The sequence below is a fragment of the Rutidosis leptorrhynchoides genome, chromosome 9, assembly GCF_046630445.1.
Source record: "Rutidosis leptorrhynchoides isolate AG116_Rl617_1_P2 chromosome 9, CSIRO_AGI_Rlap_v1, whole genome shotgun sequence".
Taxonomy (NCBI): Eukaryota; Viridiplantae; Streptophyta; class Magnoliopsida; order Asterales; family Asteraceae; genus Rutidosis; species Rutidosis leptorrhynchoides.
The window spans coordinates 47,820,224-47,892,312 of record NC_092341.1 but is presented as its reverse complement, the minus strand read 5'-3'; the positions used below and the strand labels follow the sequence as shown (position 1 = coordinate 47,892,312).

General features: G+C 35.6%; 2 protein-coding genes across 2 annotated transcripts; one reads left to right on the top strand and one right to left on the bottom strand.

The window, feature by feature from the left end:
* Positions 1 to 22,725: 22,725 nt before the first annotated feature.
* LOC139868013 (uncharacterized) lies at positions 22,726 to 23,511 on the bottom strand. The gene is made up of 3 exons (XM_071856354.1): positions 23,220 to 23,511; positions 23,029 to 23,147; positions 22,726 to 22,935 (listed from the first exon to the last, which is right to left on the bottom strand). The coding sequence occupies exons 1-3, from the start codon at positions 23,509 to 23,511 to the stop codon at positions 22,726 to 22,728; spliced, it is 621 nt and encodes a 206-aa protein (XP_071712455.1).
* Positions 23,512 to 29,913: 6,402 nt separating this feature from the next.
* LOC139868012 (F-box protein At3g07870-like) lies at positions 29,914 to 31,146 on the top strand. The gene has a single exon (XM_071856353.1). The coding sequence runs from the start codon at positions 29,914 to 29,916 to the stop codon at positions 31,144 to 31,146; it is 1,233 nt and encodes a 410-aa protein (XP_071712454.1).
* Positions 31,147 to 72,089: the final 40,943 nt, after the last annotated feature.

Below are 72,089 nucleotides of genomic sequence, written 5' to 3'. Positions count from 1 at the left end.
GCTTTGCATATTTGAAATGTACACAAAAATTACTTAACTTTTCATGTAGATATCATAGTCTAATTGTATCTAGATATTCGGATAATCGCGTGTGAATGTGACTAACTAAACTAGGATCGAATCAGCAACTTGCTCTGTGTTTTATACTCTGTGGTTTGTGTTTGATGATTTAGCACAAATACTTCTGTAAAATGAATCTTAACATGATATGTGACATATGGTTAGTTAAGTGCAATCTCTGAAACCTTATGCATTGGGCACACTAGGGCCATAGATTGTGTAATTTCTGAATTGAGCTGAAAACTGATCATCCAACTTGCACGAATAAACTGTACAAATTGGCTAAACAAAAATTGCTCATCTTTTTATATGTGTTATTTTGACTTTTCCTTGAACCATGACCATTGACCTTGTGTCAATTTCATGTCCTTAGCTCCGGTTATAGCCAAAAGGAAATCAGTGCGCGGTCAGATGCTGACTTGGAAAACCATAAATGTACCCCTTCTGATTCCTGACTTTTAATCATCGTATGAGACCCTGGCTAGACTTTTTGGAATAGATTTTGAGTATACTTATGATCTGGAGTTTTCCATATTTGCATGAATTTTGATCTATGAACTACTATGCGAAGTTTGCTACATGTACATGAACATTATGCATGACGATAAACTGAAATTGTGAAATTGACCATTCATGAACTAAAACGTGTTGTTTGACTTAGGTTTGACATGTTGACCAACATTTGACATGAAACTACTGATGTTGACCTTAGTTGACTACTTTGACCATGTTTGACTTTTTGGTTTGACTTTGGTTGACTTTGTTTGACTTGCATGAACTAGTTGACTGTATGTTGACTTCTACTTTGAAACGCGTCGAGTCGAGCAATAGAACAACTTATACTATGAAACCACATTTGTTTAATACATATTTATTGACCAACCTAAATACATATACTTAGGTTGCATTACTCGACACTAAACCGTACAAGTTATTTGTCCACTTTTCAATCTGAGCTTCATTCTAAGGTAGGTCTACAGTCCCGCTTTTTACATGTTTTTAGGGATGAGAATACACGCTGTATTACTTACATTTTCAAATGATTTTTATATTGACATGAGTACTATATATACATATTGAGTTTGTTCACAAAGCCTCCAGCTTGAATACTTTTAATACCATTATATAAGCACAATTTAGATGGACGGATCCGTTAGGTTGACAACCTCACCCTACTTTATAACTGTGGTGCATTTACTTTGAACATTAGATACACTCGAATAAGTGTATAACATTTTATGGGGTAAGGAGAGTGTAGTGGTTTCTATACTCTGGTCATTGCTAGTATTCAGGTGCTCATGGATTATGTAAACGTTTCGCAACTTGGAGTTGTACTTGTAAAATCTCGTGGTCAAGAAACTTAAACTATTTTTCTGATAACTGTTTTTCAGATACTGTTATATTATTTTAAACATGTAGATTCACCAACATTATTGTTGACCTGTTTTGTGTGTTTTATTCTCAGGTCCTTAAGAGGTAGACTTCCGCTGTGTTTGCTGCATGATCTGGTCGTGGAGTCAGCATACTTTTAAAGACTTTATTCACTTTTGCATTTAAAACTTTTACAACTATTTAAATACTGTTGACTTGTGATTACGATCACAACAGTGTTTCTATTTTGGGATTTATTGACTTATGTTTTGAAAGTCAACTTTTAATAAAATTAAATGCGATTGCTTTAAACATCTCATATAGAGGGCGTAACTGTTAACTGTGGGTCCTTGATTAACATGGTGTCAGATGGAAATTTGGCGTGGTGTTACAAACCCCAAGATAATAATAGAAGAAAATCGATTCTTCCGGCGACAGATGAAAAAGAAGAATGATAGATGCGAAGGTCAGGAATATATCCAGAATTAGAACTGGATGGAGCATATTGATAAATGTTTTAAAGTATGAATTGAGGGAGAAAGAATAGAAGGTGTGAGTTGTGGAAATAAGGAAACGAATGGAGTGGATTTATAGTAAAGTATCAGACAGAGCAATCGAGACAGATCATTGCATTTAACCAAAGAGGATTCTAATTTCCTTAATTACCGAAGAACCAAATCCTATTACGAACATTTTCTCTAAATCCCTTGAACTCATGAAATCAACCCTATCTACGTCAAGAGATATGACGAAACTTTACTTTTCACATTTCACTCTTTTGTGATAACTTCACTCGTACTCTTCACATAAATAAATTGTTTTATCCATATTACTCACTGATGATAAAACTCTAATTTTCAGCTCGTATGCGTCATAAAAACATACTTATTGTCAGTCATGACGATCTCACTCAAATTTTGGGACGAAATTTCTTTAACGGGTAGGTACTGTGACGACCCGGAAATTTCTGACCAAATTTAAACTTTATCTTTAAATGATTTAATGTTTCCGACACGATAAGCAAAGTCTGTAATGTTGAAGTCTCAAAAAGTTTGAACTGTGTTCATGTATTCATTTACCCTTTGATTGTGCTCGACGATTCACGAACATTTATGTGCATATAGATATGTATATATAATATATAGTTTGTTGAGTCCCCAAAATAATTAAGGATTTAATTATGACAAAACTGTAATTTATTTGCACTAAAGTGTTATGTGCAGTCAGCACAAGTTTGTTCATGTATAGACCGCAGATATTGCTGTGTCGAGTGTTTAGTTTGCTGCTCAGTCTACCAGCATAAGGTAGACAGTGTTCTTCAATCAGCACAGGATGTGTACTCAGGAAATCAAGAACATGAAGTGGCTCAGCAATGAAGAACCAGTACAGCTGGAATGCAGCTCACTACACAAGACAGCTATGCTCCATTATAAGCATAGTCGTTTCCCGAGTGGTCTACATCAATGGTACTATTTAATAGAAGTCAAAGACAAAGTTGAACAGAAAAGGACACGCGTCGGCGGCTAACAAGTGACCTTACAAGACCACGTGGGAATGCAGAAGGTTAACGCATGTGTAGACATGGGTTATACTTTGTCATCACCTAGGGAACACAACATTCTATTTGTTTAATCAAATAGTGGTGCCAAACCGAATTGGGGTGTTCTTGCAAATAGCTACCAAAGAGGAAAGAAGAGAGCATGCTCTCTAATATAGTTGTCTCCACAAGTACAGACATCCTATATACCAGTGGACAATAGAACCATTACACGGTTAATAGGACTACTATAAATTGTTGTATCCACTATTGTAACAACTAGTGGTGTGGGTTTATTTTTATAGAGTCAAAACGTGTAATAGCTGTTAGTTTACCTCTTAGCTATAATCTAGGTAATCTGTATCAACCAACTATCATTCCGCCAAGGATAGTTGTGATTCTTTGTGATTCAATCAATAAAGAATAACTGTTGAAAATTACCTGTGACTCTATTTACTTGCATGCTTGAATACTAATCGGTTTAACTGTTAAGTTATTTGAAAAGAAATTGTATTCACCCCCCCCCCCCTCTACAATACTCATGTTGTTATCAAGGGACCAACAACTGGTATCAGAGCTTCAGTCTTGATAATTAATATCTTGGATCTGAATTCTCTCATGGATGCATATTCTAATACAGCTTACCTTGAAAATGGCTCATCCAATAGACCACCCAAATTTGATGAAGATGAGTATGAAACTTGGAAGGCAAGATTCATGCTTCACCTTGAGTCTATTGACCCACTCATGCCTGGTATCACCACAGATGGTCCATTTGTGCCTACTGAGACTATTGGTAGTGCACCAGCTACAGCTGACACTCCTGCTGTTCCTGGCAGAGAGGTTATTCTCACTCCTTCTAGATGGGATGCTGAGGATAAACGTCGTGTTGGACTTGACCCTAAGATCAGAACCTTGTTAGCTATAACTTTGCCTAACCCACTGTTCAAACTGATTAAGGGAAAAGAAAATGCCAAGCTTATGTTGGACTATCTAGATGTTACCTATGAGGGTATGGGAGAAGTTAGGCAGAATAGAATGATTGCTTTAAAACGTGAATATGAAATGTTCTTTGCCTACAAGAATGAAACCCTTAAGCAAACCTTCATTAGGTTTAACTCCTTGATTACTGACCTGATCACTTTGAATGTTACCTATACTGAGTTTGAACAAGTTAACAAATTCATAGATTCACTGCCTACTAAATGAAAATCTGTTACTGACCCCTTAAGAACCACTCAGACCCTAATGAACTTTAACATGTCTTCTCTCTACAGTTCACTTTGGAACCATGAGAAGGCAGAGGCTAAATTTGAACTTAACTTGAAAGAAAACTTTAGGTCTGCCCCCACCACTTCAAAATCTTCTAAGACAGATGATACTGCTCTTATTGCTGCAGCTAAAAAGAAAGCTCAAAAGGCTTTACTGGTTCAAAAGTTTCTGGCAGAAGAAGAGTCAGCTGGGAGTGATGTGGATAGTGGTACTGGGTTTGAAGAAAGCAGTGATGATGAAAGTGATGCAGAAGGGTTTGCTGAAGGTATGGCTTTGCTGGCTAGGCAGTTCAAAAGGTTCAATCGTAATAGAACCAGCAAGTCATACAAAGGGAGTAAGAAACCGAGTGCTAGGTATAGCAGCAAGTCAGTCAAGGGTCCTAAATCTGAGTGTTATAATTGTGGGAAGGTTGGACATTTTGCTGCTGAATGCATATCCAGGAAACCTTCAACTTCACATGTTAACCCTTTCTCAAAAGCTGACAAGTACAAAAACAAGTACAAAGCTATGAAAGCTCAGATGAAGGAAAGTGCTAAGACTGATAAGAAGGGTAAAAAGCCAGAAAAGGTTCTAGTTGTTGAGCATCATGATTGGGATGAAACCAGCTCATCGTCTTCCTCTGATAGTGATACTGATGATGATGATGGTGCTGGTTATGCTCCAGAAAAGAAGCTGTGTTTAATGGCCAAGGAGGTCAAGGAGTCTGATGAGGATGATAGTGGTAGCAAGTTTTTGGCTGATATGAGGGAAGCGGATCAGAAAAGAGATTCTCCTCAATGGAAAACTGAATTGATGTATAAGGTTGATAATTTTCGAACTTATACTGATGATGAAAAAGCCGAAATATTTGACTACCTAAGAGTTGACTTATGTAGAGGCAGCAAACGTGAAGAAGTTTTGAAAACTGACAACAAATCTTTAAATGAGAAACTTAAATGCAAAAATGATGAAATTAAAATCTTGAAAGATGATATTTCAAAACTCGGAAAACAAAATTTTGCTTTAAGATCTCTTCACGTTGAGGCAGCAGAAGTCAAGAACCAGCTGGATAATCTTAAAAAAGTTGTCGCTTCATGGTGTACATCTGCTCAACGCACAGCAAAGTGTGTTAACGAGCAGGTGCCTGCCCAAGTTGAAGCTTTCTTTGCTGGTGACTATGCTGCTACTGCTGCTATTGCAGAGGTTACTTTCATGGACCCAATTCTTGAAACAGATCCTGAAGCTGTCTTGCCAAATACTTTTGCCAAGATAGTTAAAGGTAAAAAGGTCTTGATAAATAAATTTGTTAGACCTGTTACTATGTCCCCATCACCTGCCATGAAAGAGATTTTGGAGGATGAGGTTAGAGCAAGAGAAGCCAGTACCTCAATTGATGAGACTACTGACCCCTCAAGCATCTACTACATGACTCCAAAAGAAAGACGTATCAAAAGGGAAATCACTAAAAATAATCTTAGAAAAATTAAACCTACTGATTCCCCTTCGTGTTCGAGTTCCAATTGTGCTGAGCCAGCTGATGACAAACTTACTGGTCAACCAGTAGCTGCAGACAAGCCAGTCAAACGTAATACTGGAAAGTCCAAGGCAGCAGGAAAAACTTTTTCTAGTTCATCAGCTTCTGTAGACAAGCCAGTAACTTCCCACGCTGGCTCGTCAAATGATAAAGGCAAAGTAATACGTCATGACTATGGTACTGGTTCCAAGAAGAAAGCTGCCCTTAAGGGAAAAGCAAAAGTGAACTCGAATGAAGAGCTATCTATCACTGAGATTATGACAGTCAAGCTTGACCAGCTAATTGAGGCAGTAACCAAACATCGCCCCGATCCCCTTTACAATGTGTATGACCCATCACCGATACCAAATGTGAGAAAATGCTACAAATGTGGCAGCAAGTTTCACTTAGCCAATCGGTGTCCTTTTACCCCAACCCCGTCTGCTGCTACTTCTTCAAGCAAACCAGCTGACAGGAAGAGATCATCAAAGATGACCCTTCCAGAACCCATCCTTGGATGGGTTCCCAAAAAGAACTAATCTCTTAGCTACTATGCAGGGCATTCAAAACAAGCAAATCTGGTATCTCGATAGTGGATGTTTGAGACATATGACCGGATGTAAGTCCCTACTGATGGACTATCAAGAAAAAGATGGTCCAGTTGTTTCGTATGGAGATAATTCGTTGGGTTACACAAAGGGTTTTGGTACTTTGACTAATGGGAATGTCACATTCTCAAATGTTGCATATGTAGTTGGGCTTAAACATAATTTACTCAGCATAAGCCAACTGACAAGCAAGAACAAGATAGTCCAATTCAGAAGGAAAATTGGCACTATTTTTGATAAGACATGGAAGTCACTGCTGACTGCAAAACGTCATGAAAACATGTATCAAATTGACATGAACACAGCAGTCACAACAACTGATACTTGTTTCTATTCGAAGGCAGCAGACAACCTGAAATGGTTATGGCACAAGAGACTCTCACATCTTAACTTCAAAGATATTCACAAATTATCCAGTAGAAGTTTGGTGTCTGGGCTACCCACCATGTCTTATGTAAAGGACAGACTGTGTCCTGGTTGTGAAAAGGAAAAACATCACCATGCCTCATTCAAATCAAAGCAAATCTCATCTGTTGAGAAACCATTTCATTTACTTCATATGGATCTTTTTGGTCCTGTTAATGTGGCCATATGTAGTGGGAAGAACTATACACTGGTTATTGTTGATGAATATTCCAGATACACCTGGGTATTCTTTTTGAAGCAAAAGAGTGAAGCTGCTGATGAAATTATCAATTTTATCAAAAGAATGGAGCTTTTAAATGGGCAACTGGTGAAACAGCTACGAAGTGATCATGGTACAGAATTCAGAAATGCTACATTAGAAGAATTTTGTGCTAATAAAGGTATTTCACGAAACTTTTCTGCTGTGAGAACACCTCAACAAAATGGTGTTGCAGAAAGAAGAAATAGAACTCTCATTGAAGCAGCAAGATCTATGTTAGCTGAGTCTGGGCTGAAAAATTCATATTGAGCAGCAGCTGTAAACACTGCATGCTTTACCCAGAATAGATCTCTAATTGTGAAAAGACATCAGAAAACTGCTTATGAAGTTCTCAAAGGAAGAAAACCCGCAATTTCATTTCTTCACGTATTTGGCGCTCCCTGTTTCATTCTAAACAAAAGGGATCAGTTGGGCAAGTTTGATGCTAAGGCTGATGAAGGTATATTCTTAGGATATTCCAACATGTCAAAGGCATATAGGGTTTTCAATAAAAGAAGGGGTTGTTTTGAAGAATCAATTAATATTACATTTGATGAAACTGCCCCAGCCTCATCTTCCAGTTAAGAAGATGAAGAGTTATTGTTTGAAGAGCCTACTCAGCAAGCTCTTGACGATGAAGAGGAACCAGCTGCAAATCCCTCGCCAATCCATGTTGCTGGGCTCTCTGATGATGAGATGGAACATTCTATTCCATCTGTGTGTAAACCAAGTGGACCTACTGGCTCTACTGAAGTCCTACAACTTGATCATAGGTCTACTGGTTCTGCAAGATCACAAGCTGGTACTAGTTACATTAATACTGAACAGCTGTCTCCAATTGCTGCTCATACCTTTGAACCAACTGATGATCAAGATGCTGTGTGTTTCATGACAAGCTCACCTGTTCATAACACTAGATGGACAAAAGAGCATCCTATTGAGCAAGTCATTGGTAATCTGGCTAGTGGTGTTAAGACAAGAAGGCATGCAACCAGCAATTTCTGTATGCATGTAAATTTTGTGTCTACCATTGAACCTAAATGTCCTGATGAAGCGATCAAAGATCCAAGCTGGGCAGGAGCTATGCAAGAAGAGATCTCCCAGTTTGATAGGAATAAGGTTTGGACATTGGTACCTAAACCTGATGATGAAACTAAGAAAATCATTGGTACCAAGTGGGTTTTCAAGAACAAGATGGATGAAGATGGGATTGTGATCAGAAACAAAGCTAGATTGGTAGCTCAAGGGTTCAAACAGGAAGAAGGATTGGATTATGGAGAGACTTATGCTCCAGTGGCTAGGATGGAAGCTATCAGACTGTTCTTGGCATATGCTGCTAAGATGAACTTTAGGGTATTCCAGATGGATGTTAAATCTGCATTTCTAAATGGGAAGCTGCAAGAAGAAGTTTATGTCAAACAACCTCCTGGTTTTGTAAGCAGTAAATATCCAGACCATGTCTACAAGCTAGACAAAGCTCTTTATGACCTCAAACAGGCTCCAAGAGCATGGTATGAGACACTTCATGGGTATCTCACTGGTATAGGTTTTAAAGTTAGAACAATTGACACCACTCTGTTCTCAAAAGAGACAGATGGTGATCTCTTACTGGTACAGATATATGTAGATGATATTATTTATGGATCTAAAAATGAGAAACATTGTCAAGATTTTTCAAAACTTATGTCAAAGACATATGAAATGAGCTTACAAAGAGACTTGCAATACTTTTTGGGATTGCAAATTAAATAACTTGATGATAGAATTTTTATAAGTCAGGATAAATATATCAAAGATATGCTAAAGAAATTTGGTCTGACCTGTTAAAAGATATAGGGACTCCAATGGCAGCAACTATTAAAATAGATGCTGATCTCAATGGTGAACCAGTCAATATCACTGAATATAGAGGTATGATTGGATCCCTACTTTATCTCACAGCCAGCAGACCAGATATTATGTTTGCCACATGTCTCTGTGCCAGATATCAAGCTGATCCTAAAGAGTCACACTTGCTAGCAGTCAAAAGGATATTTAGGTATCTAAAAGCTACTGCTAAACGTGGTCTTTGGTATCCCAAAGACCAGGATTTTGAGCTAATTGGGTATTCAGATGCTGATTTTGCAGGGTGTAAAATAGACAGGAAAAGTACTACTGGTGGTTGCCAGTTACTGGGTGGTAGGCTAGTCAGCTGGACGATCAAAAAGCAAAATACTGTGTCCATATCTACTGCTAAGGCAGAATACGTTTCTGCTGTTAGTTGTACTGCTCAAGTACTGTGGATGTAAAGCCAGCTGAAAGACTATGGTGTTCATGTTACAAAGACTCCAATCTACTGTGACAACACAAGTGCTATAGCTATAGCTATCACCAACAATCCTGTGATGCATTCAAGAACAAAGCACATTGACGTTCGATATCACTTCATAAGGGATCATGTTCAAAAAGGAGATGTGGAGCTACACTTTATTTCAACAGACCAACAGTTAGCAGATTTATTCACAAAGCCCTTAGATGAGAAACGTTTTAACTATCTCATCTCTGAGCTGGGTATGCTTGAACTTTAAATATAAGACAATTTTTGTTGGTGTGCTGGCTCTACAACATGTAGGGCAAACCAGTAAGTCATTTTTGATCACTTACTGCCTACATGTAAAACACTCAGCACAACAAGGTCTTTTATACTTTGGTTACTCAAAATGTTTTAATTGAAATAATAAATAGCTCACAAAATTAAATGATTCCTTAAATCTGAAACTCATTTACTCCCAATGATTTAAATTAAATTCATGACATATTAAATGTAATAAAGTATTTTGTATTTAATACAAAACTTATTTTGTGGTTTTTAAATCATTTTTTTTTAATTAAAACCTGCTGCATTTAATGTTGAATGGGAGGTATGAGTGTTCAAGCCGTATATACATCAAATCAACAGTCTGTGTCCCCTCGAGTGTGCCAGTCTGTCACATCTGCCCACGCGCCTGCTAATGGCAGTTGTCATTTTCTCTCTCCTGCCTTTTTCACCCAATCACAACGGTTAAAAGAGTGTTTTATCTTCCATAATAACCTTCGGTTATTCAGTTTTCATATTCACACTCTTCTCTCTAAAAATCCCTAAATTTTCAAATCTATTCATACATCCATCTTCTACGAAATCATCAATGGCAGAACAACAACAACATCAATCACCACCTGCAGCAAACTAGCCAGAGGAATAACAACCACAGCAACCATAACTGGTAGCACCACAACAACTGGAATAGCAACCACCACCGGTCATCAAAGAACAAGTGGTGCAGGGCCCTCTGTTCAACCTACACCCAAGCCTTGTTAGGGCTGCAAATGCACAAGAACACTCTTCCATTCGCCTATCGAGAGGCAATGCTGCTCATGCCCTGTCAATTCCCAAATCCAAAGCCAACTTGGGTTATGATACGCTTATCGATTACATAAGACAATCACCACTGGCTTGAGCTATTACCGGTGTACCTTCTTGTCTTTATCCGGCTTGTTTGAAAAGATTCTGGTATACTGCCACCACGGCCACCACTCAACAGAACGTTCCATGTATTCGTGGCATGGTAACTGAAACCCTAGCCTGCTCCATCACTTTTGATGCCATCCGACGTGCTCTCCAATTACCCATTGGTTCGTTCGTTAATTCACCAACCAGTGATGAATTTAGAAGAGAGGTACTGGAGATTATAGGGTTTGATGGACCAGTGGCTCATAAGCCCTTAAGGAAGCAGATGACACCTCTGTGGAATTATTTCTTTGGCTTGCTGACTCATTGCATCAGTCAGAAGTCCGGGAGCTTTGATCAGTGCTCAGATTTTGAGCTGAAGATTGGTCATGGGTTGCTGTTCAATCGAAATATTGATTATGCCAGTGAAATTTACTTAAGGCTAAGGAAAATGGTGCTTGCACCCAAACGAACACACTTAATCCCCTTTCCAAGGTTCTTGAGCCTTGTTTTTGAAAATGAGCTGAGTGAAGCTTACCAGCAGATTGCTGATGAATCATTCGACCTGCCTCCAAAACAAGGGGGAATGCCAAAATATGCTCCTGCTGCTCCATATAATGCCCTGACACCAGGCATGATAGAGTATCTTGCTGCTCGAGGTGCAGTGAACCAACCGGCTGCCTCTAGTGCTGCACCAGCTGAGGGGGAGGGACCTCACCGAAAGCCAGCTGTAAAAAGGAAGAAGCCAGCTACCTCAACTAATACAGCCACCGTCTCACATACTAGTAAAGCAGTAGTTGTATTAGAATCTAGTGCTCTCTGATCATAAAGAACAGCCCTAGTCTTATATACTGACTATCCACTTCTAGTATTGGAATCTGTTGCTTAACTATTTCTTGGTAACAGGCAAATCTAAACGAGCAAAAGCTGGCTCCAGGCTCACCACAGGGGAGATTGTACCAGTCTTAACTACTGCTCCTGTAAAGGATGTGGCTATGGAACATGGTGCGTTTCTAGACCAAACAGCAGAAAATTCTAACATAATTAAAAATCCTTTATCTGCTGACTTGAAAAATGAAAGAGGAGTTAAAGGTATAACCCTGGCTCCCAAGCTGGCTGGTTTTAAAACTAGTGTTAAGAAGAGTAGCAACCCATACTCTTCTAGCCAGACACTTCCACATTTTTCAAACTTGAACTTAATGCTATATCCTCTGCTGATAGTACAACCAGCAGAGCACATACCTGACCCCCAAAGCAAACTTGAGCTGGGTCCTCATCGTGTTGAACCAGCTCAGAATACTGCACAGCCATTATGTTACTCGGATCATGATAAAAGTCTCACTCCTACATCATTACCAGCCAGAACTCTTACACTATCTGGGTCAACATGTGTCGCTAATGAGTCAGCAGAGTCACAGCTGTACTTACAGACACCTTATTCTGTCTCATTCGAAGGGCTAACCAAATCACCAGTCTGTCCCCAGAGACCAACATCAGATGCAATTGTTGAGTCAAATTTATTTGGTTCTATAGTTGTTAACATAAAATGTTCTATTGTTTCAGTTCTTAGCAGGGTAGATGAACAGGTAGAGGGGGAGCAAGTTAAATATGATATTATTCCTACTGAGCAGATTGCTGCCTCTGCTACTGGTATTGGTGCTACTGTTTCTCCTACTGGTGGTGCTAATGCTAGTGTTGTTGCTTCTACAGCTGCTGGTGATACTGCTCCCAGTATTGCTGTTTCCACTACTACACCTGAAGTAGAAGATGAAATCATAGTGGATCCTCCTGTTCTTAAAAAGGTAATTGACAATATTGTCAAGGATGTTCTACTTGATGAAACTGTCACTGAACCAAAGGGTGACATTGTGTCTGCTGCTGCAACCGATGCACAAAATGTTATTATGGATGCTAGTACTTGTGCTACTTTTCCATCTAATGTTATCATGGAAGCTGGTACAAGTGCTACTTTTCCATCTGATGTTATCATGGATGCTAGTAAAAGTGCTACTTTTCCATCAGATTCTGGTTCACATGATAATACTGTTATGGAGGGTCTTGATTTTGTTAATGCTGGCTATGTTGGCTATGTCCCCACAGAGCCAACGATGGATACTGATGCTACTAGTGTTATTCCGGATGTTTCTGATCTTCAATCGAGACACTTTATTACTGTGGATTCCACTGGTAATATACAGGTGTCTGATTCCACATCGGATACTTTCTTTAAAGATGCTGCAGATGCTGCTTCTTCACCTACTGCACAGTTATCTACCGCTGCTACTGGTTCTACAGAACCTATTGTGGATGCTGGTACCTCTGCTATTGGCACTACTGATTCTTCTCAGGCTTCTGTTTCTACTGAGAAGAAACCTTATGTGTGCCAAGTACCAGATCCTGATGAAGTTGTACCTAACTTCATCTATCGAGGAGCGTCTATTACTCCCAGAGTTGCTCTGCTGGTAGATCAGCTAACTATTGATCCTTAAACTGCCATAGTCTCAGCCAGCAAATTGCCTCACGAGGAGCTGACTGAACTATTGTCTCAGCTTGATCGACCAGCTCGAGAAGAAGTTTATGAGAGGCTGGCTACTTTAGAACAGATCAACGAGTAGCCATATTATCATTTTTTTGGCATGGCTCCAGCTGCTTCTCCATGACCTGGTACATGGAGGCCTCTCAAGTTCATCAGAGATCCTTCTACTAGTAAATATGTTATGCAGAATATTCCTGATTCACCGGTACCTTCTGATTCATCAGCTTCTTCCTCATCATCTTCTTCTTCTGATGGTGATGCTGATAAAGGTACTGGTAAGGATGAACCAGTCACTCATGATAATGTGAATGGTACCAAAGATAAACCAGTGGATCTCACTGATGATGCTGATCTTGATGCTGACAAGGATACCAGTGGTTCTAAACCTTCGGGTGAAGGTAAAAATGATGGTGATCATGGTGACGAGTCAGATTCTGACCTTCCACCTCCACCATCCCATGGAGGTAATCCTATGTTAGCTGCTTCTGACCACCCCTCAGCCAGCTATGTTAAAGTTAATGCTGATGAGGTGGCTGACATCTCCACCCTGGCTGTCTATAAGACACTAGCCGAGGTTACACCTGATCTACAATCCACCATTCGCACTGCTATTATTGATATTGTGACTGAAGCCATACGTAACGCTGGGCAAGCTACCACTTCCAATATTGAAGCCCAGCTCAAACAAGTATGTGCCTTTGCAGATCTTGTTGTGGCTGCCATTGTTAAACAACATGAAGAGGAGGAGGACTTAAAGAAACGAATCATCTCTCACAATGAGTATACTGAGGACATTGCCCGTCTTCAATCTGATTTAGATGCTGCTAATCGCAGAATTCTTTTTCTTAATGAAGAAAATACAGTGCTACATGAGAGATTGGATTCACAGGAACAGCAAATGGCTAACATGATTCCTGCTTCTGCCTATGTTCAAATGGTTGAAAATATGCATCGACTGGCTACCCTACAGGGTGATGTTAGGGCCATTGTTGAACAGATGGCTATGGGTGTTGCAAGGAATGAAGTTAGGTCTTCCAACCTCCTTCTTTGAAAATTTGGCGTGGATCCTGGTGCCCATCTCACTCCTGAAGTTGCTGACTGGAACAATTTTGCATTCTCTGTTCCAGATTCAGATAGTGATCTTGATGCACAGGTCTCCCCTGTTCACCTTTCTGCCCCTGCTGATGACAAAAAGGGGGAGAAGAAATCTAAAAAGAAACTCAAAAAGAGAAAACAATCAGAGGGGGAGCATGAGCATGAAAAGGCTCTAAAACAACCAAGGAGAGATGGTGATGGTGATGGTGGTGATGGTTCTACTGGTCAAGACTCTGGCACTAAGCCCAGCAACGCTCATACTGAAGCTGGTGTATAGGCAGCTGGTGAATCTTAACCCAGTGTGTCTGCCACATCAGTGGATGATATTGGTTCTGGCAGTAAGCCCAGTGATGTTTCTGCTTTGGCTATTGCTGAAGCTTTTGTTGTCTCTCAAACTATTGAAAGAAGAATGAAAAGAAAACTGGAAAGACATCAGAAGAGACAGCAAGAATTAAATGATGCCTTCAATGTCAAATGGGATGCCTATGTTGCTCTTAAACACCACAGAATTGAGCATAGGAGATGGCTGACCCCGAAAAAGAGGGACATTGATGATGACCTGATTGGCATTGATAAATTCAAAAAGGATGCACGAAAAAGAAATGCCAAATTCATGGTCAAATACGACAAACAGAGGGCAAAGCTGTATGCTGAGCGAGCAGATAGGATCAAACGGATGACTCCAGAAGAAATGAAAGATTATCTTGCATCTACTGATTCAGGGGGAGGAGTTAGAGCTGACATTTTTATGAAGTGGTTAGATGCTATGTTAGAAACCAGCTCATCTTCTCGCCCAACATCTTCTGCACAGCCAGCTACACAACATAAGCCAGCAGAAACAATCAATCTTGATGATGATGATATTCAGGGGGATCATCTTGCTATCGTTCCCTACCTGCCTCCACTTGAGCCAGTATCAACACAAGAACCATCAGCTGAACCCATGCCCATAAATAAACAAAGGGTGAAATCTGCTCCTAGGGACAATCAGCCCCTAAGGAAAGGACCCTTATTTGAGGCATCTGATAAAGATACTGAGGTAGTTGTACCAGCTGATACTAATCAGTCAGCTGGTACTGAAGACACAGCAAGGAGTGCTGTGAATGAAGACCCAGCCAGAAATGTGTTGCTGGGTGTTACAAGTGTTGAAGACCCAGCCAAGGTGGTTGAGCTGGGTGCTAATCAAGATGATGATACGGTTAATCCTGCTGACTTTACAGTCTGGGGTAGTGGAGATCATTTATTTGTTCAATCACCTATCTCTCCCCAGACCCTCACTTATTTTAACAGAACAAAGGATAATCGTGTCAATCAGTTTCCAGTGAGTTCATCTGGCATAGGTGAATCAATCATGTATCCTCCATCTTCACCAAAATGTCATGGTAAACACAGAACTTGGGAAGATGATTCAGTTACCCGTGGTGAGCCAGACTTATTTAAAATGAATCCAGATGAAAGAGATGCTTACCGGCTGGAGATCACTATACAGGAATTGCTTGAGCAAAGACAAGCTGCTATCAATGAAAGGATACGCGAAGTTAGATTGCTGCATCATCCCCTTGATCAGCCACTCTACATCACTGCCTTAATTTATGGCATTGAAATTGGTGTATACTTAAACAACAGTGGTCAAAGGCTCTCTACTGATGAGGAGAAAGCTCAATTTCAAGAGGCTCACCAGCTGAGTATGGATCTAAGGGAGTATCGTGTTATCCTGAGAACTGAAGAGGGTAGAAAGATGATTGAAACAGCAAAATCCCTGAAAATCACTGCCGACGATTATTTGTTGGGTCTACAAGCTGAAATTCAAAGAAGGGAGGCTGTTGATGCTGAACTCGCTGAGAGGGTAAGGCTCCAGGATATAGAAGACAAATTGGCTGCTGATAGAAAGCAAGAGGCTGAGTCCCTAGAATTAGCCAAAGCCATTGTCAAAGAATAGGATAAGGCATTTTAATAAGATGGAAGCTGCTGAGAAAGCACCTGCTACTGCTCCTATAGAATCTGTTCGTACCAGTGAATTTCCTGATCATTATTATAGGAGTAGGTATGGTGATGTGATGAATAGAAGATCCAATCACAGCAGGATCATCAAAGTAAACAGAGGGTCAAAAAGAGCGTTCAATGTTGTAAGGGAGAATAAAGTTTAAGAAAGAATAAACTATGATGAGTTAAGATCCCTTGGATTTAGTGAATGGATGGAGATCTTGGAGTATTTCATTGGTAAAGGTGAAAGTGCTATCAAAAATACACTTAAATCTGTACTCCAACAGCTCTTCAAGAAAGCAACAAGGTTTGAGAATGCACCAGTGGTGAATGTAGATGAAGTCCTCTCTCAAAAACCTAAAGGAAAGCAATCCACTGGTGAAGGACCAACTGAAAAAGGCCCCATCATTCTACCTCCTCATATCCCTGTATTTGACCCTGCTGATGTACCTTATCTGTTCCCTGAAGCCTGGAGAATTAAACAAGAGGAGCTATCTGAAGAAGAACGAGAAAAAGATAAAGATAGATAGTCTCCTATGTGCTCAAATTGTATCTTTTGTTTAATTCACTTTTCATTCTGCTGTTGTTGTAATTACTGTACATATTGTGTTATAATGAAAGTGAAATGAGTTTATCTTCAAAATCATTTCAAATTATAAGATATGGATAACTCAGCAAAAGATCCCAAAACAAACTTAAAAAGGGATAAATTTACTGCCTATTCTTTATTAGGTCCCTCCGTACTGACTTTAGTGTTTTCTCTATATGTCATAGGTTTTGTCATCATCAAATAGGGGGAGATTGTTGAGTCCCCAAAATAATTAAGGATTTAATTATGACAAAACTGTAATTTATTTGCACTAAAGTGTTATGTGCAGTCAGCACAAGTTTGTTCATGTATAGACAGCAGATATTGCTGTGTCGAGTGTTTAGTTTGCTGCTCAGTCTACCAGCACAAGGTAGACAGTGTTCTTCAATCAGCACAGGATGTGCACTCAGGAAATCAAGAACATGAAGTGGCTCAGCAATGAAGAACCAGCACAGCTGGAATGCAGCTCACTACACAAGACAGCTATGCTCCATTATAAGCATAGTCGTTTCCCGAGTGGTCTACATCAATGGTACTATTCAACAGAAGTCAAAGACAAAGTTGAACAGAAAAGGACACGCGTCGGCAGCTGACAAGTGACCTTACAAGACCACGTGGGAATGCAGAAGGTTAACACATGTGCATACATGGGTTATACTTTGTCATCACCTAGGGAACACAACATTCTATTTGTTTAATCAAATAGTGGTGCCAAACCGAATTGGGGTGTTCCTGCAAATAGCTACCAAAGAGGAAAGAAGAGAGCATGCTCTCTGATATAGTTGTCTCCACAAGTACAGACATCCTATGTACCAGTGGACAATAGAACCATTACACGGTTAATAGGACTACTATAAATTGTTGTATCTACTATTGTAACAACTAGTGGTGTGGGTTTATTTTTATAGAGTCAAAACGTGTAATAGCTGTTAGTTTACCTCTTAGCTATAATCTAGGTAATCTGTATCAACCAACTATCATTCCGCCAAGGATAGTTGTGATTCTTTGTAATTCAATCAATAAAGAATAACTGTTGAAAATTACCTGTGACTCTATTTACCTGCATGCTTGAATACTAATCGGTTTAACTGTTAAGTTATTTGAAAAGAAATTTTATTCACCCCCCTCTCTACAATACTCCTGTTGTTATCAAGGGACCAACATAGTTATATTAGTTGAAAACGTTAACAAAGTATTAGATGTATAATACTTTGCATGAACGAATTTGTTTCAATATATGTTTAATATATTTATCGACGAAATTAAAAGATAATCTCAAATGATTGAATTATCAGATACATTATGATATGATTACGGGTCTCTGTTATAAGATCCACTGTGATTTAAGAAATCTATTTTATTTGAAAAATGGTAAAATGATTTACAAGTAAGAACAAATGTGTCAACTAACGGGAACTAGATAAGGGTTAGTGGACATTCCTGTTTGATTTCAATATATACTTTACAATTATTTCCTCGTGACTCTTGATAAGTTAATCATTTAGCTTTCATAATATTTAATGTAAAAGTGAAATCATGTAGAGTAAATAATTGGGTTAATGGTTGTCGACAAGATAAACCTAATTGACATGTTACATTAAAATGTTTTTATACATTTAATTATCCATTGGACTTAACCCTACAATTCACGAATAAACTGTAAGTTAAAAACTGGAAACCGATATGATCTATATATTATATGATTTTACTTTATTAAATGAAAATGTTTTATGATATAATAATTTCTATTATCTAAACGATTTTAAAATGAACTTTGAAACATAATTAGTTTCGAAAAACTAAATGTTATGTTATTAAATAAATATTTCAAATATATATATTATGTACAAACTATATTTTAAAATATATATATTTTACAATGTGATAAAATATAATATTACCTAGATACAAAACATTTTGATATAAATTAAAGTTATCATAGATAAATAATGAGATTATGATTTAAGGAAGCAAATGACCAAAACACTCCAATGTATAAGTTACATTTCATGAAATATGATTTATTGGCGAATAAGTCTAATTATTAATAAAGGTACGTGTAGCGAGATGTAAAATACAAGTTTTCTTAGCGTACGAAAGGACATTCCAAAAACCGGAACTGAGACATTAGTCAAGCGACAACGTACAAGTCATCGGAACTAAAATTACATGTTAACTATGCACATAAATATAATATAATATATAATTAATTATAAAGATTAAACATATATTTATATATTATATTATTTAAAAGTGTCGGTAATATAAGTTAAAACAATTGTGGGCATGAAAATGAAGCCATGTGATCGCATGGCCTAGAGGCTGAATCCCCATACGATCGCATGGGGGTTAGGTGCAGCAAAGGTGTTTAAATATCGAACGATTTCAGTGTTTCACAATTCACAATTCACTTCTCCCTATTTATATTACTCCGTATGAATTATATATTTTTTATATTATTATTAAAGATTATTATTAATAATCTTATTATTATTGGTAGTAGTATTAGTATTAATATTATTAGTATTATTATTACATAAAATATTACGACGAGGTCATGAGCGTGTTATCTCAAAACGAATTTTTCGAGGGGGATAGAGCTAAGAAAATTATGGGTTATAGCTATGGAGGTGATGGGTATTATTCGGGGGTATGCTCGTGAGGTCAATCTAGTGTTTATCATTTTCGTTGCGTCTACATACTTTCCTGCAATATTGAATCACAATATTGATACGTGAGCATTCATATCTTATCTTTTATATATAAATAGTGTATCCCTGACTAGTACTTGAGTATATATGATTATGCATGCTTGTATGCTTAATTTCATCATTATATAGTTTATGATAAATCACAAATATAATACATATACTACTGAGATAAGGTATATGATATGCATGTCGTTGAAAAGCTGGCAAAAAATCAATAACTTTTCATTTAGGAATCGTGTGATTTCGATGAACGGATTAAAAGATATGGTCAACTGAATTATTTTTAATTCTAATATTATTATTATTATTATTATTATTATTATTATTATTATTATTATTTTTATTATTACTATCGTCGTTATTGTTATCGTCATTATTATTATGATCTAATAATTATTATTATTATTATTATCATTATCGTTATCAATATAAGTATTATAATTAAAATTGTTATTGTTATTGTTATTATTAATACTATCGTTATTATCACTAAGGTTATTATTATTATTATTATTATTATTATTATTATTATTATTGTTATTATTATTATTATTATTATTATTATTATTATTATTATCATCATCATTATAATAATTATTAGTATTATCATTAGTATTATTATAATTAGTATCATTATCATTAAAACTAATATTAGTATCATCTAATTATTATGATTACTATTATTATCATTATTATGAATGCGATATAAAAGAGGACTAAAAGCTATTAAACAAATCGATTAGGAAATAATGAGTATAAGTATAATGATAAAATTAAAGATATTGATTTAGATAAAAATATCATTTTTATTATTTTTATCATTATTATTATTATTAAAAGTATCATTAATATTAAAACTATCATTTTTATTAAAATTATCATTTTTAATAGAAATATCATTGTTATTATAAAATATCATTACTATTATCATTTTAGTATTATTATTATTAAAAATTATCATTTTGAATAGAATTATTATTTTTATATAAAATATTATTAGTATTAGTATTACAAGTTAATATTAAAAAGTATCATTATTATTAAAATTATCATGATTAGAATTATCATTTTATTATAAATAATATCATCATTAGTAAATATAAATATTGTTATTATTATTATTAGTATAATAATTATTATTATTATTATTACAAAATAATACAACTATTACTTATTAGTATTATTATCAATATTATATTATTTAATCAAATATATATTTGATACAAATATATATTTATTAAATGTAATACAATTATATTAATAATACATATCACTATATTTTTATCATTAAAATGATATTATGTAAACGTTATACAAATTATAATACTTAATATATAAAAATATATTTTTATCATATATTAACATAAATTTTTATCATTAATACATTATAATAAATGATGAAATAATTTAAGAAATATTTACTATATAAATATTAATTACTTAAAATATGTAGAATAAATATAAGTTATTTAATTATTAAAATAACATATAATTCATTATAATAATATGTAGATTACAAATAAATATATATAAACCAGTTACATTGATTTATCTAAAAATTTCCGAATATAACAATTCAATCAGTTATGTGACAAGTTGAGTTTTGTAAATTATCGATTCATTCAACTATCAAGACTTATACTCTGGTAATATAATTATATAATAAACATGTATAGATTCTGAAAGTCATTTTGGATTAGATGACTTTTGTTGACTTTTGCATGATAATTTCGAGCATTAGAATTGTGATACACTATGACCTGGCCTAACTTGTTAGACATTTATTTGACCAACATATACTAATATAGGTTCGTGAATCTGAGGCCAACCTTGCACTTGTTCAGTGCCGTCATATGCATAATTACTATGAAATACAGTATCGTGAGTTTCATTTGCTCCCTTTTTAAATGCTTTTGCAATATATATTTTTAGGACTGAGAATACATGCGATGTTTTTATAAATGTTTGACGAAATAGACACAAGTACTTAAAACTATATTCTATGGTTGCATTATTATACCGGATATCACCCTTTTTAGCTTGGTAGCCTAAGAATTAGTTGGACGTTATAATTGCCACTAATTGACGCGAATCCTAAAGATAGATCTATTGGGCCTAACAAACCACATCCGGGTTACGGATGCTTTAGTACTTTGATTTATCATATCCGATGAGAGTCCCGGAATGATGGGGATATTCTAGATGCATTTTTGTTAATGTCGTTTACCAGGTGTTCACCATATGAATGGATTTTTACAGATGAGAGTTCCTGCACTTTGAAATGAAAATGAAATCTTGTGGTCTATTTAAATAATGAAAATGATTGTTTATGATAAACTAATGAACTCACCAACCTTTTGTTTGACACTTGAAAGCATGTTTACTCTCAGGTTTGAAAGAAATCTTCCGCTGTGCATTTGCTCATTTTAAAGATATTACTTGGAGTCATTCATGGCATATTTCAAAAGACGTTGCATTCAAGTCGTTGAGTTCAATAAAGATTATTATTAAGTAAATGACAGATTAAGTCATTTATAGTTTGGATATATTATGAAATGGTATGCATACCTGTCAACTTTTGATGTAATGAAAGTTTGTCTTTTAAAAATGAATGCAATGTTTGTAAAATGTATCATATAGAGGTCAAATACCTCGCAATGAAATCAATTATTATATAACGTTTATAATCGATATGAACGAGGCATTTCATCAGGCCCATTATCATGATCCTCGCCAAACGTATCATAACTCTCAAGACACATTCAGTACCCCTCGAAACACCTACAATACCCATCAAAATGTCTACAATACCCAACAGAACGTCTTCAATACCCCTCGAAACATATACACACATCATGGATCATCATCTCGGACCCCTCAAGAAACACATCATGTATCTTCCTCTCGGACCCCTCACCAAACATTTGTAGGTGGCTCGTCCTCTTGGACCCCTCTTAATGTGAGTGTTTCTGATTACACACTTGAGGATGAGCCTGCCGAGGATTTAACCATAGGCGATGATGAAAATCGAGAACAACTACCACGGAGGAGTACAAGGCAATCTGTACCAACAAGGTGTGGAACTGGTCATCACCTACGATATATACGTGGGGGACGTCATGGTCATTGATTAGTTGTATTTATTTATATTCGTTGTAATGTTTATCTTTTGAACTTGTTTAAATATATTCGTTGCGTTTGTGCTTTACATTTAGTATCGTTTTTAAACAAAAATAACAACTAGTTTATTTTAAATAACAATAACAACAAATAACAATAGATTATTTAAAACAATAATAATAATTGTTTATTTTAAACAACAACAACAATAACACAATTCTCTAGGTAGATCCACCGTCTTTAAGAAGCACCTTGATTAAAGCCTTGCGTGTAATGTTAAAGATTTTAACCTTCACACTAGGGAAAAAGATAGAATAATTTTGTAGCACCAAAACAGCTCCCTCACGTATGCCTTTTACACCTTCATACTTCCCATGAACACCATCGATGATCTTGCCTGATACTGATCCTCGAATAGTACCCATAGTGTCCTATTAAACATAAATGAATATAGTTACATTAACTTGTTTTAGTCCACGCAATACAATTATGAAAATATACATAAGTTACTGATGTAAACTCACTTGCAGCGTTACAGACAGATCACCGAAATCATTTTTCTCACAAGTCTTAACAACACCAACAACTTGATCAGCTGGTAAAAATCTACGCTGTCTCAAAATGCTTGCTATATCAGATCTACCTGCAGTTACAACAATACACATACACTGTTGGCTTATGGTTTCAAAAATGAGTATACAATTTTGTTGTTTACCTTCGTACGGATATGCAAACTCCAACGCACGTAGCCACAGATCCAGTGTAAACGAATCATCCACTTCAGGTCTGTTTATTATTTCCCTTACAAAATCTTGCGTAGACATGTCATCCACAATGTTATTCTCGTTTTTTCGAAGTTCATACGCATCTTGGAAAATACCAGCGGGTCCAGGGATTCGGTAGGATAATTTGTTCTTTATGTTAGACCCGGAACCGCGAAGAACAGGTCGTTGTATAGGTTGCTTTTGTTTTTGACGGTTAGGTTGGGGGGACTCAGTGGGCACCATAATGGTTTGAGTGGGTTTTTAAACTGATACAGATTGAGTGAGGTCAAAATCATCAATATCAAGTAGGTATTCCCATCCATCGTTTTCATTATTGGACATTTTTTTGGATTGTGATTTAGTGTTTTTTGTAGTTTTCAACTGGTGATTTTACTGATACATAAAAACTCGGTTTGATGTGTTTGAAATGTGCTTGTGTTGTATGTGATATTGTAATTGAGAATGAAGTTTCATGTGTTATAAATAGATGTAGAAAAGCTTAGATTTCGACCTGCAAAAGCAAGATTCGGGTTAAAAGTGAACAAAAAATGACAGCATCAAAACCGAAGTTTGAAACTTCGGTTTTGCTGAAAAGCCTGCAAAACCGAAGTTTCAAACTTCGGTTTAGGGCACGGGTGGCAAAAGCTTGACACATGTCAGCCTAGTCACTGTGTAAAGGAATAAAGCATCAAAACCGAAGTTCCAAACTTCGGATTTGGCAAAACCGAAGTTTGGAACTTCGGTTTTCCCATTTTCGCAACGATTTTTGTTAAATTTCCATTTTTGCAAGACTGATTTAAAAAATTACTATTTTACATATTAGAGCCGAATAATGTGAAATGTATATTTGCATGTTGCTTTACATACTAGAGCCGAATAGCGTCCTTTGGGCTGATATTGGGTACTGTGTTTTCGATCTTTAACTTTCAGCCTGTATAGTTATTGCCTATTGGCCTACTTATTGCCTTTTAAATTTTTAGTATAACGCAAAGAAAAATTGACACCTGCAATTAGAATCATATAATAAAAAACTCAGTCACTCGACATGTTGTTGGTACCTCAAAAGAATCCATTTTAGGCTAATACAACATAATAAAAAAAAACTTTCTAACTAAGCACCACATTCCCATATCATTTTCTACATATATTTTTCCGTTTACAATGATTACGGTTACCTAACCTGCACAACCCGCTCATATTCCCACCCTACCATTCTAACTAAGTACAACAGACACCATTCTAACTAAGCACAACAGACATAGACCCTTTAAAAAAGTTAAAGACACGAATGCTCTTGCTTTTATTATAATAATCAACATCTTCTTCAACTAAATCTTTCAATCATAGGTCTCGTAATGAGAAGCTATAGTTAGCATTCCAGTTTAGTATCCCTACCATTTCCCTTCTGTTGACATTCGAATCAGCCTTTTGTCAACTTTTTTCACTTCTTCCCTTTCTGAACAATATAATTGAGTAGTTAGCACAATTTTTTTATATACTTCTTTTTTTTCAAGAATAACGATAACTGATGTAGAATATTTGATGACTTTTGGGTCGAAAAGCCTATGGGCTGAATTGGGCTGAAAGTTGGGCCAGGTGTGCGGTCAGCAGCCTACAACATTAGATGGTTCCAGAATGTTGAAAAGGGGTATAGGATAGGCTTGAAGAGAAAACAAAGAGACACCGTGTTTAATGAGAACTGGCTCCAATTATTAGGAGAAAACAAAAGGACATTTGCTATTAAGTTTTCTTTGTTTTAGAAATAATGAGCTGGATACAATTATTTGTTTCTTGTTTGGTCCTCTTATATAAAGGGCTCAAAACTTCAATTCTTATTCAGTTTTTTATTATTGATAATGAATAAAAGTACAAGGCTTTGCCTGTTTCTTTTGTTTAACCGAGAGGGTTGAACGATCACCTATCTTTTCTGTTGTTTGGCTACGATCCTTACATTATTTGGTATCAAAGCTTTGGCAATGGTTGAACAAAGAAACTATGGACGGTGTCACGGACGAACAAATCACCGATTCGCCGAGGGAGGCAGTGGTTATGTTTGGAGAACAAATCACCGATTCGCCGAGGGAGGCAGTGATATGGATCCACGTGATGCTGAGATCGAGAGGTTGCACCAAAGGATCGATGAACTAGAACTGACTTTTAATCCGACTTATGAGTTCAGCGACTCAGAACGAATCGAATCGGATGGATTAAACCCTTTCGCTCGTTCTCCAAGAACTAATCGTAGGAATCACAAAGAGGATCCCCTGCGAAGCATAGGTATGAAGGTCGAAATACCTGAATTTACATGTACTGTACATCCAGATGACTTCTTGGATTGGTTGATTACAGTTGAGAGGGTGTTCGATGCCAAGGATATACCGGAGCACTTAAAGGTAAAACTTTTAGGCCTTAAACTTCGCAAACATGCCTCGTTGTGGTGGGACCACATGAAAAAATAGCGTGTGGTCGAACATAGAAGATGAGGAAGTTGTTGAAACGAAATTTCTTGCCCGAAAATTATCGCCGTGAAGCTTTTCTTTATTATCATAACTTGCAGCAACATTCCCTCACTGTTGAGCAAGTGATTCAAGAGTTTGACAAGCTACGGATTAGTTGTGATATTAATGAAGAAGAGGAACAGATTGTTACTCGTTTCTTGGGTGTGCTTAAACCTGAAATTTCTGACTTGGTAAGCCTTCAACAATATTACTCGTACAAAGATGTTTGTAGGTTAGCTTTGAAGGTGGAAAAAGAACAAAGTAAAGATAAAAGGAAGGTCACATTTAACCGACGTCTTAGTGCATCCAAGATAGGAACAACATCAGTTGAAAAAGGGAAAGTGAAGATGGAGTCAGCAACAAAACCATCAGTATCAGGTAATAATACTCGTGCTCCTCAATGTTTTAAGTGTCAGGGATGGGGGCATTATCAGCGTGAATGTCCCACTCTAAGGGCTGTTACGTTTTGTGACGATGAACCAAGGTATGATACCGATGGGGAAGGTGGGGATTTTACTCCTCTACTTAAGGAAGAAGGTGAAATTATTTATCCCAACGGTCGGGAAGCACTAGTGGTTAAGCGTGCAGATCCAACCCTTTATGTGAACAAGTGTGATGCATTCACATCTATTACAAACAATCCCATCTCATTTGCTTTAGTTGTGGAGGAAGCGAAGGAAAAGGTCATGGAAACCCCAGCTGAAGTGAGACCATTAATGACTGAGGCATCTCAGGAAGGTTTTGACCAAATTAAAAAAAACCGTATCAACAGGTTCCTGATAAACTTGTGCTTGAAAATGAGCTTTACAAGGAAAAGGATGATGTTCTTTGGAAGCATGTCATTTTTAAGGAGGAATTATTCAAATATAATTCTTTGCACAATCAGTCGAATGATCCTAATAATATTGTTGTTTTCCAGTGTGATACTTCTTTAGAAGGTGGAGCATATCCAAAATTAATTCTCCATAGTAATGAAAATGACGTTGAAGTGGAAGTAGAGACAGAACACAAGGGTGTTTGGTTGTGTCATATGTTCGTAACGAGATGGGAATTGAAAAGGATACAGATCTTCTGAAATTTTATGATGTAATTGAGAAAGTGAGTGTTCGTGTTAAACAACAACAGTTCACCGTCACTAATATTGTTGTAGACTCGAGGACGAGTCTTTTTGAAGAAGGGGAGGATGATGCAGAATATTTGATGACTTTTGGGTCGAAAAGAAAGCCTATGGGCTGAATTGGGTCGAAAGTTGGGCCAGGTGTGCGGTCAGCAGCCTACAACATTAGATGGTTCCAGAATGTTGAAAAGGGGTATAGGATAGGCTTGAAGAGAAAACAAAGAGACACCGTGTTTAATGAGAACTGGCTCCAATTATTAGGAGAAAACAAAGGGACATTTGCTATTAAGTTTTCTTTATTTTAGAAATAATGAGTTGGATACAATTATTTGTTTCTTGTTTGGTCCTCTTATATAAAGGGCTCAAAACTTCAATTCTTATTCAGTTTTTTATTATTGATAATGAATAAAAGTACAAGGCTTTGCCTGTTTCTTTTGTTTAACCGAGAAGGTTGAACGATTACCTATCTTTTCTGTTGTTTGGCCACGATCCGTACATTAATAACTTTTATAACGAAGCTTTTTCATCGAATGATGAAAAAGACAGGACAAACAAAGAAATACAATCAAACGAGCCGTGAAAAGTTACAAACACTCAGTGGCGATTCTAGGATCAAAACTCAATGGGGTTCTGTACAATTTGAGTGATACTTTCTAAAATATTTTTCTAAATAATGGCTATTTACTTCCTTAAAAACCACTAATTTTAAAATTATATGGGGTCATATCTATAAATTTAGTGGTGTCCGACAAAATTTTAGTAGTATTTTATAAAGTAACAAAAAAATTTAGTGGAGTCAAAGGACCCCATCTGCTAACACATGGACTCGCCTCTGCAAACACTACCACCCGGCCCAAAACTTAAACGAACAATATAACACAAGATCGAACTAAGAAACCCATCTCGGAACCACTAATACAAATCAGGAACACACTCAGCAAACTACCAAACTATACAAATGAAACCAACCACATAGACAGTAACATCAAAAAGTCGACCTGCAACTATTACAAAACAAATACCAAAACCTATAACAACTTGCCAAACCCGAAACTACTTAACCTTTCGGATCTTTGATAATCAGTTTCACTACATTCTCACCAACCAGCCTTGTGTTGTAGCTCACGTGGTAGTGGTCTGCCTCTCTTATCGAGAGGTCAGAAGTTCAACTCTCGTGGGGGTGCAGTATTGCACACAAGGTTGCCCCTTAACCTTTGTATTCCACCAAAGGGTGCCTTCCGCACATCGTGTTGTAGAGGCAGTGGGGGAGGGGGGTTTTACCGCCCGTGCCCTCGTATTGGGCTGGGTTTCCTGCTGGGCAGCAGTTGGGGGTGGGTTATGCAACTGCGAGAGATGAACGTGTAGGTGGTTTAGTCCCCCTGGGTGAACCCAAAACTGGTGTTCAAAAAAAAAAAAAAAAAAAAACATTCCCATTGGCAGCCGATTTCTTCCTTTGCCCACATGAGAAACATACTTAGACAAGACATTGGATTTGCAATAATCGATCCCGTTGACGAAGGTATTAAACCTTTATTCGCTAACCCCTAAAAAAATCCGACATTACTACTTCCATCATTTTTTGGCGGATGAAGAGACATGAACTAAGTCATAACATCGATCAACTAAGTTAGCATATGGTTGACGAGAGCTGCTAATCTGAATCAAAGAAATATATAACATAAAATCACCAGTGAAATATTGTTTTTTTGAATACAAGCTGATACAATAATAATTATCCCAGTCAAATGTAAAAAATGATTAAAAGTCGTAATGAAAATCAAATGATAAGAAAGGTCACGCAGTTAATTACATGGCACCCACAGATCCCATCTCAAAAGAATAATAGTTGTAATTAAAATTTGGCTTTAGAAGATATTATTTACGTTATACATTATTAAAAAAAAAAATCAAAATCAAAAAGCATTATTTTGCAAATAAAATTAGTATTTAGGCCAGGTATTTCTGCGGGTCCATTTGCGAATTCGAGTCCGGTTGTTTCTGAAGATAAGGGTGTGGGTTTGCATGTGAGTATAAAGAAATTGTCGAAAGCTTATGCAACAATATCGGAGGTGTCATCTTGTCGTAAAGATGAAAGGTTCATCCCGGTCGAATTTGGAAGTGGCGGACGGAGATATTGTGATTGTACGATTCCGTCGTGTGAAGGCTTTTGCAAGGAATGGTTTCATTTGAATAGGAAACATGCAGATTTTTATGTTGATGTAGAGCGTAAGGTTTCGCTTAGACGGGAGAAGAAGAAGGCCACCTCAGGTTCTTTTCATTTGCTTGACCATGACGAAGATCTGGATACATTGATCATGACATTAGGCAGGACTAAGAGGCACCTTGCGTCCTTGCATCCCCGGGAAGCAAGGTCGCAAACAGACACCTTGCGTCCTTACGTCCACCGGGAAGCAAGGTTGCAAACAAGCATCTTGCGCCCTTGCGCCTTGCGCGGGCCAATTGTCAATTTTTTTCTTTTATGGGCTCTGAGTCAAAAAAGGTAGAAAAAATGGGTATTTAGGTGATAATCCATAAATGTATTGTGCTTTAGCAATTGCATTAGTCCAACAAATTGACATACACCTATAATCTACCTCTTAACGTAAGCCCAGCCCATGTATATAAACGCATCATACGCTTTCATCTTCCTCATACTCCGCATTACTTATCTCCTTGTATCTGCTGCCGATAAAAAAAACAAAATGAATGAATTATTTACTAGTAAAAGCACATGAAGACCAACACCGATAGCTCCCTTAGATACGTCAATTTCATGTTTATCTTCATTCTAATTTCTATTTGATTTGATTTTGTTTTATTCGAATTTAGGGTTTACAAATTGTTGCTGTTTAAATTTCCTTTATATATCATCATATGTTTAACGTATCTTACTTGATCTCCTACCATTAGCCCTAAAAACCCTCTATATACCACAAAAATCAAAAACCCTAAGACTTTGTTGAGGTAATCTTCCTGCTCTCTGCATTAGTATATTCTTCAGTTACACTTCAGATTTTGAAAAAAAGAAAAATGGAAAATGAGAGAAACTTGTCAATAACTAAAGGCTCCCTTTTGAAATCAATTGTTGGTGACATCAGCATGAATAAATGCAATGCATCCATACATAACTTATCAGATAATCATATCATTGACATTCTTCTTAGACTTCCTGTCAAAACAATCGTCTGCTGCAAATGCGTTTGCCGTGATTGGCTGAATATTATTACCGATTCTTATTTTATCAATCTTCACCTCTCCAATTCACCTGAATGTTTCATGGTTCTTGATAAGGATTATGAGGAACCTATAACTAAACCAACATCTTTGAAGTTGGTGGAAATTCATGAGGAACATGGTCACAATCATTTACACCACGACCCAATCATGAGTCTTGATCTTAACCTTGCTCCAGTTTTTCAAAATGTTCGATTGTCTGCAGAGGGATCAGTTAATGGTTTGATTTGTTTTTCTAGCAGTGACCGCACAATAAAGAAGACATATATTTGTAATCCAATCACTCGAGAATATATGATCCTTCCTAAGTCGATAAATGATACAAGAGATGGTATTTATGGTTTTGGAGTCAGTTTATTGACCTCGGAATACAAAGTTATAAGGCTTTATTATAAACTTATAATAATGAATGGACCTTGTCAGTTATATGCCGAGATTTACACTCTTGGCACTGGCCAATGGAGATGTCTTGGTCCTGTTACTTATTCTGTGCATCATTTTAGCGGGACGTTCTTGAATTACCATGTTCATTGGAATTTTTTTGACCGTGAAGAACGTCTTGAAAAGATTTGCACATTTGATTTTGATGACGAGACATTTCAATTATTTCCTTCCCCTCCAGTAAGCTTAGAGAGAGATACTGACTCTTTTGGAATGCTTGGAGTTTTAAGGGGTTGTTTATGTTATTCTTATTATACTCCTACTTTAAACGTTTTAATCTGGGTGATGAAGGAATATGGTATAAAGAACTCGTGGCAAAAGGAAGTGTTGATCGAGGGAAGTATTTGTTCGTTTATAGGATATGGATATGATTTGCAATGTTTTCCAATAGGAAGTTTGAAGGATGGAAGTATTTTGCTGGTGAATGGTTTGTTGGAGTATTTTCCAGGGAAACTATTGGTATATCATCCAGATACAATTACAAAAGAGGAGAAAGAATTTTCTGTTTTGAATGCGTTCAATTACCTCCCAAGCTTTTTTAAACTCCAAAACTTTGAATCAGAGTGTGTTCACAAGTTCCTACGGTAAACATGTTTTTCTCTTTATGTAGCGAAACTATACCTGGCAAACGGGTCAGATTGGGTCGGTTTGGGTAACGGGTAAAAATTGTTTATGGTTGAAATGGCTCATATGTCATATTTTTAAATGGGTCAGATTTTTTCTTTGATTTTTTTCTAGATGAATATGTCTTTTAAAATGTGGAGGAATTTGACATATCTTTCTTGTTTCTACAGCAGATGATTGATTTCAGAGTTATTTTGTGGGCATAAGTGTAAGTCTACTTGCAAAGTTTTGTTCATTTCTCATTTTGCTTTCATACCATCTATATTTAAAAACTTAGCTTTTGTGGTGGTGCTATCGCTTATCTTATTATTAGTTGTTTAAATACTTTTGAATTATGGACATCACATATATTGATGTAAGTTATGAAGATTTTTACCATCCTTTTTGTTATGTATGTACTTATAATAACTTATCAAATGATGTTTGTTCAGCATTAGTTGACTAAGTCTGCTTTAGAAAAGTATATTCTATAGTAAAAGTGTATCAGAGGCGCCAAAAGTTGAATTAAGCATGCATGGTGGAAACCGGAAAGTTGGTAGGGACAGGGTCAGTGGCCAAACTACTTGGGGGCAGAGGGGCCCGGTGGATTTTTTTTCAGTGTAAAAATTTTGGATTTTTCGACTTTGACTCCGGTAGAATTATTTTTTCCCCCAAAACCTACATATTTTGCCCCAAAACTTTCAAATTTTGCCCAAAAACCTTAACTTTTTGCCCCAAACCCTCGTAATTTGCCTAAAAACCTCTATTTTCTCTCCCAAAATCTCCATATTTTGTCCAAAATAATTGCTACGTTTTTAAATTTTTTTTACCCCGGTGAAAAAAATCCTAGTTCCGCCACTGGACAGGGTACCTAAATATCAAAATCGAACACGGGTACCTAAATATCAAAATCAAACACCAAACCGGTTCCAACCGAATATACACAGTACAGGATTCGATTTCAATTTTTTGCGAAATGGTATTCTATATTTAGCGGTATGGTACAGGTATTTACTGGATTTGGTACTTGAACCGGAAGTTTAAAATATGCCTCGTTTGTCACTTCTTCCGTGTATTTGTGTCATATAGTATATTTTGTAGAGCTGTTTGTTAGACAAAGTAGCTTAAGCTTCGATCCTACATTATATTGTGTTGAAACATGGTTCGTATAACTCTACATAGACAACAGTTTATTTGTATTATTACTGAGGCTATGTAAGACCCGTGTATTTTTATTGTATATAATGCGTAAATAGTAAACCGGGGTGTAGAGTTTTCGTTATGTTGTAAAATGGAAGAAGTAGCTGAAACAGGCCATATGCGCGCCGCGCAGATAGGAGCGCGCCGCGCAGATCCTGTCTGCCAGCTCATTTTTACTTTTAATTAAATGGAAACGAGGGTATTTTGGTAAATGCACTTTAGAGCCGAATTTAATGCCTTTGGATCAGTTTTGGGAGTTCATTAATCACTCCCACAACCACCAACACTTATCCAAATTGATTTTAGTGAGAGAGTGAGTTTTAGAGAGGGAAAGCTCACTTTGAAGAGGAAGAAGAGGGTTTCTTGCTAAAGTCCAAGTTCTAAAGTTGTTCATCTCGTCAATTGCTACATCTTGATAGTTGTGGTATGCCTTAACTTTCAATTCTTGTTTTGATTTCGTGTATGGGTTAGGGTTTGAGTTAGTGTTACTCATAAAACCCATTTGTTGGTAAATTTGGGGGTTCTTGGGTAAATTGGGTCATGTAGACTCAATTATGTGTAAGCTAAGGTTTTAAATGTATTAATTGTTGTTATGAAACCATAATTGGCTAATAATTTGCTAGAACACCTTAAGGAAGTGAAAATGGGTGTGATTTGGGTATAAATGACCCAAAATGGGTGTATTGACTTTTATTGAGTCAAACGGGTCAAAATGGACCAAGATTGGTTAACGTTAGTGTTTTGTGTTAAAACCTAGTGATTTAAAGTGTATGAAGGCCTTGAGTGCCAAGAGTTAGGGTGTTTGGTAAGAATGACCCGAATTAGGGTTAAGTGTCAAAATGGGTCAAGATGACCTAGGATGGTGTGTGTTATGAGATTAGGCCAAGTTGATTGATTAATTATATGCTTGTGAAATAGGTACGTTACCTTGGAATTCAAGCTTGGTTTAATAATCACTGAAGGTTTAAGGTGAGTGGAATAATTATGCGTATGTGTATATAATGTATTTATTTGTGTTGCGTGAATGTGGCATTGTCGCGGTGTTCAAGACACCACATTCTAGGTAACGAGTAGTATTGTCGCGGTGTTTAAGGCACTACTCATTGTGTAATTGACTTGTGGTATTGTCGCGGTGTTTAAGACGCCACAATGTCATGGGAGTGGAAGTGTCGCGGTGTTCAAGACACCACTCATTGTATGGAATGAAGTGTGGATTCGTCGCGGTGTTTAAGACGCCACATTGTTGTAAGGTTGAGTTAGTCGCGGTGTTTAAGACATCACCCGGGGACTAGTGATTACGCGGTGTGTAAGTAACATTAGTGGATGTTATGAACTCCAACGGTCTTGTAAGTACCGTTTCCCTTGTTCGAATTGGTTAACCAAGGTTGCGTGAATTATGTAGTGAAAGTGCTTAATTATGAGTCGTATGCTATTGTATTATTAGCTACTTGTGGAATTGCGGATATTGGAATATGCATATTATTGTTGCATGATTGTCGAATTGTTGATCCCGCGTATGAGGTTGCGTAAGTGATGCAAGTAGGTAGATTACATATGTATATGTATAATTATTGTGCTCACTAAGCTTTGCTTACCCTCTCGTTGTTTACCTTTTTATAGGCTCGTGTGTGGATAAGGGTAAGGGCATTACCTTAGATTGAGTTTCCCGCTTCGATGATTAAGAAGCGCTTTTGGTTTTGGCTTGGAGTTTGACCGAGACTTGGGTAGTTTAACCCCAAACACCATGCTCGTTGTGTCGTTTGGCAATTAAACTTTTGTGGTCGAAACTCTAATTTGTATTAAACTTGTATTCTTACATTTAGTGGCAATTTGGGCACGTGTGGGCCCCACTTTGTAAAACTCGCTCAAACCTTAGTTATGTGCTAGTTTTACATATGTTAATGTACGGTTAAAAGCGTTTTGGCTAAATGTGTCGGGAAGTCGCTCATCTTTTTCGCATTAAAGGCAACCGGCAACAGCCAGCTTTTGCGCGGCGCGCAAGCTGGGGCGCGCGGCGCGCAAACAGTCTTCCAGCAAAATTTTTTTTTTTTTTGCTAAAATTTAACGAGGTTTAGTCGGTGGTTGGTTTGGGTTGTTACAAGTGGTATCAGAGCATGGTCTAAAGGATTTAGGTGACTTGAGATAGGCGCCTAGACTTAGACTTTTGTGTGTGCATTGTGCGGACTTGTAGGACTTTGGGTCGGACCGGGTCTTGGTTAGCGCATAGGTTTATATGAACTAATCATGCGTTATTGTTTGTGTTGTATAGCAATCATCGAGCGAAATGAACATTGTACTAGCGAGTTAACGCGACGTGCTCGCGTAGTAATGATTAGCTACCCTTACTACGGGTGCAAATCGTGTCAAACAAGCGATGTACGACGATTGTCGAGCGAGATGGAGTGGTATGGTGTATATGTATATATGTGTCATGTCTTTAGTTTCGTTGTTTAATCTTTTCCGTTTTATAGAATGAAGATGAGAAACGGACACGACACCGATAATGGGGGCACGAGCGAGGACCCCGAGTTCACGGCCAAGGTTGAGGCCATCTTTCAACGCCAAAAGGCGGAGTTTCGCGAAGATGTTAAGAAGATGTTTCTCGAGACGATTGACGAACAAGTCGTCACTTTGGTTAAGGAGCAAATTAAGATTGCTCTTCAAGAAGAAAATGGGGGAAGGCGTGACTTTTTCTTCAAGAACTTTAAGGATGCTCAACCTCCTACTTTTGAGGGCGATCGGGACCCACTCAAGAGTGCCCGATTCATCTCCGATATGGAGGGGGCCTTCCGTACTTGTGAGTGTCCACCCGACAAGAAGACTAGGTATGGTTGTAGCATGTTAAGGGGTGACGCGAAATTGTGGTGGGATGCTAAGATCCAACTCTATGGTGAAGAACAATGTATGGACTTCACTTGGGAGGAATTTAAAGCGGAGTTCTTCGATGAGTACCGAACTTCGGCCGATCTTACAAGACTTAAGGACGAGCTACGTACCTTGAGGCAAGGGTCGATGGACTTGAACACTCTCAAATCCGTGTTCTTGTCCAAGACGCAATTTTGCCCGGAGTATGTCGGGAATGATAAAATGTTGAAAGAAGATTTCTATCGAACCTTGAATGATAGTTATCAAGAAAAGATTAGCGTAAACGTGGTGAAGAGCTTCGATGAGTTGTTTAATATGGCGAAAGGGTTTGAAGCGATTGTGTTGAGGAAGAGAAAGTATGAAGGTTCGAGTCACTCAAATTTTTCAAGCAAGAAGTCAAAGAAAGGCCCAACCGAGAGTGTGGGGAGTGTGAAGAAAGGTGCCTCGGGGGATTTCCCCTATACTTGTCATAATTGTGGGCGAAGGGGGCATATGGCTCGTGATTGTACCAAACCATCTTCTACTACAAAATTCACTTGCTACAATTGTGGGAAGGAGGGACACAAGAAACCCGAGTGTCCCGAGTTGCGTAATGATAATGCTAAGCGGATAGAGAAGGCAGCGGGTACGGCTAGGGGTCGTAACTACTTGATGTCTAATGAAGAAGCTAAACAATCCAATGAAGTCGTTTCAGGTACTTTCATGGTTAATTCTAATCCGGCTCGGATACTTTTTGATAGTGGTGCTAATTTGTCTTTCGTATCTCCAAGATTTGTGCCTAAGTTAAATAAACCGCTAGTAAAGTTGAGTCGTCCGGTAGAAGTTGAAATAGCGGATGGCAAGACGGCGCTAGTGGTTGATGTGTGTAAAAATTGCAATGTTGTGTTTGGCGCCGAAAGTTTCGAAATTGATCTTATTCCGATGACTTTGGGTGATTTTGATGTTGTCGTTGGTATGGATTGGCTCGATCGTTATAGAGCCGATATTGCATGCCACGACAAGTTTATTCGTGTAAAGACCCCAAGTGGGGGAGAGATAATTATTCATGGTGACAAACGAAGGAGATCGGTGCCGATATGCACTTTTGCTCGGGCACGACGTCACGTTGTTACCGGTGGTATGGCTTTCCTTGCTCATGTTGTCGACACTCGTAATGAGCCACCACCAATTCGTGAAATTCCGGTAGTTAATGAGTTTGAAGATGTCTTTCCGGATGAGTTACCGGGTGTCCCGGCGGAAAGACAAGTCGAATTTCGCATCGAGTTGGTTCCGGGGGCTACCCCCATTGCTAAAACTCCTTATCGTTTAGCACCAACGGAGATGCAAGAGTTATTGAATCAAATTCAAGAATTGCTCGGGAAGGGTTTTATCCGACCAAGTGCGTCGCCATGGGGCGCTCCGGTTTTATTTGTAAAGAAGAAAGACGGTAGTATGCGTATGTGCATCGATTACCGTGAGTTGAATAAAGTGACGATCAAGAATCGTTATCCGTTACCTAGGATCGACGATTTGTTTGATCAACTTCAAGGCGCAACGTATTTCTCTAAGATCGACCTACGGTCCGGCTATCACCAAATGCGGGTCCGTGAGGAAGATATTGAGAAAACGGCTTTCCGAACGCGTTACGGGCATTATGAATTTGTAGTTATGCCCTTCGGTCTTACGAATGCACCGGCGGCATTCATGGATCTTATGAACCGGGTGTGCCAACCTATGTTGGACAAGTCGGTTATTGTGTTCATTGACGACATACTAGTCTACTCGAAAAGTATGCACGAACATGAACGCCACTTGCGTGAAGTTTTGAAGACGCTAAGAAAAGAGAAGTTGTATGCAAAGTTCTCTAAATGTGAATTTTGGCTAAGGGAGGTTCAATTCCTTGGTCACATTGTGAACGAAAGCGGTATCCAAGTGGATCCGGGGAAGATTGAGACGGTGAAGAGTTGGGGACGACCGACTACGCCCACGGAGATCCGAAGTTTTCTCGGATTGGCCGGTTATTATCGTCGGTTTATCCAAGACTTTTCTAAGATTGCTTCTCCATTAACAAAGTTGACGAGGAAGAGTGCTAAGTTCAATTGGGAAAACGAGCAAGAAATTGCTTTTCAATTATTGAAAGAGAAGTTGTGTCAAGCTCCGGTGTTAGTGTTACCGGAAGGCGTCGAAGACATGGTGGTTTATTGTGATGCTTCCTTAAATGGGCTCGGGTGCGTTCTTATGCAGAGGGGTAAAGTCATTGCTTATGCCTCTCGGCAATTAAAGGAACACGAAACGAGGTACCCGACTCATGATCTTGAAATGGCGGCGGTTGTGCATGTGTTGAAAATTTGGCGCCATTACTTGTATGGTGTCAAGTGTACGATATATTCGGATCATAAAAATTTGAAACATCTTTTTACTCAAAGAGATTTGAATTATCGTCAACGTAGATGGATGGATGTGGTGAAGGATTTTGATTGTGAGATACTTTACCATCCGGGTAAGGCGAATGTGGTCGCGGATGCGTTAAGTCGGAAGACTCAACATCCGGCGATACGTGTAGCATCGTTACGTTTGATTATCACTAATGACTTTCTTGAAAAGATGGGTGAAGACCAAATAGAGGCTTATGTTCACGATAAGCACGCGGAACGAATTGTGGGCCAATCGGAGTTCATTACAATGGGCCCGCGGGGTTTATTGTCGTTTCAAGGAAGGGTGTGGGTGCCTAAGGCGGGTGATTACCGACGGGTGTTACTCGATGAAGCACATAAGTCGAAATATTCCATTCATCCGGGTGCGACGAAAATGTATCATGACTTGAAGAAAGATTATTGGTGGCCGGGCATGAAACGCGATGTTGTAAAATACGTTGAACGATGTGTTACTTGTTTGCAAGTTAAAGCCGAGCATCAAAAGCCGTATGGTAAGTTGCAACCGTTAGAGATCCCGAAATGGAAATGGGAGCACATTACCATGGATTTCATCACTAAATTACCTAAGACGGCGAGAACTCAATATGATTCGATTTGGGTGATCGTGGACCGGTTGACGAAAAGCGCTTTGTTTCTTCCTATTAAAGAAGCAATATCGTCGGAGGCCTTGGCTAAGTTGTTTATCAAGGAAGTGGTCTCGCGACATGGCGTTCCTATATCTATTATTTCGGATCGAGATACCCGTTTTACATCTCGATTTTGGGAAAAGTTTCACGAAGATATGGGTACACAATTAAAGTTGAGCACGGCGTATCATCCTCAAACGGACGGTCAAACCGAACGTACGAACCAAACTTTGGAAGATATGTTACGGGCGTGCATTATCGATTTCGGTGGTAGTTGGGATGAGCATTTACCTTTGGTGGAATTTTCGTACAATAATAGTTTTCATACTAGTATCGGGATGCCGCCGTACGAGATGCTTTATGGTCGAAGGTGTCGAACTCCCATTTGTTGGGGAGAAGTGGGACAAAGGGAAATCGGGAGTACCGATTTGGTTTTAGAGACGAATAACAAGATTGATATTATCCGGGAGCATTTGAAAAAGGCTCAAGATAGGCAAAAGTCGTATGCCGATAAACGTAGACGGACGATCGAATTCCAAGAGGGCGACATGGTCATGCTTAAGGTTTCGCCATGGAAGGGTATTATTCGATTTCGAAAACGGGGAAAGTTAGGTCCTCGGTATATTGGGCCGTTTAAAGTTTTGGCTCGTGTTGGTGAAGTTGCATATCGATTGGAATTGCCCGAAGAGCTTGCGGGGATCCATAATACGTTTCATGTTTCTCACCTCCGTAAGTGTCTTGCGGACGATTCCTCATGGATGCCTTTAGATGAGATCGAACTAAACAATAAGTTGGAGTATATTGAAGAGCCGATTGCCATACTTGATGAGAAGGTCAAACGATTGAGACATAAGGAGGTTAGGACCTACAAAGTTCAATGGCGACGGAATAAAGGTTCCGAGTTTACATGGGAGCCCGAAGAGTTTGTGTTGGTGTATCTTCCCGCTTGTCATGCGGCTTGGATTGCGAGGACGCAATCCGAATAAGTGGGGGAGAGTTGTTAGACCCGTGTATTTTTATTGTATATAATGCGTAAATAGTAAACCGGGGTGTAGAGTTTTCGTTATGTTGTAAAATGGAAGAAGTAGCTGAAACAGGCCATATGCGCGCCGCGCAGATAGGAGCGCGCCGCGCAGATCCTGTCTGCCAGCTCATTTTTACTTTTAATTAAATGGAAACGAGGGTATTTTGGTAAATGCACTTTAGAGCCGAATTTAATGCCTTTGGATCAGTTTTGGGAGTTCATTAATCACTCCCACAACCACCAACACTTATCCAAATTGATTTTAGTGAGAGAGTGAGTTTTAGAGAGGGAAAGCTCACTTTGAAGAGGAAGAAGAGGGTTTCTTGCTAAAGTCCAAGTTCTAAAGTTGTTCATCTCGTCAATTGCTACATCTTGATAGTTGTGGTATGCCTTAACTTTCAATTCTTGTTTTGATTTCGTGTATGGGTTAGGGTTTGAGTTAGTGTTACTCATAAAACCCATTTGTTGGTAAATTTGGGGGTTCTTGGGTAAATTGGGTCATGTAGACTCAATTATGTGTAAGCTAAGGTTTTAAATGTATTAATTGTTGTTATGAAACCCTAATTGGCTAATAATTTGCTAGAACACCTTAAGGAAGTGAAAATGGGTGTGATTTGGGTATAAATGACCCAAAATGGGTGTATTGACTTTTATTGAGTCAAACGGGTCAAAATGGACCAAGATTGGTTAACGTTAGTGTTTTGTGTTAAAACCTAGTGATTTAAAGTGTATGAAGGCCTTGAGTGCCAAGAGTTAGGGTGTTTGGTAAGAATGACCCGAATTAGGGTTAAGTGTCAAAATGGGTCAAGATGACCTAGGATGGTGTGTGTTATGAGATTAGGCCAAGTTGATTGATTAATTATATGCTTGTGAAATAGGTACGTTACCTTGGAATTCAAGCTTGGTTTAATAATCACCGAAGGTTTAAGGTGAGTGGAATAATTATGCGTATGTGTATATAATGTATTTATTTGTGTTGCGTGAATGTGGCATTGTCGCGGTGTTCAAGACACCACATTCTAGGTAACGAGTAGTATTGTCGCGGTGTTTAAGGCACTACTCATTGTGTAATTGACTTGTGGTATTGTCGCGGTGTTTAAGACGCCACAATGTCATGGGAGTGGAAGTGTCGCGGTGTTCAAGACACCACTCATTGTATGGAATGAAGTGTGGATTCGTCGCGGTGTTTAAGACGCCACATTGTTGTAAGGGTGAGTTAGTCGCGGTGTTTAAGACATCACCCGGGGACTAGTGATTACGCGGTGTGTAAGTAACATTAGTGGATGTTATGAACTCCAACGGTCTTGTAAGTACCGTTTCCCTTGTTCGAATTGGTTAACCAAGGTTGCGTGAATTATGTAGTGAAAGTGCTTAATTATGAGTCGTATGCTATTGTATTATTAGCTACTTGTGGAATTGCGGATATTGGAATATGCATATTATTGTTGCATGATTGTCGAATTGTTGATCCCGCGTATGAGGTTGCGTAAGTGATGCAAGTAGGTAGATTACATATGTATATGTATAATTATTGTGCTCACTAAGCTTTGCTTACCCTCTCGTTGTTTACCTTTTTATAGGCTCGTGTGTGGATAAGGGTAAGGGCATTACCTTGGATTGAGTTTCCCGCTTCGATGATTAAGAAGCGCTTTTGGTTTTGGCTTGGAGTTTGACCGAGACTTGGGTAGTTTAACCCCAAACACCATGCTCGTTGTGTCGTTTGGCAATTAAACTTTTGTGGTCGAAACTCTAATTTGTATTAAACTTGTATTCTTACATTTAGTGGCAATTTGGGCACGTGTGGGCCCCACTTTGTAAAACTCGCTCAAACCTTAGTTATGTGCTAGTTTTACATATGTTAATGTACGGTTAAAAGCGTTTTGGCTAAATGTGTCGGGAAGTCGCTCATCTTTTTCGCATTAAAGGCAACCGGCAACAGCCAGCTTTTGCGCGGCGCGCAAGCTGGGGCGCGCGGCGCGCAAACAGTCTTCCAGCAAAAAATTTTTTTTTTTGCTAAAATTTAACGAGGTTTAGTCGGTGGTTGGTTTGGGTTGTTACAGGCTAACAGATATTTATGATTGTTTCGAAGTTCTACTTTTTCTAATTAAACGTATGATGACCTTTTATTGAGCAATAACGTAATTATGTTTTATATCTAGGGAGGTTTGTTTTCCCTGATAACATTAATGTAAAAGCATGTTACATTGAAGCAAAAGTAGAAAATACATATTTAAAACCTTTTGTTCTAAAAGTATACATGGAATTTGTAAAACCTTTTGTGAAATTGTAGATACTACGTAGATCACATCATATATTATAGTAATTGTTAGCTTATTTTATACGGGATATATGCTTTTTTTTTATCTTAAAGCACGTGTATAATTTATCTTTGCTACCTGTACATGTTATTCTTGTTCAGTTGTGATAACCGATATGGATGTTATGTGATCACTGAATTTTATTGTATTCGGGTAATTAGACAGGGGATAAAGTGGACAGTGGAGATATATACAGCCAAATAAATCATATAAAAAGGAAAAAAAAAATCGCATAAAAAAGTTCAAAAGGTGCAAGAATGGCATGTTCCGGTATCAAAACGGGTATATTCCAGAAACACTGTGCTGACCACAAGACACGAAATTGCAGGTAACGCCAATTTGCGAAGTGACGTTAAGCATCCCTAGTCCCAATAAACTTTCCCCTGCCTTCAATTCCCCTTAGTCTGAAACTGGTCTCGTGCTAGATTCAATGCAATGGCTAGAGAGTGATCATCACCACCTGCACCTCAAATCTCAGCATAGTGGAACGTGTAACCCGCCGGCTGTTCCATTCAACTTCGATGCTAACTTTGAACTCATGCTTCCACTTCCAGCTTAAGCAATTCTATCGATCAATTATGGTTCAAGATTTGAAACGAACCTAATGACTATATCCGTAACCAAACCGTACCAGTGTCAAACCGATTATATTGGTACGGTATTCGGTACTCATGTTAGCGTATAAAAATAATGCACTACCAACCGATTCGATACGATTTGGTACCAGTATAATTTTATACTTACCCTAAGCTATAGTCAACTCCCAAGTACTAGGCAGGTCAAGTTATTTGTCTTCCAGACTTTTGTGTGCATCATCTCAAGATAACCTGCAGGCCTCATGATTTATCATAACTTGGAGAGCATTATGACCGGCTACCATGCTGGTATCTTGAAGTGGGTAGAGATCGTAGGTGAACATGATAGTCAATGTTTACATGTAATCTTGAAGTGGGTAGAGATCGCTCGTATCTTGGAATGTTTGAAGATAATAGTAATAAAATGAACGATGCTCGTTCGCTCGGGGATTTTATATGTAATCTTTAAGAACAATAATAAATAAAATGAGATTATACCTTGAATAAAAGATGAACAGCGGGAATGTAAATTGCAGAAATCTTCAAAAAATAAACCAATACCTCTCTCCTCTTGCTAAAAAACAAAAAAACAAATGCAAATGCTTTCTGAAGCCCTTTGTGTCTGTATTAATTTCTGACCGCGTCAAAGGCCAAATCGTAGCGAGAATGTACGGGACGCCTCGCGAGCTGCCCGCCCTATGACTGATGTTAAAGCTAAGGGGTATAAAATACGATACAATTTTACACAAGATATTTATTTATTTATAGAATGGATATACCTAAATCTTGCTACAACACTTATAGGTAGTGTACCTAATCGTACAGTAGTGTAGTTTTTAGTAAGTCCGGTTCGTTCCACAGGGAAATCTTTTAAACAAAGCTAAACGCTATATTAGTTTTAATTTATAAAAAATACAAATATATATAAGTAATATTATTATTAAAAAGGGGGGTTTTTTACCGTTTAATGACCGGTTTGTCGATTTTAAAACTTTAGTCGCAGTTAAAACCTAATGTAAAATATTAAAAATATAAAAGACTTAATTTAAAAGGTAAAGTAAATAACGATAATGAAATTGCGATAAATAAAAGTGCGATGAAATAAAATTGCGATAATTAAAAAGTACGATAATTAAAAAGTGCGATAATTAAAAGTGCAATTAAATACAATGACAATAAATAAAAATGTGATAATTAAAAGTGCAATTAAATATGAAAATAAAGGAATTATGCTTATTTAAACTTCCGTAATCATGATGTTTGACGTGTTGATTTTAGTTTTATGCACATGGGTTAATTGTCCTTTATCCTGGATTATTTAATATGTCCGTCTGGTTTTTGTCCATAACAGTCCATCGGTCATAAATTTAAGGTGCGAGTGTCCTCGTCAAATTATCCTTATATCCGAAGTTAAATATTCCAACTAATTGGGGACTTAAACTGTAACAAGGTTTTATTACTCTGTTTAATAATTACACCAGGATATCGACTGCGTGTAACCCAAGGTTTTAATACTTTGTTATCAATTATGCCAAGTGTCTTTGTACATAATTTCACCTCTGTTTTTATAATTCCATAGACTATTAATCCATTCCCGTGTCCGGTTAAACGAACGATTATTCGTACATATAAATACCCCGCTCATCGTGTCCGATCGAGTGTATATGGTTATTTATAGGGACGTCCAATTTGTAAATCTTCATATTAAAATTAACAAACTATCATTTAGTTAACCAAATATAAAGCCCATTAATAGCCCATAGTCTAATTTCCACAAGTGTCGTTCTTTTGTCCAAACCCCAATTATGGTACAAAGCCCAATTACCCAATTTTAGTATTTTTTTTTTAGCCCAACATCATGATTACTTCGGCTTAAATAAGCATAATAATAATTTAGCTACGAGACATTAATGTAAAAATGTTGAACATAACTTACAATGATTAAAAATAGCGTAGCGTTACACGGACAGAATTTTGACTTACACCCTTACAACATTCGCTAACATACCCTTATTATTAGAAATTAAAATTAAAATTATAATATATATATATATATATATATATATATATATATATATATATATATATATATATATCGTATGTGAGATAGAGAGATGGATGGATATTTAAAACGATCAAAATGCGTTGCCTTTTATAGGCAGATTTGGATTTGAGTGCTCCGCTAGTCGCGGTCAATTTCCCCTTCAAACTCCGTGAGTCGCGGAGTTTGAATTTCCAGCTCACTCCAATTTGGATCTTAGCTTTGCCGACATAATATATATATAAATATAAAATATAAATAATTAATATAATTATTTATATATTATATTATATTCTTGTGCATAGTAGACTTATAATTTTTAGTCCGTTACGTCGTGCGTTGAGAGTTGACTCATGTCCTGGTTCTGGGTTTTCGAACGTCCTTGCGTACTATTTTATATCGTGTACTTTGCGTTTTGCGTCTTATACTCTTGTCATTTTTAGATGTTTCTCATCATTAATTTGAACCTTTTTGATTGTATCTTGTACTTTTTAGCTTTTTGGACCTTTGTGTCTTCAATTTGTCGAATCTGTCTTTTGTCTTCACTTTTTAATATTTAAACGAATATCACTTGTAAATAGAACAATTGCAACTAAAATCTTGTCTTTCTTAAGGAATAATGCTATGAAATATGTGTTCATTTTTAGCATTATCAATATTCCCACACTTAAGCGTTGCTTGTCCTCAAGCAATATAGTCTTGAAATAAAAACATACTTGAGTCACTTCTTTATTCTTCACACTTTGTACATCAGTGATTTCAATATGGCGGTATGAACAATGATAGTAACGATGTAACCATGGTTAAAGGTGGGTGTGTCATCCACAGTTGCCTTGGGTTCAGGTCAACGACACTTGCAATCAAATAGCCGATTTACTTTCGGTTTCCAAAGCGAAGTGCACATTTGAAAGGCGGTTTACAGTCCTACATGACTACGAAAATGTAGATCCTTTAGGAAATTGGATCTTTATGAAAACATTTGATCTTTTGAAAATTCATGCTAGATTTTACCCTAGACAAGTTTTCTGATTTGATCTACCATCGGTGTTGCAAAATATATTTGTGGATCAATAGTTTGGCTAAAAACTTTTAGGCTCGTGTAATCCACTGCTATCCCTGTATCGGAAAGCACACATCCAGTTTACTTGTTCCGTATATTACCTTTCGGTAAACTACCATCCGATTGTAAAGGAAAGCGATGAACAAGAAACTGTTAAGGCAATGTCCCGTGACATGCAGATGATTATGGTCTTTAACGTGTCGGATGCTAGTACTATTCTTGGTATGAGCAATAGTAAAGATCATCCTATAATTTTTCGGTCTGGCACAAGGTCCTGTCTCCGACCATGCTATGCAACCACCGTTCTTACGGTTGACACCCGATTTGGTTCAGGTGACCTAATGAACTCCAGTTGAATTCCTAGGATTTTACGTTCAATGGTAATGAACGCATTGAAAATGGGTTTTCAGAAAACAAATCGGTTTTAATTTTTGATCAAAATATTTTCTCGTTCAAGCTCGAGTTTAGATATCATTGAATTCCATAAGTTTGAATTCTCAATCTTTAAGGTCAATCTCAAGGATTGAGTAATATCAGTCTTAAAAGCTGATTTTTGATCTTTTAAGGAGATTACCCTTTCTGGGGATCTGATTCATTAGTATTATCAAGCTAATTTGCACGGTGTCCCCCCATTGTACGAGATAAATCCTTCTCATGGTTAGGATAAATCTGACCACTTGGCGACCCTGTTTGATGCTGAGGTCCGTGGATTTCCTGCTGATTTTAGTGATGACTTTTCTAGATTTTTCGTCAACCTACAGTTGGTCTGAACGACAACTTCTTGACCTAAATCAAGAAGCGCGTGTCTTTTTCGGAAGACTTTACTTCCTTTAAATGATGGAATTGATTCATCGTGTAGATCCATCCCTTCTTTTCTTTCATTGGGTAAAACAGTTAATTATCGTCCAAAACAAAAGTATTTTCAATTATTTGTACAAAAATATGTGATATATGTTTTGAAAAACTTGGTAAAAATTTCCCACACTTGGCTTTTATTTTCTTTTCTTTGCCTTTTTATTTTCCTCTATTCCATTCTTAAATGAATTCTAACATTTTGGGTTGTTTCTCAATTTATGTCCTTTCCGAGGTAACGACAATTTCGGTATTAACACCTAGTTTTCATCGTTCATAAATATGTATAAACATGATTTTAAATTCATTTAGTTGAAAATTTTGAAAAATTTTACTAGAATTGGGTAGTCAGTATATAAGACTAGGGCTGTTCTTTGTTATCAGAGAGCACTAGATTCTAATACAACTACTGCGTTACTAGTATTTTTAATGGTAACCAAGTGTTTAAATAAAAAATTTTTAAAATCCGAAAGAATTTAACCCCTTCCCACACTTAAGATCTTGCAATGCCCTCATTTGCAAGAAATCAGTAACAATTTAAATTATTGAGGGTGATTAGCGTAGAAAAATGATTAAATTTTACCAAAGTTTCCAAACATATTGTTGTTTGTGTTGAATGATAAATGGTGCACATCATTTGTTCATTCCGTCTTGTTGTTATTTCACATATATTTTGCATCTTGTCGTCAAAATTAGTTGCTTTTGCTGAACTTAATGTCAGTCTTTGAAAATGCGTTGTTTTACCCTGTTGTGTACATAAGATAAACTGCAAACATATATACATATTTTTGAAGTTTGGTATATTACCCCACATTCAAAAATTATTAAAATCTAATAATAAAAGTTAGAAAATTATAAAAACTATTACAATATCAGCATAAGTGTAGTAACATTACAAAAATAAAATAAATAAAAATAAATAAACTAGGGTTGATACTGATACCAGTAGGGGTTCCATGCATAACCGTATGTGTTATAAAATGCTTCAGCAGGGTTATAAGTAGGATACGGTGGTTGGATTTCTATAGACCAGGGAGGAAATATGGGCTTTGGAGTAGGAATATAGTTTCTACCTACATGTTGGCAATGAGCTATGATGTGGTTTTGATGAACTTGCCAATCTTCAAATGCTCGATGTCTAGCAGTTTCATATTCTTGTGAAGCTATAAACCTTTGCATTTCTATCATTTCATTTCCCCCTCCCACATTACCTGGCTGTTGATCTCTTTCAACCTGTGAATGTCTTCCATTATATGGTACTGCGGCGTTATTTTGCCTCTTCAAAACCTTAGCACCATGATATACATTTAAACCAATTGTATCGTGGGGTTCTGGTTCTTCGATTAATAATCCCCCCCGACTTATATCCACATCGAGATACTTAGCAATTAATGTATTAAATATACCACCTCCTATTATACTGTGCGGTCTCATCCCCTAACCATAGCCGATAAATAATAACCCACACAATAAGGTATACTTACAGCGCTTTGTGGGTCTCGAATACACATGTGGTAAAATAAATCTTGCTCATTTACCTTTTCCTTATTTTTACCTCGCTGTGTAATCGAGTTCGCTAGAAACCTGTGAATTACTCTTAACTCAGCTCTATCTATATCCGTATAAGAGTAATTTCCTCCTTTAAATCGGTGATGGCTAGTCATTTGACTCCATACACCATGCGTATCAAAATTTTCATCAATCTTCCTACCATTTAATATCAAGCATTGACAATCGGCATATGCTAGCTCCTCAGGCGTATATATACGTAAGGCCTGAGCCATGTCAAGTAGAGACATGTGGCGCATCGAACCTCCTAACAAAAATCTAATAAAAGTTCGATCGGTTAAAGTAGCTACCCGATCATTTATTTCTATACTACACAATAATTCTTCACACCATACTTTATATACAGGTCTACGCATGTTGAATAATCGTACCCAATCGTTAAAAGTAGAATTACTATACCTCTGTGTAAGTAATTCTCTAATCCGTTCGCCCAATCCTACGGCTTCTAACGGTTCCCATTCTATTACCCTAGGTACTTCAACAGCTTTAGAATGAACAGTGTGCAAGCCCCTTTGGTATTTTGGATAATCTATCCAACGTCTGTCTAATCTCAAGTTCGGGTGCAAATCTTCCACGTGCATATCTGAAAATGTCATAACTGGATGAGGTATATCTTGTTTTTAATAGTTATCAACATCCTGTTGTTCCGCATTCTCAGGAGGAGCAATGCGAGCTTGGGATGAAGATTCACCCCTTTCAGTCTGCAAAACACATCAAACACAATTTTTGTGCATCCAAATATGCATTAGTGTCAGCAAAATCATTAATCAAAATAATTACAATGACATGTTCAATTTATATCAAACTTATGCTCATTTTCATATTTTTATCAAATCTACACTTTTTCAAATAAGCATATACGAAAATGTTCGCCAAGTTCATAAGCATTCAACTCAAATAACATGTCAAAACAATCATTATTAGCAATTAAACAAGTTTCAAATGGCATTATCTCTCAAAAATCAAGTTCATGAATTTTAGACTTGAAAAAGTCCACTTTAATTCTCAAAAATCATGTTTAGGCTCAAAGTTTGGATCATTTAACTACCGAAATATGTTACACTACTTAATTTAGCAATAATTCATGACAAAAATCGGCCATAACCTGTTTATATCAAAAAGCCCCAAATTGCTCAAGAACACAAACTCTAGATTACTCAAAATTTGAAGTTTAAGGCTTCTAATCATGTTAAATAGCATCAATCCAGGTTATACAAGCATAATACACAAGCAATTTAAGCATAATTATACTAAAAATCATCAAAATCGAATTGGGTATAAAATTGCTCAAGAACACTAATTTTCGGATTAAATGGTGTTTAGGTGTAGAAATTTACCGTTTTCCTTGAGAAAGTCCCTGTTAATAGTCTCCTCATTATGATTTTTGTGAAAGATTTAATGAAAAATGGCCAAAAATTGCGAATTTGGGAGGCTTTTTTCGGGTTTTTTTTTCGCAGAAAAATGAAGAGTGTGTTTTGGGGACTGTCTGATCTTGCGTTTTATTTTTTTTCTGGAATTTGCATCCTCCGCGAGTCGCGGTGTATAGCACCTTCAAACTCCGCGAGTCGCGGTGTCCTTTTTTTTTTTTTTTAATAAAAACCTTAACTTATAAAACAATTAATTAATTAATTTTAAAATTTTGTTTCCCTTGTTATTTAGGACGAGGTCGTTTCGGAACGATGTCCTAGTCCGTCCCTCGACAAAATTTTAAAATTTGTCAATTTAAAGCGCGGTTTTAAAAGCAAAGATTTTAGGGTTTTTTAATGTTTTTGGCATACTTTAATTCAATAAGATTAAAAATAATGATAATAAAAGTTCTCGTCCCTCCCTCGGGTAAAGCAATTTCGGTTCAACGACCTAGTCTTCAACTTACGATGAATTTTTAAAAATCATATTTTTAACTTAGCAAAATAAAGTAAATTTTTATTTTTTTAAATTCACACCAAACTTAAATTTAAAATGCATAAAATTAAAAATTCATATTTTAAAAATTCACACCAAACTTAAATTATATTTTTGTTTTTATATATACAAACTTATATTAATTTTTCAAATATTTACAATTTTAAATAAGTTTACAATATTAAATTAATATTTATATATTAATTTTAAAAAAACATGGTAAAAATAAAATTAAAAATCTTTTTGGTCTTTTATCCCACTTTAATCAATCAAATATTATCAAAAATATACGCTCCTCTTTTCGGTAGAGTAATTTCGGTTCCATGACCTAATTTAACTCATGATGAATTTTTGAAATATTTTGGGTTGATTGATTAAAGATATTTATACCTTAAGAATAAACGTTAAATTTCGCAGTGATGTAATAAATTTTTGTATGATATCAATAATTTCGATCGCAAGACCTAATTTTATTGAATACCAATTTAATACTTTATAGTGAACAAATTAGCGTTTATTATCAAAAGGTTAAAAATAAAAATAAAAATAAAAACTGTACAAACTTACCTGTGAAATAGATTTCTTAGTGATATGCTCTAGCCCACTCATAAGATAGTCGGACTAATTGATTTTCCATAGCTACATAGGCGTAACCTCGAGCATTTAATATTTTTTCTTCTAAACATATGAACGGTCCATCTCTGCATAAAGTAACAAATTCGGTGTTTGAATAGGTTTGATTATTTGAACATTTACCTTCGTGTGACCATTTTCCGCATTTGTGACATCTTTCAAGGTGTCGTGCTCTTCTTTTTGCTACTGATTTTGATTTTCCTTTACCAAATTGTAACTTATTATTTTCGCATCTGGATTCTTTTCTTACTCCGTCCAATTTTTCTCTGATTACTGATACCAGTTCACTCGGTAGTGTGTCATTATTACGTTTAACAATCAAAGCGTGTAGCATTAGACCATGGTTTAGTTCACAGGAAGTCTTCATTTCGTAAAAACCTAAAAAAAAATAAAAATTCAGAATGGGGGAAGAAGACTAGTTCTTTAGGGTCTGCTAGGGAAAGACCATTCGGGTTCCATTTTCGAGAACTACACGAAAACAGAAAATCTAACTCTAACAGAAATACATATTATCCTTTAAAGACTTGATTCTCCTCACACTTAGTTAGCTGTGGTTTCGAAATTGTGATTAACTTCGTTGTCGACTTCCATCGGACTATCTATGTAGTGTTTAACTCTGTGACCATTAACTTTAAATTCAATCCCATTTAAATTTATTAATTCTATCGTTCCGTATGGGAAAACTCTTTTGACTATGAATGGTCCAGACCATCTTGATTTCAATTTTCCAGGAAATAGCTTGAATCATGAATTGAAAAGAAGAACTCTGTCTCCTTCTTTAAATTCTTTTGAACTTCTGATTCTTTTATCATGCCATTTCTTCGTTCTTTCCTTATAGATTAACGAATTTTCGTATGCTTCATGTCTTAATTCTTCTAATTCGTTTAGTTGACTTAACCGTAGTCGTCCAGCTTCATGTAAATCAAGATTACATGTCTTCAAAGCCCAAAATGCTTTGTGTTCAATTTCTACTGGAAGATGACATGCTTTTCCGTAAATGAGTCTAAAAGGTGTGGTTCCAATTGGAGTTTTGTAGGCTGTTCTAAAAGCCCAGAGTGCATCCTCCAACTTAATGGACCATTCCTTCGAATTTGATCCTACGGTTTTCTCTAGAATATGTTTTAAAGCTCGGTTGGTATTTTCAACTTGTCCACTTGTTTGTGGATGATATGCGGTGGAGATTTTATGAGTTACTCCATATCTTTTGAGAACTTTCTCAAGTTGATTATTACAGAAATGAGTTCCCCGATCACTTATTAAAGCTTTCGGTGTTCCAAACCTTGTAAAAAGTTGTTTTAAGAAGTTGACTACAACTCGTGCATCGTTAGTTGGGAGAGCTTGTGCTTCCGCCCATTTAGATACATAATCAATGGCAACGAGAATGTAGAGATTATTATGAGATTTTGGAAATGGACCCATAAAGTCAATACCCCAAACGTCAAATACTTCACATACTTGAATGACATTTTATGGCATTTCATCACGTTGACTTATTTTTCCGGCCCTTTGACAAGCATCATAGGATTTGCAAAGAAGGTGTGTGTCTTTGTATATTGTAGGCCAATAGAATCCAGCATCGTAAACTTTTCTTGCTGTTAGTTGAGGCCCATAATTCCCTCCTGTTGGTCCTGTGTGACAATGGTTTAAGATTTGATTGGCTTCATCTCCGAATACGCATCGGCGTAGACATCTTTTGAACAAATGTGGATCTTCCCAGAAATAGTGTTTTATATCACTAAAGAATTTCTTTCGTTTTTGGTACGACAACCCTTTTTCAAGGAATTCACATACTAATTAGTTTGCAAAGTCAGCAAACCATGAAATTTCACTATAATCGATCTTCAAAAGATATTCATTAGGAAAGTTATCTTGTATGGCCGATTCATTTAGAACTTCTAATTCGGGATTTTCAAGACGAGAAAGATGATCGGCCGCGAGATTTTCTGCTCCCTTTTTATCTCGGATTTCAATATCAAACTCTTGTAATAGTAAGATCCAACGAATTAATCTTGGTTTGGCATCTTGTTTCGAAAATAGGTATCTAAGAGCAGAATGGTCGGTATAGACCACCGTTTTAGCTAGAACGAGATATGATCGAAATTTGTCAAAAGCAAAGACAATAGCAAGGAGTTCTTTTTCAGTAGTTGTGTAGTTCGTTTGTGCTCCTTGTAACGTCTTACTAGCATAATATATAGGTTGAAATCGTTTTTCAATTCTTTGTCCTAAAACGGCTCCCATTGCAAAATCACTTGCATCGCACATAAGTTCAAACGGTAGATTCCAATTTGGAGTTATCATGATCGGCGCATTAGTAAGTTTTTCTTTAAGAATATTAAAAGATTTAATGCATTCATCTGAAAACATGAATGGAGCATCCTTTTCTAGGAGTTTATTCATAGGAGTGGCAATTTTAGAAAAATCTTTTATGAAACGTCGGTAAAAACCGGCATGTCCTAGAAAACTCCTAACTCCTCTAACATTGGTGGGATGTGGAAGTTTAGCAATTACATCTACTTTAGCTCTACCCACTTCAATTCCTTCCTTTGAAATTTTATGACCAAGAACGATGCCTTCTTTAACCATGAAATGGCATTTCTCCCAATTAAGTACTAGATTTGATTCTCACATCTAATAAGCATTCGTTCAAGATTAACTAGACATGATTCAAAAGTATCACCGAAGACTGAAAAGTCATCCATGAAAACTTCCATGCATTCTTCTATCATGTCGTGAAAAATTGCCATCATGCACCTTTGAAAGGTTGCAGGGGCGTTGCAAAGTCCAAATGGCATGAGTTTGTAAGTAAAAGTACCATAAGGGCACGTGAATGTGGTTTTCTCTTGGTCTTCGGGTGCTATTGGAATTTGAAAATATCCGAAAAACCATCAAGAAAACAATAGTAACTGTTTTAGGCTAATCTTTCCAACATTTGATCAATGAAAGGTAAGGGAAAGTGATCTTTTCTGGTGGCGTCATTTAATTTTCTATAATCAATACAAACACGCCATCCTGTTACAGTCCTAGTAAGAATAAGCTCATTTTTCTCATTTGTGATAACAGTCATGCCACCCTTCTTAGGCACGCATTGAACTGGGCTTACCCATGGACTATCAGAAATTGGATAAATTAAACCTCCATCTAGCAGTTTAATAATTTCTTTTTTAACAAAATCTTGCATATTAGGATTTAGTCTTCGTTGGCGTTGCACATACGTTTTATGATCTTCTTCCATTAGGATTTTATGTGAAAGGACCCGTGAAATCTGGAACAAGGAGTGAGTAACCTAGCAAGGTTAATAGGTGAAAGAAAACCGGGAAGTCTACCTAGCGATACAAATGCTAACCCCCGGAATGAAACAGCTAAAGCCATTACCACAAGAAGTGGTACAACACTTAAACCACCTGAAATACCTGTAACTTCTGATGAAACTATTCCTACTCCACAAGAACCACAACCTGATCAAGATAAGGAAAAAGAACCGGTAGTTGAAAAGGTTAATGAAGATAACACAGTTAAGGATAAACCTTATGTTAAACCATACCAACCACCACTTCCTTATCCGAGTAAAATGAAGAAAGAGAAACTTGAAGCCGAGCAATCCAAATTCTTGGATATGTTTAAACAGATAAATGTAAATCTTCATTTCATTGATGTGATTTCAGGAATGCCAAGATATGCTAAATTCTTGAAAGATCTAATCTCAAATAGAAAGAAAATGGAAGAACTCTCGGCTGTTACTATGAATGCTAATTGTTCAGCAGTGCTGTTGAATAAGATACCAGAAAAATTATCTGATCCAGGAAGTTTCACAATTCCATGTTTTCTGGGTAGTCTTAGTTCAATAGAAGCATTGGCAGACTTAGGTGCTAGTATAAATCTAATGCCGTATTCACTATACACTAAACTAGACCTTGGAGAATTGAAACCAACCAGAATAAGCATATAACTAGCCGATAGATCAATAAAATATCCTAGAGGGATAATGGAGAACATGCTAGTTAAAGTTGGTACTTTAGTATTTCCAGTAGATTTTGTTGTTTTGGACATGGAAGAAGATTCTCAAGTTCCTCTCATATTAGGAAGACCATTCTTAAACACGGCTAAAGCAATGATAGACGTGTTCGGTAAGAAACTGACCCTAAGTATAGAGGATGAGAGTGTTACCTTTTCAGTTGATAGAGCAATGCAACAACCACAATCTGCAGATGATACATGTTATTATATTCAAACTATAGATGCACATGCAGAATTATTAGAAGAATTTCCAGAATTACAAGGAACAGGAGAATGTTCTTTAGGAGAAGGTAATGAACCAATTGATGAAGCTGAAATGTTAGCTACACTTATAGCTAATGGATATGAACCAACAACAGAAGAAATTCAAATGCTAAAAGAAGAAGACAGATATCGATATAAATCATCGATAGAAGAACCTCCGAAATTAGAGTTAAAGCCACTTCCAAACCATTTGGAATACGCTTATTTACATGGTGAATCTGAATTACCTGTAATAATATCGTCTTCTCTTACTGAAAATGAGAAATCACAACTCATTTCTGTGTTGAAAGCTCATAAACCAGCCATTGCATGGAAGATTCATGATATTAAAGGAATAAGTCCTTCGTATTGCACACATAAAATCCTTATGGAAGAAGGTCATAAAACGTATGTGCAACGCCAACGAAGACTAAATCCTAATATGCAAGATGTAGTTAAGAAAGAGATTATTAAACTGCTAGATGCAAGTTTGATATATCCAATTTCTGATAGTCCATGGGTAAGCCCAGTTCAATGCGTACCTAAGAAGGGTGGCATGACTGTCATTACAAATGAGAAAAATGAGCTTATTCCTACTAGGACTGTAACAGGATGGCGTGTATGTATTGATTATAGAAAATTAAATGACGCCACCAGAAAAGATCACTTTCCCTTACCTTTCATAGATCAAATGTTGGAAAGATTAGCCGGAAATAGTTACTATTGTTTTCTAGATGGATTTTTCGGATATTTTCAAATTCCAATAGCACCCGAGGACCAAGAGAAAACCACATTCACGTGCCCTTATGGTACTTTTGCTTACAAACGCATGCCATTTGGACTTTGTAACGCCCCTGCAACCTTTCAAAGGTGTATGATGGCGATTTTTCACGACATGATAGAAGAATGCATGGAAGTATTCATGGATGACTTTTCAGTCTTCGGTGATACATTTAAATCATGTCTAGTTAATCTGGAACGAATGCTAATTAGATGCGAAAAATCAAATCTAGTACTTAATTGGGAGAAATGCCATTTCATGGTTAAAGAAGGCATCGTTCTTGGACATAAAATTTCAAAAGAAGGAATTGAAGTGGATAGAGCTAAAGTAGATGTAATTGCTAAACTTCCACATCCCACCAATGTTAGAGGAGTTAGGAGTTTTCTAGGGCATGCCGGTTTTTACCGACGTTTCATAAAAGATTTTTCTAAAATTGCCACTCCTATGAATAAACTCCTAGAAAAGGATGCGCCATTCATCTTTTCAGATGAATGTATCAAATCTTTTAATATTCTTAAAGAAAAACTCACTAATGCACCGATCATGATAACACCAAATTGGAATCTACCATTTGAACTAATGTGCGATGCAAGTGATTTTGCAATGGGAGCCGTTTTAGGACAAAGGATTGAAAAACGATTTCAACCTATATATTATGCTAGTAAGACGTTACAAGGAGCACAAACGAACTATACAACTACTGAAAAAGAACTCCTTGCTATTGTCTTTGCTTTTGACAAATTTCGATCATATCTCGTTCTAGCAAAAACGGTGGTCTATACCGACCATTCTGCTCTTAGATACCTATTTTCAAAATAAGATGCTAAACCAAGATTAATCCGTTGGATCTTACTCTTACAAGAGTTTGATATTGAAATCCTAGATAAAAGAGGAGCAGAAAATCTCGCCGCTGATCATCTTTCTCGTCTTGAAAATCCCGAATTAGAAGTTCTAAATGAATCAGCCATACAAGACAACTTTCCTGATGAATATCTATTGAAGATAGATTATAAAGAAATCCCATGGTTTGCAGACTATGCAAACTACTTAGTTTGTGGATTCCTTGAAAAAGGATTATCGTACCAAAGACGAAAGAAATTCTTCAGTGATATAAAACACTATTTCTGGGAAGATCCACATCTGTTTAAAAGTTGTCCCGATGGAATAATACGCCGATGTGTATTTGGAGATGAAGCTAGTAAAATTTTAAACCATTGTCACACAGGACCAACAGGAGGGCATTATGGGCCTCAACTAACAGCAAGAAAAGTTTATGATGCTGGATTCTATTGGCTAACAATTTACAAAGACGCACACCTTCTTTGCAAATCCTGTGATGCATGTCAAAGGGCCGGAAAAATAAGTCAACGTGATGAAATGCCACAAAATGTCATCCAAGTATGTGAAGTATTTGACATTTGGGGTATTGACTTTATGGGTCCATTTCCAAAATCTCATAATAATCTATATATACTCGTAGCCATTGATTATGTATCTAAATTGGCGGAAGCACAAGCTCTCCCAACTAACGATGCACGAGTTGTAGTCAACTTTTTAAAACGTCTTTTTGCAAGGTTTGGAACACCGAAAGCTTTAATAAGTGATCGGGGTACTCATTTCTGTAATAATCAACTTGAGAAAGTTCTTAAAAGATATGGAGTAACTCATAAAATCTCCACCGCATATCATCCACAAACAAGTGGACAAGTTGAAAATACAAACCGAGCTTTAAAACGTATTCTAGAGAAAACCGTAGGATCAAATCCGAAGGAATGGTCCATTAAATTGGAGGATGCACTCTGGGCTTTTAGAACAGCCTACAAAACTCCAATTGGAACCACACCTTTTAGACTTGTTTATGGAAAAGCATGTCATCTTCCAGTAGAAATTGAACACAAAGCATTTTGGGCTTTGAAAACATGTAATCTTGATTTACATGAAGCCGGACGTCTACGATTAAGTCAACTAAACGAATTAGAAGAATTAAGACATGAAGCATACGAAAATTCGTTAATCTATAAAGAAAGAACGAAGAAATGGCATGATAAAAGAATCAGAAGTTCAAAAGAATTTAAAGAAGGAGACAGAGTTCTTCTTTTCAATTCACGATTCAAGCTATTTCCTGGAAAATTGAAATCAAGATGGTCTGGACCATTCATAGTCAAAAGAGTTTTCCCATACGGAACGATAGAATTAATAAATTCAAATGGGATGGAATTTAAAGTTAATGGTCACAGAGTTAAACATTACATACATGGTCCGATGGAAGTCGACAACGAAGTTAATCACAATTTCGACACCACAGCTAACTAAGTGTGGGGAGAATCAAGTCTTTAAAGGATAATATGTATTTCTGTTAGAGTTAGATTGTCTGTTTTCATGTAGTTCTCGAAAATGGAACCCGAATGGTCTTTCCCTAGCAGACCCTAAAGAACTAGTCTTCTCCCCCCATTCTGAATTTTTATTTTTTTAGATTTTTACAAAATGAAGACTGCCTGTGAACTAAACCATGGTCTAATGCTACACGCTTTGATCACTAAAAGAAATAATGATATACTCCCGAGTGAAATAGTATCAGTAATCAGAGAAAGAATGGACGGAGTTAGAAAAGAATCCAGATGCGAAGATAATAAGTTACAATTTGGTAAAGGAAAATCAAAATCCGCAGCGAAAAGAAGAGCACGACACCTAGAAAGATGTCACAAATGCGAAAAATGGTCACATGGAGGTAAATGTTCAAATAATCAAACCTATTCAAATACCGAATTTGTTACTTTATGCAGAGACGGACCGTTCATATGTTTAGAAGAAAAGATACTGAATGCTCGAGGTTACGCCTATGTAGCCATGGAAAACCAATTAAACCGACTATCTTATGAATGGGATAGATCATATAACTAAGAAATCTATTTCACATGTATGTCTGTACAGTTTTTGTTTTTATTTTTATTTTTAACCTTTTGATAATAAACGCTAATTTGTTCGCTAAAAAGTATTAAATTGGTATTAAATAAAATTAGGTTTGGCGACCGAAATTATTGATATCATTCAAAAATTTATTACATCACTGCGAAATTTAACGTTTATTCTTAAGGTATAAATATCTTTAATCAATCAAACCAAAATATTTCAAAAATTCGTCATGAGTTAAATTAGGTCTTGGAACCGAAATTACTTTACCAAAAAGAGGGGCGCATATTTTTGATAATATTTGATTGATTAAAGTGGGATAAAAAGACAAAAAGATTTTTAATTTTATTTTTACCATGTTTTTAATCTTAATATTTAAATCTTAAATTAATATTGTAAACTCTGTAAAAACAATATATTTAAAATTGTAAATATTTGAAAAATTAATATAAGTTTGATATGAATTTATAAATTTTTAAATTAAGTTTGGTGTGAACTTTTAATTTTTAAAATATAAATTTTTAATTTTATGCATTTCAAATTTTAAGTTTGGTGTGAATTTTTAATATTAATTTTGAATTTTATATTTAAGTTGTGTGAATTTAAAAACAAAAATTTACTTTATCTCATTAAGTTAAGAATATGATTTTTAAAATTCGTCGTAAGTTGAAGACTAGGTCTTTGAACCGAAATTGCTTTACCCGAGGGAGGGACGAGAACTTTTATTATCATTATTTTTAATCTTATTGATTTAAAGTATGCCAAAAACATTAAAAAACCCAAAAATCTTAGCTTTTAAAACAATCGCTACAAAAAGACAAATTTTAAAATTTTGTCGAATGACGGACTAGGACATCGATCCGAAACGACCTCGTCCTAAATAACAAGGGAAACAAAATTTTAAAATTAAGTACTTAATTGTTTCAAAAATTAATGATTATAAAAAAAAAAAAAAAAAAAAAAAAAAAAAAAACTCCGCGGGTCGCGGAGTTTGGAGGGTAAATCCCCGCGACTCGCGGGAGGACCGGATTACAGAAAAAAAATAAGAGCTGCAACAGCTCAGTTTCACACTCCACACCCAAAAATACAGCTCGAAATACTCCGAATAAACCCGAAAAACACCCCCAAAAATCCCAATTTTTAACCGTTAATCACCAAATTTTTTGCTAAAATCATGTTGAGAAGGATGCTATCTAAGAATTACTCAAGAAAAACGGTAAATTTCTACACCTAAACACCATTTAATTCGAAATTTGGTGTTCTTGAGTCATTTTTCCCCCAATTTGATTTTTATGCTTTTTAGTGTAATTAGACTTAAATTGTTTATGTATTATGCTTGTATAACCTAGATTGATGCTGTTTAACATAATTAGAAGCCTTAAACTTCAAATTTTGAATAATCTAGGGTTTGTGTTCTTGAGCAAATTTGGGGCTTTTTGATATAAACAGGTTATGGCCGATTTTTGTCATGAATTGTTGCTAAATTGAGTAGTGTAACATGTCTAGGTAGTTAAATAATCCAAACTTTGAGCCTAAACATGATTTTGAGAATTAAAGTGGACTTTTTCAATTCTAAAATTCATGAACTTGATTTTTGAAAGATAATGCCATTGGAGACTTGTTTGATTGCTAGTAATGATTATTTTGACATGTTTTTTGAGTTGAATGCTTATGAACTTGGCGAAAATTTTCGTATATGCTTACTTGAAAAAGTGTAGATTTGATAAAAATGTGAAAATAAGCTTAAGTTTGATATAAATTGATAATGTCATTGTAATTATTTTGATTGATGATTTTGCTGACACTAATGCATATTTGGATGCACAAAAATTGTGTTTGATGTGTTTTGCAGAATGAAAGGGGTGAATCTTCATCCCAAGCCCGCAATGCTCCTGCTGAGAATTTGGAACAACAGGAGGTAGATAACTACTACAAGCAGGATATACCTCATCCAGTCATGACCTTTTCCGATATGCACTTGGAAGAGTTGCACCCGAACCTGAGATTTGACAGACTTTGGATAGATTATCCAAAATATCAACGGGGTTTGCATACTCTTCATTCTAAGGTTGTTGAGGTACCGAGGGTCATAGAATGGGGACCCTTAGAAGCTGTAGAATTGGCCGGGCCAATTAGGGAATTACTTGTACAGAGGTATGGTAATTCTTCTTTTAATGACTGGATATGTTTATTCACCATACGCAGACCTGTATATAAAGTATGGTGTGAAGAATTGTTATGTAGTATAGAGTTGAATGATCGGGTAGCTAGTTTAACCGATCGTTCTTTTATTAGATTTTTGTTAGGCGGTTCGATGCGCCACATGTCTTTACTGGACATGGCTCAGGCTTTACGTATATATACGCCTGAGGAGTTAGCGTCTACCGATTGTAGAGGATTGATACTAAACGGTAGAAAGATAGATGAGAATTTTGATACACACGGTGTGTGGAGTCAAATGACAAGCCATCACCGTTTCAAAGGGGGAAATTACTCTTATTTGGATATAGATAGAGCCGAATTAAGAGTGATACATAGGTTTTTAGCTAATTCGATTACACAAAGGGGTAAAAACAAGGAAAAAGTAAATGAACAGGATTTGTTTTACCATATGTGTATTCGAGACCCACAAAGCGCTGTAAGTATACCATATTGTGTGGGTTATTATTTATCAGCTATGGTTCGGGGGATGCGACCACATAGCATAATAGGAGGTGGAATTTTTATTACTTTGATTGGTGAATATCTCGGTGAGGATATAAGTCGGGGGGGATTATTAGTAGAAGAACCAGAACCCCGCGATACTATAGGTTTAAATGTATACCATGGTGCGAAAGTTTTGAAGAGGCGAAATAACGCCGCAGTACGATACCATGGTAGACATCCACAGGTGGAGAGAAACCAGCAGCAAGGTAATGTAGGAGGGGGGAATGAGATGCAAGAAATGCATAGGTTTATAGCTTCTCAGGAATACGAAAATGCTAGACAGAGAGCATTTGAAGATTGGCAAGTTCATCAGAACCAGATCATAGCTCATTGCCAACATATAGGTAGAAACTATATTCCTACACCGAAACCCGTCTTCCCTCCTTGGTCTATAGAGATGCAGTCACCATATCCTACGTATGACCCTGCCGAAGCATTCTATAGCACTTATGGTTATGCCTGGAACCCCTATTGGTACCAATATCATCCTTAGTTTACTTATTATTATTTTTTTATTTTGTAATTTGTAATTATTGATACATTTAATACTTTTGTTAATATTGTAATCATTTTTATAATTATCTAACTTTTATTCTTAGATTTTAATAATTTTTGAATGTGGGGTAATATACCAAACTTCAAAAATATGTATATATGTTTGCAGTTTATCTTATGTACACAACAGGGTAAAACAACGCATTTTCAAAGACTGGCATTAAGTTCAGCAAAAGCAACTAATTTTGACGACAAGATGCAAAATATATGTGAAATAACAACAAGACGGAATGAACAAATGATGTGCACCATTTATCATTCAGCAAACAAACGCCAATATATTTGAAAACTTTGGTAAAATTTAATCATTTTCACACTAATCACCCTCAATAATTTAAATTGTTACTGATTTCTTGCAAATGAGGGCATTGCAAGATCTTAAGTGTGGGAAGGGGTTAAATTCTTTCGGATTTTAAAATTTTTATCTTAAACACTTGGTTACCATTAAAAAAACTAGTAAAGCAGTAGTTGTATTAGAATCTAGTGCTCTCTGATAATAAAGAACAGCCCTAGTCTTATATACTAACTACCCAATTCTAGTAAAATTTTTAAAAAAAAAAAATTTTCAATTAAATGAACTCAAAATCATGTTATACATATTTATGAACGATAAAACTAGGTTTTAACACCGAAATTATTGTTACCTCGGAAAGGACATAAATTGAGAAACAAACTAAAATGTTAAAATTCATTTAAAATGGAATAGAGGACGATAAAAAGGAAAATAAAAGCCAAGTGTGGGAAAATTTACCAAGTTATTTTAAACATATGTCACATATATCTGTAACAAATAACTGAAAATACTTTTGCTTTGGACTAAACTAAACTGTTTTACCCGATGAAAGAAAAGAAGAGATGGATCTACATGATGAATCAATTCCATCATTAAAAGGAAGTAAAGTCTTCCGAAAAAGAAACGCGCTTCTTGATTTAGGTCATGAAGTTGTCGTCCAGACCAGCTGTAGGTTGACGAAAAATCTAGAAAAGTCATCACTAAAATCAGCAGGAAATCCACGGACCTCAGCATTAAACAGGGTCGCCAAGTGGTCAGATTTATCCTAACCATGAGAAGGATTTATCTCGTACAATGGGGGGGCACCATGCAAATTAGCTGGATAAGACTAATGAATCAGATCCCCAGAAAGGATAATCTCCTTAAAGATTAAAAATCAGCTTTTAAGACTGATATTACTCAATCCTAGAGATTGACCTTAAAGATTGAGAATTCAAACTTATGGAATTCAATGATATCTAAACTCGAGCTTAAACGAGAAAATATTTTGATCAAAATTACAAACCGATTTGTTTTCTGAAAACCCTATTTTCAATGCGTTCATTACCATTGAACGTAAAATCCTAGGAATTCACCTGGAATTCATTAGGTCACCTGAACCAAATCGGGTGTCAACCGTAAGAACGGTGGTTGCATAGTGGTCAAAGACAGGACCTTGTGCCAGACCGAAAAAATTATAAGGGTGAGCTTTACTATTGCTCCTACCAAGGATAGTAATTGCGTCCGACACGTTATAGACCATAATTAAAAGCATGTCAGGGGACATTGCCTTAACAGTTGCTTGTTCAACGCTTTCCTTTACAACCAGACGGTAGTTTACCGAAAGGTAATATACGGGACAAGTAAACTGGACGTGTTGCTTTCCAAATACAAGGTTAGCAAGTGGGTGACACAAAACCGCAAGTTTTGAGCTAAAATTTTCAAATCTGAAACCCACCAAACCCACAAAAATATTTTGCAAACACCGGTAAAGGGTTATTCCGGAAAACTTATCTAGGGTAAAAACTAGATTTCAAAAGATCAAATGTTTTCATAAAGATCCAATTTCCTTAATGGATCTAAATTTTTATAGTCATGTGGGACTGTAAACCATATCGTTACTACCATTGTTTATACCGCCGTATAGAAATCACTGATGTACAAAGTGTGAAGAATAAAAAAGTGATTCTAGTATTTCAAGACGATATTGCTTGAGGACAAGCAACGCTCAAGTGTGGGAATATTTGATAATGCTAAAAACGAACATATATTTCATAGCATTATTCCTCAAGAAAGACAAGCTTTTAGTTGCAATTGTTCTATTTACAAGAGATATTCGTTTAAATAATAAAAGGTGAAGACAAAAGACAGATTCGACGAATTGAAGACGCAAACGACCAAAAAGCTCAAAAGTACAAAAGACAATCAAAAAGGTTCCAATTATTGATAAGAAACGTCTCGAAATTACAAGAGTACAAGATTCAAAACGCAAAGTACAAAATATAAAATTGTACGCAAGGACGTTCGAAAATCCGGAACTGGGACCAGAGTCAACTCTTAACGCTCGACGCAACGGACTAAAAATTACAAGTTAACTATGTATATAAATATAATATAATATATAATTAATTATATTAATTATATATATATTATATTTATAAATAAAAAACCGTCGGCAGAGAAAGACTCCAAGGACTGAGCTGTAATTTCATTCTCCGCGACTCGCGGAGTTTGAAGAGGATTTTGCCGCGAGTCGCGGAGCCCCAAATTTGAAAACTGCCTATAAAGCCAACCGAATTCTGATCAAAAACCATCATCTTTTTCTTCCTCATTCATACGTAAAATTTATATTTATATTTATAATTTATATTTTAATTTTAATTATAATTCTAATAATAAGGGTATGTTAGCGAATATTGTAAGGGTGTAAGTCGAAATTCTGTCCGTGTAACGCTACGCTATTTTTAATCATTGTAAGTTATGTTCAACCTTTTTATATTAATGTCTCGTAGCTAAGTTATTATTATGCTTATTTAAAACGAAGTAATCATGATGTTGGGCTAATTACTAAAATTGGGTAATTGGGCTTTGTACCATAATTGGGGTTTGGACAAAAGAACGACACTTGTGGAAATTAGACTATGGGCTATTAATGGGCTTTATATTTGTTTAACTAAATGATAGTTTGTTAATGTTAATATAAAGATTTACAATTGGGCGTCCCTATAAATTACCATATACACTCGATCGGACACGATGGGCGGGGTATTTATATGTACGAATAATCGTTCATTTAACCGGACACGGGAATGGATTAATAGCCACTAGAATAATTAAAACAGGGGTGAAATTACATTCAAGGGTAATTGGTGTAATTGTTAACAAAGTAGTAAAACCTTGGTTTACACGCAGTCGATAACCTGGTGTATTCATTAAACAAAGTATTAAAACCTTGTTACAATTCGAATCCCCAATTAGTTGGAATATTTAACTTCGGGTATAAGAATAATTTGATGAGGACACTCGCACTTTATATTTATGACTGATGGACTGTTATGGACAAAAACCAGACGGACAGATTAAATAATCCAGGACAAAGGACAATTAACCCATGGGCATAAAACTAAAATCAACACGTCAAACATCATGATTACGAAAGTTTAAATAAGCATAATTCTTTTATTTCATATTTAATTTCCTTTATTTTATATTTAATTGCACTTCTAATTATCGCACTTTTATTTATTGTTATTTAATCGCACTTTTAATTATCGTACTTTTTAATTATCGCAAGTTTATTTTATCGCACTTTTATTATTCGCAATTTCATTATCGTTATTTACTTTACGCTTTAAATTAAGTCTTTTATTTATTTAATATTTTACATTAGGTTTTAACTGCGACTAAAGTCTTAAAATCGACAAACCGGTCATTAAACGGTAAAAACCCCCCTTTATAATAATAATATTACTTATATATATTTGTATTTTTATAAAAGTAAACTAATATAGCGTTGAGCTTTGTTTAAAGATTTCCCTGTGGAACGAACCGGACTTACTAAAAACTACACTACTGTACGATTAGGTACACTGCCTATAAGTGTTGTAGCAAGGTTTAAGTATATCCATTCTATAAATAAATAAATATCTTGTGTAAAATTGTATCGTATTTAATAGTTTTTCCTAGTAAAATATAAACTATTCCGTATACACCACGCATAACATCAAATACATATGACGTCATTGAACAACGCAGGGTTGGCCTCGGATTCACGAACCTATACCATTGTATATTTATTAATACACATATTTGTAATCGAATAAGTTTATATATTATTATTATTGTTGTATTTGTTATATTTAATAATTTGTAAGTTTTATTAATTATTTAAATATCTTCATTTTATATATATATCTATATAATTATTAATATAGTTAAGTTATGTAATTTTAAATATAATTTTATATCTATACTCTTTATTTTAATACTTATAATCTTAACAACGTCATTTGAAATTATCATTTTTCATAAATAATATTAGCTTAATAATAATGATATAGATAAAACTTGATAATAATATTAGTAGTTTTATTGATAACAAAATAATAATTTTTGTAAAAAAAATAATAAATAAATAGCAATAATAATAGCTTTTAATAATAACAATCCTATTAAGGATAATCATACTAATACTAATAATGATAATATCAGTAGTATTTTGTTGGTAATAATAATAATACTAAAAATTATGTAATGATACATATGGTAATATTAGTAATAATACTTACAATAAATTTTCAAAGATATGTTATACGTACATGCATAATTCATGAACGTAGATAAATTTCATACTTAACCTTAATATTATCTATTGTCAATACAGATGAATTTATCCCTAGTAATATCATACATATCGTCCTCATAGTTCTATTCTCATCAAAATTTCTAATATTACAATTATTAGCATCTACATATATTCACTTTAATTTTTATTTGTTAACTTTTATAATATTAATAATAGTGAATAATATTAGTGGTAGTAGTTATAATAATAATTTAATGATAGTAACGATAATAATATTTCATTCTGGTATCTACACCTAATTATAAGTTTAATCATAAATATAACAACAACAATAATAATAATTAATAATAATAATAATAATAATAATAATAATAATAATAATAATAATAATAATAATAATAATAATAATAATAATAATAATAATAAAAATATAATAAGTAAATTGACTACCTTAGTGAAATAGCTCACTAAAAAGAAAAGAAATTGCCATCCCCCGGGCTCGAACCCGCGATCACTCGAACACACACAAACAGCCTTACCACTCATCCAATTCTATTTTCCTGAATATATATCAAACCCAACAGTACTTAACCAGATTATATTTTTATTCCCCTTGTTCTTCTTCTTTGTTAATCTAGTCGACCAGGAAAGGGTTCCAATACCCACAATATCGAATTTTTATGGTTTTAATTAATACATGTAAATATTAATAACATCATATAGTGTAATTTGAATCATAAAAATAAAAATAAAAACGAAAAAAAAAGAAAACAGCAGCTCGCTGCTGTCGCTGCTTTTTTTATAAAAAAAAAATATGATTTTCATTTTTTTTGAAAGTTTTAGACAAAGGGTTCTACACGAAAATGGTTTCAAATCGAACCTATAAGCTTACTGTAACCTCAATTGAATCCATAACATTGAATTGAACTTGAATTTAACCAAGATCAAATCTGTTGACTTTTAGTTTTTAAACTTTGACTCACAAATTCGTAATTGCTATTAAGAATTGAGAACTTAGACTTTGCAGATAGATTAAACACAAGATTTCTAACCAAACTGCAATTATAGATTTTTGAAAGTGACTCGTTTTTAAATTAAGAGCAAAAAAACTTAATGCGAGCAGAAAAATAAAAAAATAAAAAAAATGCTTCATTGCCTGAATCAAATCCAAGGAGCTGTATGTAATTGATTATGATGATGAATGATTGATGTCGAAGAAAGAAGAAAAAAAAAATAATCGAGCCTAGTATGGACAGAGAAGATCATGAGTGAAATAGATGAAGAAGAAAAAAAAATAGAATGAGGTTCAAAGAGGACATGTCCAGTGTTTGTATCTGTCTCTTTTTTTTTAAAATTTTTTTTATTAAATATTAAATAGTAAATATCTTAATAATAATTATTCTTGTTAACATTACTAATAATAATTATCATAATAATACTAGTGATTAATAATACATATGATAATATGGTTAATAATAATAATAATATTATTGATAAAGATAATAATATGATAATATTAACAATAATGATAACTTAATTTGATCATGATAATCTTATTAATGATACTAAAGTAATATTAGTTATAATGATATTAATGATAACATAATAACTTATACTTTTCTATAATAATATTAACAATAAGATTATTAATATTAACATTTATAATGAAGGTAAGGTTATTAGTATAACTTTTATATTTTAACTTGTAATTAGATTTAATATGTAAAATTTATATCTTATTAACTATCTAATAATTAATAAGTACGTTATATATCCTATGACAACATTTAGATATAGAATATTTATATAATTTATAGAATATAATACCAGTTATTAATAGGAAATTATATACATAAACATATACATGTTTATATATATATTCATTAAATTAAATTGTATTTTTATTTATGCACAATACTATATATATTATACTTTTATTTATATAAATATATATACATTTTAATTTACAAACAATAGTTCGTGAATCATCGAAAATAGTCAAAGGCCAAATGAATACATAAACACAGTTCACAGTTTTTGAGACTTCAACTTTACAAACTTTGCTTATCGTGTCGAAATCATAATAAGATTAAGTTTAAATTTGGTCGGAAATTCCCGGGTCATCACAGTACCTACCCGTTAAAGAAATTTCGTCCCGAAATTTGAGTGAGGTCGTCATAGCTAACAATAAATATGTTTTCCTGACGAATATGAGCTGATAAATAGAGTTTTATCATTATTGAATAATACAAATAAAATAATTCGATTATTCGAAGAGCACAAATGAAGCTATCACAAAAGAGTGAAATGAATAAATGAAGTTTGGTTTAAAATATTTTGACGTTGCCTTGGTTGAATTCCGGAATTCAAGGAATTTAAAAGAAAATCTTGAAAATCTATAAGATCTGATTCTTCGGCGAATAAGGAAATTAAGATCTCTCTAATTAAATATGGTGATCTGCTTTGATTTCTCTGTCTGATATTTCCATTATAAATTAAACCCTTCCGTCCCATTATTCTTACCATTCCTATACTTTCCTTCTTGTTTCATACATCCAAAAGATTCTGAAAATGCTTAATCCAGTTCTGATCTTTGTCCTCATCCTTACTATCACAACAATCATTCTCCTTTTTCAACTTTCACCAGAGTAATCTGCTTATTTCTACTTTACCCTTGGAGTTATAGTACTATTAATCCTCCCGTGTCTTTATGTTGCTATAAACATTGATATACACAGTTTGTAAATTCTGTGATGTTATCGGGCTTTATATCTTCCCTTATATTTCGAAGTCCTTGCTTCTGTTTTCTATAATTATTGTCATCCCCAGTTAACGCTCCCCCTATTTGCTGCGATTTATACTCCAATTTCTATTTCGGAGTTTTGTCCCTTCGTTTCTTCTTCTGGCGATTTGGCATCTCTTGTATTGGTCCAGAATTCGCAGATATAAGTTTAAGAATGAACATTATTAATGTTCTAAATAAGAAGGAACGTAATAGCACAATTTGATTTGTCAAATTACCAGATTCACTGAGAATAGAACTATCAAGAATATACTTTCTTGATATGTTCAAAAGTCCAGCTGAATGACAGAGTTATGTAACATGGCACATGATGATGTTATGATCTGTGAATCATCACGTCCCTTTATAAACTCAGCATGACTTACTGTAATATAATCACGTTGATCAATTGTCATTATATTATACTAACTCATGCATCAATTCCCAACATTACTTCAATAACATTCATATTTTAAGCTCGAAAGTTTACAGAATATAGAAACTAACAGTTCTATATGATGTAATACTGATAGCACGAAGAGATTAATGATTTCAAATAAGAATAGTTACAAAAATATCTCCAGAAATATGGAGGATATTTATAATGAAAGATACGATAATATCTCGAAATATCTAAGATCAGAGGATGATAGAAACTATTGCCTGCAAGGGTTTAGAGTAAGGAGCAAGATATTCACTAAAGACTTTAGCAGACATTGAATCATCTGGATTCTTTAAAGTCAAATTTATTCTTTGTGATTTGTCCATGGCTTTCTTCATAGTTTCGCATAATTTGCTTTCGGTACTAAATTTTCTATTGAATGTTTCCAATATAATGATACACAGGAAACACGAAGAGATATATAATTTCGGACGAGAATATTTATAAAAATATCCTCAGAAATATCGAAGATATTGATGATGATATTTTTGGAATTTCTAAGTTCGATAGTTGATGAGGAAGATTTTCCGCAAGATTTTAACATGAGTACGGAGCAAGATATTCATTGAAGGTTTCATCGGATCCAGAATTACCTGAATTCTTTGAATATATGGTATGGTCCTTGTATTTGTCCTTGGTCTCCTTCGTGGTTAGCTCAATCCGTTTTCCAGTTCCAACTTTTCTGAGCTTTTCCAACATACTATTCTTTATCATCAAACTTTCGATGATTAAGGTCGTTTACGGTTGTCTATGGTTTCTGCTGCTTCATTCAGCTTTTTCAACATTCAGAGTATTGATTTGTGACTGAGTGCTTTTCAGAATTTCAGAATGAGAGATTATAATTCTAAGAGATAAATGTCATACCTATAACTGTTGATGTAGATATGCTGTGAGTTTTCAAAGTACTGATTGCTAATTCCTGATAATTGTTATGGCAGTTCTCGTTACAAGATGCGGATGAGTATATGATAGGGTTTCAATGAATAAATATAATGATTTATCGGAGAGATTTAAACCAAGAAGCAACGAGGTTGCTGGTACGTCTGCTGGTAATATGGTAGAATATGAAAGGTTCTCTGGTAACAATAAAAGATCACGCGTATATATCAAGGTTATAATAAGGTTGTTTTGAATGAGAAGTCGAAGTTGACTTGTTGGAGCTGTAACAAATTTGCTACTTTGGAAAGGGATTGCAAAGTTATTTTCAATAATAACAATGCCAAAGGAGCTAGCACAAATTCGTGTTATATGTTTACTCAGGTTCCGAATGTTTTCAGGTGCATAACTATATGCATAAATCTTTCTTTCTGTAGATGAAGTGTCGTTGGTTCATCCTCTCGATTGAGGTGTTTTCAAGAATCATGAAAGGTTTGTACGCAGAATGTGATTGTCGAGATACAAATGAAGTTTAAGATGAATTCAAGTGGCAAACTTGAAGAATTGTTTAGTTTCATATTTTATAATCAATATTTTAATTCATTTTAATTGTTCAATGTTGGTCCTCGTTCGATAGTCCACAGTTGACAGTCCAATAATTAATATATAATTTAATATTTAATAATCGAATTAATTATTACGTATCGTGACCCGTATATGTCTCAGACTCGATCACAACTCAAATAAAAAATATTATTTGAGAATCAACCTCAACCCTGTATAGCTAACTCCCGCATTACTGCATATAGAGTGTCTATGGTTATTCCAAATAATATATATAGATGAGTCGATATGATATGTCAAAACCTTGTATACGTATCCCGACATTTAAAGTGCATAAAATAAATAACAGAAATTAAATGACGATAAATAAAATTGCGAGAATTAAAATTGCGATAAATAAATTGCGATACATAAAAGGTAATACGGAATTAACAATTAGCTAGGAACAGTTAGCGTGGATTCTTAACAAATTTTCTCATAGTTAATTTGTTTGTTTCTAACAAATTTTATTTTGTCCAATATTTTCTTCATTATGCCACTTGCTGGGTTCTGATAGATCAAAATCCAAATATGAAATTGAATGAAAAGGGTTATTCTGCGGTGAACGAATACGTATATCAGTGGATGTAAATAGGATAGTAAATGACTGTTGAATCAGATTCGAAGAATGTATAGTGTAACTTATTAATGTGAAATCTAAATATTCTTCGGGTATTATCTACCCGTTAAAATATTTTCACCATTAACAGTTTGTACAAAAGAATTTTTAATTACAATCTTTATGAAAATATACTTACATATATATTTTCTTCAGATGTAATATAGATTTAATGAGTTAATATGATATTAATCTCATTTGGTTTACTGTCAAAATTAGAATACATAATCTCTATAACATTAAAGATTACATAATCGCCATGAAGAACGAAGATAATTGATGTAGAACGATACGTAGAACGATGATTATACTCGAGGTACAGAATGAGATGTTGAGGCGTGTGATGTTGAAACTTGGGTTGTTGGTGGTACTGGTGCCGTTGGTGCTGAGTCTGGTGATGTTACTGGCGTTGGTGATACTGCTGGTGCTTGCAAATTGTGTACCGTGCTCTCTAAAGTTAACACTCGAGCTCGGAGTTCTTTAACTTCTTCTACTAACCCTGGTTGGTTATCAATGTGAGGTAGAGATCAGATATCTTCTCTAGTTCCGTTAATGGTAGTCTCAAGACGAAAAATTCTGGCAAAAAGGGTATAAATGGTGTTGCGAATAGGTTCGCCGGTAAGCGGGTCAAGTACTCCAAGGTTAGGTGGTAGATTCGGTTCATGATATGGAGTACCTTCTTCCTTTCTCCATAGGGTGAGTATGTCGCGAACCCACCCCCATTTTCTCCAGTAATCACAA

Bases quoted from the DNA above. Each gene is read 5' to 3' on its own strand.
- LOC139868013 (XM_071856354.1), bottom strand. From the start codon at position 23,511: ATGGTGCCCACTGAGTCCCCCCAACCTAACCGTCAAAAACAAAAGCAA. The intron at 23,148-23,219 runs GTAAACAACAAA...TTGTAACTGCAG, and splicing joins GTTTGCATATCCGTACGAAG to GTAGATCTGATATAGCAAGC. The intron at 22,936-23,028 runs GTGAGTTTACAT...TATGTTTAATAG, and splicing joins ATCTGTCTGTAACGCTGCAA to GACACTATGGGTACTATTCG.
- LOC139868012 (XM_071856353.1), top strand. From the start codon at position 29,914: ATGGAAAATGAGAGAAACTTGTCAATAACTAAAGGCTCCCTTTTGAAA.